This window comes from Musca vetustissima, unplaced genomic scaffold (assembly GCF_032173495.1).
Source record: "Musca vetustissima isolate MV318-11 ecotype Yass unplaced genomic scaffold, APGP_CSIRO_Mvet_v1 utg7192, whole genome shotgun sequence".
Classification (NCBI taxonomy): domain Eukaryota; kingdom Metazoa; phylum Arthropoda; class Insecta; order Diptera; family Muscidae; genus Musca; species Musca vetustissima.
The window spans coordinates 214,885-286,007 of NW_026880622.1; the positions used below are offsets into that span (position 1 = coordinate 214,885).

The 71,123-nt window shown below is 34.2% G+C and overlaps 8 protein-coding genes across 9 annotated transcripts in view; 4 read left to right on the forward strand and 4 right to left on the reverse strand.

The window, feature by feature from the left end:
- LOC133326335 (LIM domain kinase 1) overlaps positions 1-3,970 on the reverse strand; it is a 5,279-nt gene extending 1,309 nt beyond the window's left edge. Inside the window, exons 1-5 of the mRNA XM_061535005.1 lie at positions 3,213-3,970; positions 2,424-2,510; positions 1,030-2,317; positions 812-966; positions 1-754 (exon numbers count right to left, since the gene is read on the reverse strand). The exon at positions 1-754 is cut by the window's left edge and continues 823 nt beyond it. Of these exons, the coding sequence (XP_061390989.1) occupies positions 1-754; positions 812-966; positions 1,030-2,317; positions 2,424-2,510; positions 3,213-3,931 (3,003 nt within the window). The 5' untranslated portion in view covers positions 3,932-3,970. The remainder of the gene's footprint in view (positions 755-811; positions 967-1,029; positions 2,318-2,423; positions 2,511-3,212) is intronic.
- Positions 3,971-5,225: 1,255 nt separating this feature from the next.
- On the forward strand, positions 5,226-7,692 carry LOC133326336 (uncharacterized). The gene is made up of 6 exons (XM_061535006.1): positions 5,226-5,355; positions 5,501-5,694; positions 5,766-6,853; positions 6,913-7,081; positions 7,140-7,493; positions 7,555-7,692. The coding sequence occupies exons 1-6, from the start codon at positions 5,226-5,228 to the stop codon at positions 7,690-7,692; spliced, it is 2,073 nt and encodes a 690-aa protein (XP_061390990.1).
- A 684-nt stretch (positions 7,693-8,376) lies between these two features.
- Positions 8,377-9,552, forward strand: LOC133326338 (electron transfer flavoprotein subunit alpha, mitochondrial). Its single transcript, XM_061535008.1, has 3 exons — positions 8,377-8,439; positions 8,508-8,648; positions 8,734-9,552. The coding sequence occupies exons 1-3, from the start codon at positions 8,398-8,400 to the stop codon at positions 9,541-9,543; spliced, it is 993 nt and encodes a 330-aa protein (XP_061390992.1). The 5' UTR covers positions 8,377-8,397; the 3' UTR covers positions 9,544-9,552.
- A 4,024-nt stretch (positions 9,553-13,576) lies between these two features.
- LOC133326328 (senecionine N-oxygenase) lies at positions 13,577-15,655 on the forward strand. Its single transcript, XM_061534996.1, has 5 exons — positions 13,577-13,782; positions 13,842-14,034; positions 14,173-14,344; positions 14,887-15,422; positions 15,485-15,655. The coding sequence occupies exons 1-5, from the start codon at positions 13,583-13,585 to the stop codon at positions 15,653-15,655; spliced, it is 1,272 nt and encodes a 423-aa protein (XP_061390980.1). The 5' UTR covers positions 13,577-13,582.
- A 5,411-nt stretch (positions 15,656-21,066) lies between these two features.
- On the reverse strand, positions 21,067-27,721 carry LOC133326326 (V-type proton ATPase 16 kDa proteolipid subunit c). 2 transcript variants are annotated; one of them, XM_061534994.1, is made up of 4 exons: positions 27,580-27,721; positions 26,550-26,654; positions 21,437-21,626; positions 21,067-21,343 (listed from the first exon to the last, which is right to left on the reverse strand). In XM_061534994.1, exons 2-4 carry the CDS (start codon positions 26,623-26,625, stop codon positions 21,139-21,141), a joined length of 471 nt encoding a protein of 156 aa, XP_061390978.1. In that variant the 5' UTR covers positions 26,626-26,654; positions 27,580-27,721; the 3' UTR covers positions 21,067-21,138. The 2 variants fall into 2 exon arrangements, with proteins under 2 accessions (XP_061390978.1, XP_061390977.1); XM_061534993.1 differs by lacking the exon at positions 27,580-27,721 and adding an exon at positions 26,854-27,002.
- Positions 27,722-31,981: 4,260 nt separating this feature from the next.
- Positions 31,982-34,325, reverse strand: LOC133326325 (heat shock protein 75 kDa, mitochondrial). The gene is made up of 4 exons (XM_061534992.1): positions 33,340-34,325; positions 33,036-33,274; positions 32,281-32,973; positions 31,982-32,211 (listed from the first exon to the last, which is right to left on the reverse strand). The coding sequence occupies exons 1-4, from the start codon at positions 34,309-34,311 to the stop codon at positions 32,037-32,039; spliced, it is 2,079 nt and encodes a 692-aa protein (XP_061390976.1). The 5' UTR covers positions 34,312-34,325; the 3' UTR covers positions 31,982-32,036.
- Positions 34,326-36,237: 1,912 nt separating this feature from the next.
- Positions 36,238-36,881, forward strand: LOC133326331 (mitochondrial import inner membrane translocase subunit Tim17-A-like). Its single transcript, XM_061535000.1, has one exon. The coding sequence runs from the start codon at positions 36,249-36,251 to the stop codon at positions 36,759-36,761; it is 513 nt and encodes a 170-aa protein (XP_061390984.1). The 5' UTR covers positions 36,238-36,248; the 3' UTR covers positions 36,762-36,881.
- Positions 36,882-43,840: 6,959 nt separating this feature from the next.
- LOC133326337 (zinc finger protein jing) lies at positions 43,841-49,982 on the reverse strand (the record flags this gene model as incomplete). Its single annotated transcript, XM_061535007.1, has 5 exons — positions 43,841-44,267; positions 44,342-44,519; positions 44,639-44,783; positions 44,859-48,289; positions 48,341-49,982. Coding segments are annotated over 5 exons (5,823 nt in total), but the record flags the coding sequence as incomplete, so codon positions are not given.
- Between the last annotated feature and the right edge of the window lie 21,141 nt (positions 49,983-71,123).

A 71,123-nucleotide genomic window follows, 5' to 3' on the forward strand; every position in this document is an offset into this window, starting at 1 on the left:
TGGAGATTTAAATTCCTCTCCCACTTCTTCTTTTGTCGTAGTGAGAGAGTTTGGATTTTTCGTTTCCTCCTCAGGCTTACTACTCTCCCTTGGAATTGGTGTCTCATCCATACTGACATTGACTTCATGGTAATTGAGACTGGTATCACAACTCGAATCAAAGTCTGAAAGATTATTCAAATCTCTGACATTGTTGATGTGCAAAATGCCACTGCGATTTATGTCCAATATGAAACCTCTGTCCAGGTTGCGTTTATGCTGTGCTGTTTTACTTTTGTGACTATCATTTTGCAGTGTTTCTTTGACAGCTTCCAAAACACGCTCAGTGCTTTGATTTTCAACTGAGCTCAGTGTGTTCTGTGCCTGTAAGAAACGTTGCCTTCTTCTGGCCCGCATACTGTTGTGAATACGTTCTCCAGACGGTGAGAAATCTTTACCCAAATGTGGAGATTTTGGTATGCCATCCGGCAGCAGGAAGTTACTATCCTGTTTGTTATCCTCAAACGCATCACCCAGCGCATCTTCTTTTGGAGTATCTGCAGTGGGGAAAATTGGTTTACCCGGCGTCCCAACTTCATCTAAATTATCACGACTTAAATTGGATTTCGGCGTTAGAATATCCACAGGCGTTGAACAAATACTGCCACCTTGATAGCTATCTATGTCATACAGCAGTTCATGGGGCACAGGCTGATTGGATGATATAAATGTTTTCAAACTATCCAGCCACACTTCCAGTATCTCAAACGAGGGTCTAAAACGGACATTCGTTAGAGGGACTTTTTCATTTAAATACGAACACTGTACCTACCTCTTGTCTGGGTTTAAATCACAGCAGAGAAATGTTATTTTGTAGAAGGCTTCGGGGCATTGATTGCAAAATGTTTCACGAAACACTTTTTGATTTAGGCCAAAGTCAGATGTGCGTGGCAGAAAATCTGGATCCGCTTGGACACGTCCAATGATCTAAAACCAAGAAAACAGACGCAATTGAAATAAATGAAATCCTTTACAATTTCAAACAATTACCTCGCACAACACAATGCCAAACGAGAAGACATCAACCTTCTCGTCGTAGATATGACCTTTCATCATTTCGGGAGCCATCCAATAGGGATTGCCCACCACCGTGTAACGTTGCCTACGCTGTCGACTTTTACTCCTGCCCCATGTACCCGTTTTGCTGGCACTACTGTCCGTTTGTGTCGGCTCTGTGCATTTTGTACTCAGTGAGGTGTTGATAATTCGCGCCAATCCAAAATCGGCCACAATTATGGTTTTGTCTTCTCTAACCAAACAATTCAACGAGTTCAAGTCCCGATGGATTATATTTTTGGAGTGCAGATAACACATTCCACAAGCTATATCTTTGGCAAATGAAATTCGTTCTGTCCACGTGAGAGGCAATCCGGAGTCATGTAACAGTTCCTTCAGCGAACCCCCGGCCACATATTCGGTAACCAAGTGCAATCGTTTGTCCTTGTACAGTACTCCAATGAATTTCAACACATTCTTGTGATTCAAAGACTTAAGAACGGCCACTTCCTTGAGGAAATTCTCCTGGGCAGTTTCATCTACGCGGTAGAGCTCTTTCAACACCATGACCTCCTTGGTATTACGATGTGTAACCTTGAATACCTGGCCAAAGAAGCCTTTGCCCAACATTTCACCGACCACCAGATCAGAGGGACGAAATATACGCGAAGATTGTTGTTCCACACGAAAGGACTTTGTCCTGGATAAATCGTTCATTTCCTGTGATTGGTCAGGATGATGTTCACCCATGAGCTTTGACATGCTTGAACACCTCTCCTTGCCACGAAATGAAATTGACGTCGTACTGTTCGTTTCGCTGTTCGAGGTATTATTTAGCAAATCGCTTGCAGCCATTTGGTTGAGGTTCTTGTATTTTCGCAGTTGTCGTGTTTTGGTTCCACTAATGTAGCCCTCATCTTTTCTCTTGTAGATTCGTTCCTTATCCTGTTTCGTTAGACGTGTAGGCGAGCCACCGTCATTGTGGCTTATTGCTGTGGTGGCTGTGCTTGTGCTGCCGCTACTCTCGTAGGTACGTCCAAACACTTCAACACTCGATGCAGAGGTTGCCAAGGGCAAGGACACTTCGCTGGTGACTTTTTTGATATCCACATTACTGCAGCTGCGACACACCGACAAGGGATCGTGCTCCACCGTCAGCTGCAGGATCTCTGTGCTGCGTATCATTTTGTCGATTTGCTCGATGGAATTGTCACTAACCGGTGTACCGTTCACCTCCAATATACGATCTCCCACATGCAGGTTGGTGAGATTTACATCAATTCTATCGATGCGATAAATGAAATGAATTATTAGTTTTAACAGATCTTGTCATGGACGAGCCCTTGATGGCTGCAGTTATGTGATGACAAATTATTGTTGATTATTACCTATAAGCCCCACAACACTGATCAATAACCGATGTGATTAGGGAGAAAACGTATTTGCCAACACGTCCATAAACTCTACAAATGAGTCTGGTAGGTTTTAGTTTTGTTTGTTTGTTTGCAGAGACCAAAGGAATTAGGGTATGCGTTTCGAAAGAGAAGATGATTGTTGTTGGTGTGAGGAGAAGAAGATTGAAGATTAGTAGTGCCAATTACGAATGAGTTCAGTTTGTTGTTATTAGTTATTAGTAATGCAAACGACTACAACACTTATGGGAGGGAGCCTATATAACAAGTGTATCATGATTGTTTTTGTGTTTTCGTATGGCTAGAAATACCTATATGTGGTTGTCACATATTTATTTATATATATTTTGTTATACTCTGTGTCTGAGTGAGTGCTGCAAAGAAACAAACCGCTTTCCTTCGACCAGCCATAGCGCTGATAACAAAGAAGTAAGTAGTAATACATACCTATATATGTACATATATAAATAAATAATGAAAACAGTGACGACACACATAAAGGTAACAATATAAATGTATAAAATGTATTATTGGTGGTGATATCTAAAGTTAAGGATTAATAATAATGATATTTGCATTGCGAAATGAATGAATGAATCGATCGATAAGGTAAGTTACATATTTTCGATAAAAGAACCAAATGTAGCCAGAGATGTGGTGGTAAACGATATGAAGTTGGTGACTTCATCGTTCTCCACATTCAATGGCTGACATTTTCCTTCTGTGGTTAATTTGAATTTGCAATTTGTTACTATATTTACTCACTCAGAAATGCGAACAGCCGGGCATAATTCCGAAGAACTGCCTGTCAGAAGGCCAGCCTTTCCATCTACTGTCGATGTTGATGCTGAATTGTATACGCGGCCATACCAATTATCCGCATTGCTCAAATGATGATGACGCTGTGCCACATTTATATTATCAACGGATAACCGCAAGCTTGGTGTGACATCTTTTGGTATTTCCACTAACCGAATCGAGTGTAGTGGTTTGACGCTCTCAAAAGCCGGACTTGCGGAATTTGTCAGTTTCTTGTAGCAAGTGTCACAATACAGTTTTGAACGTTCCAGCAAAGCAAATGCTTCGCCATAGCCGATGAACGCTCGACAGTTCGTACAGCAAAAACATTCCGTGTGAAATTTGTGATCGCCAGCCACCATAACAGGGCCGGATATATAATTGCTACAGTGTTGGCATGCCTCACCGAATCGTTGGTAGTAGTCATCTCGACAGAATAGCAAACCTTCCTTTTCGAAATACCAATTGTGTAAGTGATTGTCGCATACCGAACAGCGAAAGCAGTCTGTGTGCCATTCCTGGCCCAAGGCTATGGTGTAGTCCTCATCGTTTGAGGAATATAATTCATTGAGGCAGCCAGCACAGGTTGCAGTCAAACGAGGCAAACTTTGGGAATTGTTGTTAGTACAAGATTTTTGTAAATGTGATTTTATTGTTGGTGTTGTTGCTGCTGCGTTGGAGGACATGTTCAATTTGCCATAGGAACGTCATATAAGTAATCTGTAAATAAAAAACACAGCTCATATTAATATTTCACGTTGGTGACTCGATGTTCAGACAGCCTTATGATTGACTTAATGTGTATTTTATCGCATTCCTGTTTGGCTTGTACCTTGGTCAAGTTAGTGGCGCGTACTCGCAAATTATCATCACCAGCGCAGATGACCCCTAATAACACAGCTAATGTTTTCAGTTGTTTGTCATTGAAAATGAAGCAAGTAAACACAGATTTGTGGCTCCGCTCGCTCGTTGGCTCAAGTGATTCATTCACAAACACACAGTACAACAACAATACACAACACCAATTCAATCAAGAAACCAACCAACAAACCTGTGTGTAAACAACAAAGGTACAAACAACAAATATTTTGCAAGCCACTTTATCACTCCATCCATCCGTTGAATTTCATTTTCTGTGTATTTCATTTCTAATATTTATATCACACGAACATTTGACGTTTTAACTCTTACCTCTTGAAGAAATTTAGAAGAAAAAAACATGAAAATAAAACGGAGTTTGGGATTTTTCGCCTTGAATTAATGGAATCAATATGTCAAACCCACACACACATTTCATAGTTACTACCTTTGGTATAGGTGGTGTGGCTATAGGATATGGCAACACAAATCTTGTAATGTGACATTGATATGGTAACATTATATTGCAGTGTAATAACGGCTGTTTCGGCTGTCGTCGTTTCCATCCCACACCATTCGTAAACAATCCAGCTCCCATTTAGTCTCCATGCCACCTCATTCGTAACTTTCGGTTCTCCACTTTGAATTCTTCTTTATCTTAATAATCTTAATAATATATAATAATTATATACATTTATATAAATCAATTAATCTAGTTCCAATCGTTCATTTCAATGAACTGTGAGTTGAACTTTAGTTTAATGTTATCTTGCATCTCTATTTCGTCTGTCGTTTGTTTTGATTCTGCTTTCGTTTTGAGATCTATTTCGTATAATTTCGCAAAGCCGTCGAAATAGAATTTGTAATACCGCCGTCGATTATAAAAATGCTGTCATTGTAATCAGAAAGAACGGTGCGTACTCCACTCGGTTCCTCTAGGAATAACAGAGGATTCCTTAGGAATATATATATATATATATTATAATATATATTGAAATCCTGTGGTTTGTATAGGAGAATCAGTTGTCATTGGTAAAAGACACAGGCACGACCTGACAACTTGGCTGAGCTGGAGATTTATTTCGATACAAAGGACACAATACAGGATTAAAGGCTAGCAATATGAGCTCTCTATTTCGTAGCCTTAGCGGATCATCCAGCAAACGGGAAATAGCAGTTAAGGAGGCAATATTAGAAGCATTGCAGGAAAATGTAAAAGAAATTGAATACGACGTGCAAGACAAAAGAGAAGGTCAGTATAACAACAAACAAGCAAAACATATATACGACACTACACAAACAAAACAATGGATGCAAATACACGATTTGAATGAACAATGTAATTTAATTCGAAACTTTTCTGCAATTCAATTAGTTATTGTTCTTTACCATTCCAGGGGTGGTTCTTGAACTCTGTGAGAGTTCCAATAATTTGGTAACTACCATTGAGGCTGTTTTTCTTCACGGTCTTAAGGATTCATTTCTATGGCAGACCTTAAATATTATTGCCGAAGTGGAAAGCGAACGTAGACCCGAACCAAGTTTCTATTCACCAATTATGATATTTCTACACAAAGAAGTGATTGAACAGGTAAAATAGAAATACTTTCTGTTCCTTTAAGCGCAGCTCATCTAATCCATTCAATTTTGTGATTATTACAGCTAACTTCCCTTACACAAGTGACCTCAGAAGTTGGTATATGTCGTGCCTGGATACGTTTAAGCCTCAACGATGGCTTACTTTCTTCTTATCTAAATAATATGGGTAAAAACTCTTCATCCCTTAGTCCATATTACAAAAAGTATGCCTTAATAAAAGACGCCTCACGTCTCGAGAGAGCTATTCACCTGATAAATAACGTAGAGAGTTTGGTACAATTTAAGTTGCCATATAATACTAGTCTAATGAACCAATGGCCGGACCATGCTTTACAATTGTCAGGACTATGGACACCCACAATGAAATCATGCCCCATCAGCAGTGGTTTGGATATTGCCGGTTCACTGATTGAGGAAACGAGGGCTATTCCCATGCCACAACCATTGTGCACAAATCAGCTTTTTTCAGAATCTATTTCGAATAGTCCGTTCCAGAGGAGCGCAACCTTTGGGGCCGATGATGTAAATACCCGAATGAATGTCGATTTATTTTTGCAAAAAGTTGAAGAAATGGAAGAAGACGCTGTGGGTGAGGAACCAATCGCAGATCAACAATCACCCTTAACTAGTGAAGCACCCAAAGAAAATATTGAGACATGTGAGGAGGTCAATCCATGCGGTAGCAATTCTCTTAGTAATCTCATGCAGAAATCTTGGTGTTCTGATATGAATTATGGTGACAATAATTCCCAAGATCGCCCATTTCATTTTCAAAGATCCCTCAGTTTGACCAGCTCGGCAAGTTCATTGCGATCTCCGGCAACAGATCGTTGCAGTTATAATGCCTTATTACGCAAACATGAAAGGCAACGAGAAGTGGACTGGACAGAGGTGTGGGAAAAGTTTTTGTTACAAAACACCACCGGCATTGCCGTTTCTCAGTCCACCTTGAATTGTGATGAAGAATGCGAATCAAACAAATCCGACTTTGAGGTTGTATCTGGCGGTTCTATGGAGAAATTTGACATACAGGAACTGCAAGAGATGGTTGAGCAACTGTGTAAATTGGCCAGGGAGCCTGGACTAGATGTTCAAGGATTTTTGTGTAAATCATGTCAACATCCATTGGGAATAGGTTACTCGAATTTTAGGTGAGTTTGCATGGCTTTCTAAAAAAGACTGAATTATATGTAACATAAAATATTTGTAGGGTTTGTGCATTCAGCGGCAACTATTTTTGTGATAATTGTATGGACATTGAACCGGTCATTATACCAGCAAAAATAATATATAACTGGGATTTTCGCAAGTATTCGGTGTCAAAAAAAGCTGCGTCATTTCTGGCCGAATTTCGTACACAGCCATTTATTGATCTAAAGGTGAGAACTGCGTATATTGCCATATATAACTGATTTTTTATATTTTCTTCAATTTAAGCTACTTAATCCAGATATATACAATGCTTCAGAGGCCATGGCCGAATTACAAGCTCTACGCATACGGCTCAACTTCATACGGGCATACTTGTGCACATGTAGTCCCAAGAGCTTTGAAGAATTGCAATGCTTATTTTTCGGCAAGGAATATCTATATGAACACATCCATCAGTATTCTATAGGAGATTTGGCAATGATACAACGAGGTTTGTTGTATCAGAATTTGCAAAAAGCATACAAAGTGGGAGAGGCTCATATTCTAAAATGCCCACTGTGCAGTTTGAAAGGTTTCATATGTGAAATTTGTAAAGGACCCAAAGTTTTGTATCCGTTCCACATAGAAACAACATATCGGGTAAGCAATTTTTGATATTTTAAAATACATATGTAAAATGTTATTTCTATTTTTTGTCTAGTGTTCAACATGTGGATCTGTTTTCCATGCCGATTGTTTAAATGATAACCAGCCATGTCCCAAATGCGAAAGGTATCGTAAACGTGTTGCCTTATTTACGCCATCACCAGATGCTGGGGAGGAGGAAAAGGAGCAATAGTTGGCATTTGTTTTGTTTTATTTTAGTTACCAATTAAATTAATTATAATAACTTATTGCAATAGTGTGTCTGCCTTTAAATGTCGCTAAGTATATACTCATGTATAATGATATAAAATATAAATAAATATATGTTTATTTGTTAAAATGATAATTTAATTTGGTAGTGCATTTGGATTTTTAACGTATTTTCTTATTTGACGCCATACGTCAATGAAACAGTACGCCAATGTGTTTGCCCTAGTTCATAGGCTTATTTAAGTGAACCTTTCAATTGAACAATCTCGTTGGCGAAATCCTCTTCATAGTATAATTTCTTTACATGTAATGTGGATCATAGATGTTAATAAGAGGAACAAGTGTGTACATTAAAAATATTTCAGTGGATTCAATACCTAAAACTTGTATAATATTGTGTGTTTTTCCTGGTACAATAACATATAACGAACGCAGCAACGCTAATCGCCCCAATTGGAATTCAACGCACTAAATCACCTGTTGCGCCGTCATTATTTTACCCACATCTGGCTCCAAAGTCTGTTTCCGACCTTTGATATCATTCGCTCACATACTTGTGGAGAGTGGAGTGAGTTATTTAATTTATTTGCCCTTATTATATTCCAATTTAAATTCATTAAAAACTAATATTCTCTTACAGCTGTGATTTACTTTGTGACAAAAACTAATACTTTGATAGAATCGCAAAATGTTCGCCAACTCAACTCGCAGCTTTTTGCGTACCAGCATCGTAAGTTGCTTTCAAATTTACATATTTAGATGCTTTTAAAAACACCTGGTTTCTTCCTATATTTATAGTTCCATCGCTGCAAAAGCACATTGGTGGTAGCCGAACACAATAATGAGGCTTTGAATCCCATCACATTGAACACCATTGCTGCTGCCAAGAAAATCGGTGGCGATGTTACCGTTTTGGTAGCTGGCACAAAATGTGGCCCCGTAAGTTGACAAACTGTTTGCATAATCATCATATCATTTTTAAGTATTCGCATGCCTTATCATATGCTGTCTTATTTGTTCACAGGCCTCTGAAGCTGTTGCCAAAGTTGAGGGTGTTGCCAAGGTTTTGGTTGCTGAAAATGATGCCTTCAAGGGTTTCACCGCTGAATCACTGACACCCTTGGTTTTGGCTGCCCAAAACCAATTTAAATTCACCCACATCTTGGCTGGCGCCACTGCCTTTGGCAAGAATGTTTTGCCACGCGTTGCTGCTAAATTGGATGTCTCCCCCATCTCTGAAATTATTGATGTCAAGAGTGAAGATACCTTTGTGCGCACCATTTATGCCGGTAACGCTGTGCTCACTTTGCGTTCCAAAGACCCCGTGAAGGTCATCACTGTACGTGGCACCAATTTCGCCCCCGCTGCTGCTACTGGCGGTAGTGGTGCCGTTGAACCTGCACCTGCTGGCGACTACGCTCAAAGCCTTACCGAATTCGTTAGCCAAGAATTGACCAAGTCTGATCGTCCAGAATTGACCAGTGCTAAGGTTATCATTTCCGGAGGTCGTGGTTTGAAATCAGGTGATAACTTCAAATTGTTGTACGATCTTGCTGACAAATTCGGCGCTGCTGTTGGTGCTTCTCGTGCCGCTGTCGATGCTGGTTATGTGCCCAATGACTTGCAAATCGGTCAAACTGGTAAAATTGTTGCCCCCGATCTATACGTTGCCGTTGGCATCTCCGGCGCCATTCAACATTTGGCTGGCATGAAGGATTCCAAAACCATTGTTGCCATCAACAAGGACCCCGAGGCTCCCATTTTCCAAGTTGCCGATATTGGTTTGGTAGCTGATTTGTTCAAGGCTGTTCCAGAATTGACTGGCAAATTGTAAGAAAAGAATTTCCATCCCGATCAAAAACAAGTTAAACTTGTGTGTCGATCAAACCGAAATCATATTTCGAGCAAATGTGATTGGATTTATAAGTGCATTTAATTATGTTATAAATAATTATAAGTGAAAAAAGAAAACAACAATAACATCGATATAGACAATTATTATGATAAAACAAAAGTTAAATAAAAAAATTATATTTTTTCAATAAATTCGAAAGATTTTTATAAAACATGAAGAGATGTACTTGGTCGACCAAATGTGTTTGTGTGCTTGCTTGTCTTTTATTTTTGGATGTGTGTGGTTGAAATTCTTATCAATAACAATTGTTGATGTTACGCAAGCGGAAAGTTTAACAATCGTTTTTATTTTTTATTACTTTGATTTGTCAAAGTTAAAATGATTGACTTTGTAGTTGTTGTGGAAGATGTGTTTGGTCCAGTTAATGCTTTAGTCCTTGCGGCTAAAGTACACAGTTGTGTATCAAGTTGTGGGGGAGGCGGATTGTCATTGTTGTTTTCATTAAATGTTTAAAACGTGCAAAATATCATAAAATATAATTTTAATAAAAAATTGTGGAAAAAATCAGTTTTCCTACACCGCTTTCTTATTCGTATACTGTTGTTGTTGATTTTATCAGAATAGCTTGATGTTGGCACACCATATGAATATACATTTTAAAATTATGATTTTCAATCCAAATGCCTAAAAGTATGCTTGGCATTTTTTGGTGTTTTTGATTTTTTTCCATAAGTTTCTATACAAACTATTATGTATGTTGGTATATATGTATATACCTTTCAGTTAGTGACACGACTGCTGATAAGCCAAACTATCTTTTGGAGAAAAAATACCACCAAAACAATGAATATTTTAACGATTGTGTTTGTTGTTATTGTAGATATGTTTGCTGTTACCAAAACATTATGAGTAGTTGATTCTTGATTGGATTATATGTTATAAAAAAAAATTGAGTATAATAACAAAAACAACTTTGAAATTGACTATAGAATGATTTTGTTCTATTTATCAATACAAACCACTTGTAAATTAAAAATCTGTTATGATTTGATATCAATTCAAAAATCAATGCGAATCCTTTAAATTTGGGGGTATGCCTTGACCATAAACACTACTAAATACTTAGAAACACGGAAATGTTGACCATTATCAATTCTATTTTATTTAAAATATCATTAATATGTATTTGATTTTCAACAAACATATCCCATTGGCGGCAACATGTTTGACAGACAACGTTAATGGAATTTTTTCCAAATTTATTTCAAAGTCTCAAGAAGAATTTTAATCAGAGCTCGTAGACTATAACATTGTATTATTTTATGGGACTTATTCCGGATTGCAGTTATTTTATTACTAGCCAAAATAAATGTTTGAATCAACATAACCTTTGCACACACGCTAATCATTTCGCTTATCATGAAGTTCCATACTATGTATTTATCAATTACTTTAGCATAGATGCGTTTTCGACATCAAAATTAGTCAGTATAGCGACGCTTCTTCGGTTAACTAGCATAAAAAAGAATACACGGAAATATAGACATCATGGGTAATTGATATTAAATAGAATTTTTTTCTGATATATTTTGTGCAAGTAATGGATAATTTACAATGTTGTAATAGTGTAAGAGTATGGACCCATTAAATAAATGAAATACATACATATATATTTTTGGATATTTGATCTTTAAATTGTCTTTCTTATTGTGCTTAAAATGTGAATGAAAAATTAAATTTTGACAAAGTGTGATATTCTATAGTTTACCAGTTTAATCCCGAATATTCAAGTGTATTCTAGTGAAATTCTACCAAACCACAGATTATTGAATATGGGCTATAAAAGTCGTAGTCGGGTCAAATAACTGAAGAGAAAAGAGTCTAAGAAAATAGATGATGACAAAACGGAAGCATTTGTTGCATCATAAATCAAATTTAAGACATGTGTTATATAAATAAATGTAATACAACAATGTCGAGATTTTATATAATTTAAAGATGTGTTATATAAAAATGTAGTACAACAATGATAATTTAAAGATAAATACGTTTAAACAAAACATTTTTTTTTTAAATTTTTCGTTCTTTCAATAAGTTGTAAATTTTTTTTAAACAAAATAGATTGTTTGATAAACATTTTTCAAGTATACTTTCCAATGGATGAATTTTGCAAAGATATCAAACGAATCTAACTATGTTTTAGTAAAAAAAATTCCCATGTCAAAAGTTGTAAACTCACAGTAAAGAAAAAGTCAAATCTGTTTTCCAAATGAAAAAGGTGGTTTATATTGGGGATTCCTAGAAACATAGAACTCAAATTATCAAATTACAGCCAGCCAATTCCAGGAATCCTAAAAATATCAAAATTTAATAATTAATATTTTTTTATGGAAATTTATTACCCAATTAGAACTCAAAATATAAAATAACAAATAATTCCTTTTGAAAATGTGACTAAAATCAAAGTATAGAGGACATACATAATATAAATGACAGCCAGTTAACATAGATGATTGTCTTCTAAAAAAGAGGGCGTAGAATAAAGCTTATAACAATGAGCTATAGAGCAAAAAAACACCTAGAAATCTTGAGGATCATATATTTATCGTGTTTCAGACCTTGAAACAGTTGAAATTGTTATTTTTTTAATATTTGTTCAAGGTTCTTATAAACACTTTTTTACTTTATTTAGAGGTTAAGGTAAATCAGGTATATTTTGAATAACGTGCATTGGAATGAATGGTTTAATAGGACTATATATATATATAAACTCACTTTACAAATTCCACTTATATGGACTAAACTGTAATCATATTCGCCCATTACACCATGGGCTATTTCGCGAGAATGGTCAAAACAATCAATCATTCCTATAAACATATTGACGTTTCCTTGCATTCCGTAACCACTCACTACACGATTACAGATTGTCCTTCTGTCGTCGAGATGATAATCGCAACAGAATAAAATTCTAAAACAGAAAGAGATTAACAAACTTAAATGACACAATAATTTTGCAAAGCAGGTGATTGACGACGACGACAACTACTATAATAACAACGATGCAATCAATCAATGCGAATTTTATTATTATGTTTTATTGATAACAGCAGATTTTCTTTCGACTTGAAGACAATGTATGTGGGGCTTTTCAAAAGGCCAGCTAGCTATATTGTTTCCATTGATAACAGCTTTTTCATTAATTTTTTAAAGAAAAACACACATACGCACACACACAGACAAATGACAGCACATGTCCGTAAGATAGCGATCGATGTTGTTTAACTAGCGAAAAGATAGACAGACGCACGGACCATTGTTAAGATATTTAGCAAAATAATTTCCATACTTTGTTGTAGCTTCTTTATGTAATAGCTTTATTGTTGTTGGTATAGTACAATAGTAGTAGGTTACTGGTGACGCTGAAGGCATTATCGTTAAGAAGCCTTCCTGCCATTTTGAGATAATGTGGATTTTTTTTTCATTTTTGTCTTTGCAAAGATGAGCTGAGATAGTAGGAAAAACTCATGCCATTTATTATTTTATTTTTGTTAATCAAACGCCACAATCCGGTAGGCAACATACATTGTTAAAAAGCACTACTACCTAACTACCTCGCCTAAACGAACTACCTGTTGTAAGTTTAAAACAATATTACAACAGTCTTTTTTGTTTTAGTTTTTGATTACTACTGCCTATGGTTGATTGTTTTGTCTTTCCTTTTTTGGAAAACCCAAAGAAAACTGGTCGTTCAGGATGTGATTTAATTGCAATTTAAGTAATGGCGCCAGTCAAGCAATTATGCGCCGTTATTTTGTTAGTTGGTTAGTTAGAGGTCCATACCTGCTGACTGTAGGGTATTTAGTTGTATCGCTTGGTTTCACTGGGCTTTAGCACTAAATCTATTTGAGCAATGTTTACAGTATAATTTTGAACTTTTCAATGAACGGTTGTTGATTTCTATTTCTCCTTTCTAACGTTTCTAACTGCAAACAAACAAACAAACAAAGTGACAACAATGGCCAATGGTATCAGTGTCTGTGTAATTGGGGCTGGCACAGCTGGTCTTACAGCATTGAAAAACTCTCTGGAACACGATCTGAATGTGGTGTGCTATGAACAGGGCAAAGTTTTGGGTGGTACATGGGTGTATGAGGATCTATCGCCAAATATTCGTGATGACGATGATGTACACAGTAGCATGTATCAAGGACTAAGGTAAGAGTATAAAGCTTCTATGTAAAAATATTTTTGTATTTATGGGTTATCAATTTCAGAACAAATCTTCCCAAAGAAGTAATGGGCTATTTGGATTTCCCTTATCCACAATCTATGCAAGAGTCATTTGTAAGCTCACAAGCTGTTTTGGAGTTTCTACATTTGTATGCCGATCATTATGATTTGAAAAAGCATATTAAATTCCAACATGAAGTTATAAGAGTGAAACCACGTTGCAATAATCAATGGGAGGTAAGTATCTGTGTGAAAATTTAAGCTTAGAGTGTGTGTGTGGGTAATATCTGCAAGGGGTGTGTGATTGATTAGTTTCTTCCGTAACTCGTAAGTGATATACATAATCGACATATGCGCATTTATTTTGGATTTTAGGTTCACGTTTTAGATCATTCGACAGATAAATGCTTTGTAACGGTATTCGATAGGATTTTCATTTGCAATGGCCATTATACGAAACCCCAATATCCTTGTATTGATGGCATGGATATCTATCAAGGCTGTAAGATGCACAGTCATATTTATAGGGAACCACAAAAGTTCAAAGGTGAGTTTTTAAATAATTTAACTAAAAAAAGTGGACACATTATAAACTGTTATAGCAAAAAAAAAAAAAAAAAATAAAATAATAATAATTAAAAAATTAAATTTATTATAAAAAACTGATTTAAAACAACAATTATATGCTTAAATAATGGCATCTTCAATATAAAACCATCGCTAAAACTTTTTAGAAAACGTGTGGTAATTTGTCCTAAATTATATAAACAAAATTCTTTTCCATAATTGAATAAAATCTTCTTAAAAATTGCGTCAAAATGGTTTGCAAAATACAAGGTCATACTGTAAATTAATAATGCAACTTGTCAGCAGCAGCAACAAAATCTTATGTAAATAAAGTGGCGGAAATATAACATTCGCATCGCATAATACGCCACCGCTATCGTAAAATAAATAAAAATTCTATTAAAATAAAACAATTAAAAGCTTAGACAGTGCGCTACTTTACTTAGCATTCATGACAGCGCTAACATGGCGCATTACCAATTGTTGTATTCAAAAAATAGTACTAATGTAAAACATTTATAGGTGAAAATGTATTAATTATTGGAGCTGGGCCCTCGGGCATGGACTTGGCTAATCACATTAGTAAAACTGCCAATAGAATATTTCTGAGTCATCATTTGAAGGAAGCACCCAATACAGATTTCATGGGCAATGTAACACAGAAGCCCGATGTTAAACGTTTCACACGAACTGGTGCCGTTTTCAAAGATGACACCGAGGAAGAATTCTCGTGCGTTGTTTTCTGCACGGGCTATCAATATTCATTCCCATTCCTGAGTGTGGACTGTGGCATTTATGTGGCCAACAATCATGTCCAACCGCTGTACAAGCATTGCATAAATATTCAACATCCCACAATGGCAATTATTGGTATACCATATCTGGTTCTGCCCACCCAATGTTTTGACTTGCAGGTGCGGTTTGCCTTGAAGTTCTTTGCTAATGAACAAGAACTGCCGTCGAAAGAGGAAATGATGGAAGAACTTCGTCGCGATATGGAAGAGAGAAAAGAAAGGGGTTTGACCGAAAGAGATGCCCATCAAATGGGTGAAAAACAGGTCAGTATTACGATATATATCGCCCATTAAAATCATAAGCTAAGAATATTTTACAATTTCAGTTTGATTATTACAAACAACTGGCGAAGATCGCGGGCCACAATGTTAAACCGGTCATTGCTAAAATAATGAAAGACTGCGGCAAAAAATACATTTATGAATTGGACACATATCGTGAATATCAGTTTAAAATTTTGGATGATGAGAATTTCGTTAAATTTCATTCGAAATGAAAAAAAAAACTGTGTAGTGTAGAAGTTCAGTGTGCATTTATTGTTATATTATATTTTTGTAATTCTTTTTTCTATTTTAAATAAAATTTCACACATAATATACAATGGATGTACATTGGAATTTGTTTGTCTTTCTTAAGTATTGTATTTTCTAAGAAAACGTAATACCAAATCGGTAGAACCTTTACGTTATGAAAAATGGACGGAACTTTTAAATGCCAAAATATATTTAAAATGTTTTATATTTTTATCATATATTTAAAATGTTTTTCATAGCTCTTTCGATGTTTGGTATCGATAATCGAATATATAGATCATGGCATAGCTGTAATATAATGGACTGCCCATCTGATTTTTATTGTTTGGAATATTTCATGTTTTGAACAATTTACTAATTTAACACGAACGGTTTGCCGATATCTTGAAGATTTCAGGAAAATATACAGCCTTATTCTGGATATTTGCTAGGGAGATATCTCGCATGTAAAAAATTTTCGCTTTCACATTCTCGCCTTATTCTGAATGAATAGGGAGATGCAAAAAATGCGAGATGCAGATTCGAGTTTTCGAAAATGGTGGTTGAAAAAAATATTCGTGTTGCCATATCGTAAATTAAGTTGCGCTGTGTGTGGCCATATTGTAATTTAAGTTGTAATGTGTGTTACCCCATTGTAATTTAATTGTGTAACATTTTTCAATATATTATTTATTGATTTTTGTTATTAAAAATTGTTACTTTTTATTGTTATTTAAACTTTATAGCAATACAAATGTGAAATATCAAGAATCCGCTGTATAAATGCTTTTTAATTAAAAGAAAATAAATTAAAGTTTGAAAATATGGCAACCTACAATATGGCATGTGAAACAGCTGTTCATTGTTTTGATGCAATTTGTTGCAACAACTACAATAGATTACAAATAAAAGAACATTTTTTTTATGATGGCAAAAACACAACGAATAATAGGAAGAAATCTGCGATTTAATTAATTAATTCACAGTTAATTATTTCACTACATAATTGTGTGCCTTTTTATTTAATTTTGATATTTTATCTCCCCAAATTCTTAAAGTGGTCAGTTATGTTATGATTTGCTCCTACTCCTTTATTTCTTCCTTCAAATCATGCACACGATAATTTAAAAAAATATATTTTTTGTTCTTTCATAATTTTTATTTCAGTTTTTCACTGTTAAGCGGCTCATAAGGCAAATTTGGTTTTTCCATAATTTTTAAAATTTTTTTCTTGAGAGACAGATCCTCACACAAATGTCTGTATTTCGCCTCCAAAATGCATCAAACTCGACTTAAATATTCCTTATTACCTTCATACATTCTTTGGCAATACTTGGTTCAGCATGCATCGTTATCAATAGGATTTCCAATGGCATTTTATTGGCTGTTTTCCAGTTAAAAATTTGCTTACTATCATTTATAATATTCTAAATCGTCATATAATAAGTATTGTGTAAATATTTTTCATAAAAATAGTTATTACTTATGTTTTTGTAGTCAACTCCCCTTAAATTTATTAGCGAAAAATTTCGCACAAAATTTCATCTCATCTGTAATTCAGAATACCTAATTTTTCGCCAAAGCGGATTTTTTCGCTTTCGAACTTCATTCAGAATAAGGCGAAAGCAAGAATGCGAAAAAATGCACAAAAAAATGTTGTTCAGAATAAGGCGAAGGGAAAGAGCGAGTAAATTCACATGGAATTGACATCCAGAATAAGGCTGATAGAATTTATAACCAAATCTACTTATAAAAATATCAACGGTTCGTACTTTTTAGTACGAGTATATCTGATCGCGTATATTTTCTTTATAATTTCAATTTGGCCTTAATAGGTTTTTTTGTTACATAATGAAATAATAATAAACAAATAAATGTGGACTATTAAAATTAAGGGGATAAGCAAGTAGTACTAGGTACAGTAAAAAACATATCAACGAAAAGCTACGACCTCACATTTAATATTTCACTTACTTCTTTGATTGATATTCCGAATAAAACAAAAGCCGTCCCTAGTTACATTGTCATTGGATATCAATTTATTAATGACAACAAAAAAATATTTAAAAAATCGTATATACATATATGTGTACCGAAGGCCATATCAGCGCATTGACTAAAAATATTCATTTTGGAGAATTCAATGTCACATGTCATATTTGTTGACAAACGCACAACAAATATGATGTGATTAAAAGCAACTTACCCATTTCCACAATATATTACAATTATTATATTTTTCCCAGAAATATTTACCTCAAACCACTACCATCCTATCGATTGTCCAACATATTATACACCTCTTGGGTTCTTATTGTATTATTTACCAACTAAACATTGCCAAAAAAAAAAAAAAATAACTACATTGTTTCGTTTGTATAGGGCAGATTTGTCAATCGACCTTCACCTCATCATCATCATTTGCATGTTTTTCATCAAAGCAATAAAACAACTTTAGTTTTTTTGTTGGAAATTAGAAATTACAATTTTATTACATTCTCTTTTGTATTTCAGTTTTGAATTTGCTTTGATCTTATAGCAATTCTAGTAGTAATTTTTTTTTTCTCGCTCTTAAAAAATGCCTTAAAAACAGATGGAAGATAGGCTTTTTTCATAAAAAAAAATTGATAGTTAAACATTAAACATTTTTCTAAACTCCGATGCCGCTCACAACAAATGATGGACAAAAAGATTTTACCACCAAGTAAATGACAGCTTGAACACCACCACATTTTCAGCATCATAAATGTCTTGGCGAACAAGGGCCCTCGGCAGTAGAACCTGTTGGTTTTTGTCACATGCATTTGCCGAAACCTTATCGGAAAGAAGGAAAATATTTAATGTTTAATTTCTAAATATATTTAAATAATAATTTCTAATTAATATTTGAGTGTGTGTGTTGCGGGGGTATTTTTACGATTTTTTTGTAAAGGATTTTTTTCGTTTTTTGTTGTTGTGGTTTCTTTTCTCTCTTGTTTTACATTCTTCTCTCGCGCTACATAACATTTTTCTTTAGTTTTATATTATAATTATATAATTTGCTACTACAATTTGTTGTTACTTTTTGTTTTGTTTGTTATGAATTGTACATTACATTATACATAATACATATACATATATAATTTGTTTCATTATTATTATATCTTTTAGTTTAGTTGCATATCTATACAATAACAAAGAAAATCAATGGGGTTTGTGATTGATTGGTGGTGGCAAACATTTGAAAGAAAACTCAAAGGAAAGTTAACGGTCGACCACCAACCGGCCACAGCTATCAACAAGTATAATTTGTGGCCGGATGGATTTGTTGTGTTGGCTTGATAGTGTGTCTGTCCATCCTCGAGAGGTGGCGAGACCGATTGTCTGTTGTTAATTTTCCGGTTTCTCTTTCAATTGGTTTTTTGTTTGTGTTATATATGCATATGTTTTAAATATGTATTTTTTGAATATATATAAATATATAATATAAATACCATAAGTTTTTTTGTTTTTAGCTTATCACAAAATGAAAATAATCATATAATTATTCATTATAGTCAATATATTATTCTTAGAATTGAACAATAATTAAACATAAAAATATAGGACTTATTCGTAGTATATAAATGGTTGTTGGTTGGTTGTGTGTTGTGTATATATGTCGCAGGAATGATTAACAGTTTGTCCTCAATTTTAAAAAATCAAAATATCCCAACAGACTGCTAATCACAAAAACGTATGATTCTAGGTTTCAATTAAATATTTTTATCGAAATAAAAATCTAAGTATTCGCACTCTCGATGTTGTTGTTCTTTTGTATATATATGACAATTGTTCTTGTGTGTGTTCTTTCATATATATATATATATATAGAGAGATGTGTGTGTGTAAGTTCCTTAAAAAAGAATACTTTGTTGTTTTTGTTGTTCAATAACAGTCTAAACTTTTATTTGTTTAAAATATTTAACTAAAACCTAATTTAACTCTTTCTAATGCACACAAAAGGGCACTTATATTGTCAGTCAACACCTATCCCTTTTCCAACCACTCTCTATCACTCCCCTGTAACGGAGAGCTGTGTCGTTGGATTCGGGATAAGAACGTGAATGATGACTCTTTTCTTTCTTGTTGTTGTTGTTCTCGTTGACTTGATAAGTGTCCCCTCTGGATAACAACTCCCTTTTGCGGCGTCTTTGATTTTGGTTTCTCTCTTTGTCGTTTTCTTTTGTTGTTGTTAATATTATAATGGTTGTTCTTTAAGTATATTATTGTTGTTGTTGTTGTTTTATACTGGTGGTTTTCTCACTAAATTTTTTTAACATTAAGTATTTATAGTATGATGAAATGGTTTGTTGTTGTTGTTTGTTTTGTTTCAATTTAAATTACATTATTTGAATATTATATTTAATAATTATGTGTGTTTGTGTGAGGGTGTGTTTGCAAAAATTACGATAGAAGGCGGGCGAAACAAAACAAATCGAAAAAAATGTTCACAGAAATTTTGTTTCTAACAATTAACGAACAAATGTATGTGTGTCACTTGTGTAGATTTTTACAATTAAATTAAGAATTATTACGAAAAAAAAGAATTAAAACAATAAAAACAATAACATAAGATAACGCAAAAAATAAACGAAACTAATAATTAAAAATATATAATTTTTATAATGAAACAAAAAACAGGCCAATAATGAAAAACAATCTATCTACGATTCCCTATTAAAAAACTGCAACAACATATCAGACAACAGATTGTTGTTCGTCAGCGTCGTCGCCGTCTCTGAGGTCTTTAGACAATGTTAGCGGTGTACATACTTTCGACTCGAACCAATACAATCTATTCTATATATACAAATTGTATTGATCGGATTCACACCAAGAGATGATGATAGATAGGATCGAAGTGGTGATGGTAGTTGTTTCTGTTTGTGTTTTGATTAAATAAAACATTTTGGGATTGGTTGAATGAATGATTGATTCTTTTCGCTATAATTTGTACAAATACTTGATTGATTTCATTCAAACTACTAACACTGTGTTCTTTTACACACTAAAATGCAAACCTTCTATGTCTGTTCTCCTCAATACTTATTTCACTAATGTTGTATATGTTGTATACCTTTGTTATACAGTTGCAATCTTGGAATCAGCTTCGCCATCATCAAGAAGACAATAATGAAAACCAGTATCGGGAGAATTGCTGCGATGACGACGACATTGATGATGTATTCTTGTTATTACTGACCGTGGAATGATCAGTAGTAATTGATGTTGTTATTGTACTATTGCTGCTGTTGTTGTTTGACACTGATGTTGTTGTTGCTGCTGGTTGATGATGTTGGTTTTGCTTTTGAACAGGTTGTTGCGTTTCTATATCAGAATATCGATATAACGAAGAAGATGATTGCTTTCTTGATGGTTGTTTTTTATTCTTATTGTTGTTGTGTTTGTTGTTCTTATTGTTATTGTTGCAGCATTGACGATTAATTTATTTGGTGTACAAGTAGATGGCAACAATGAGACCGTACAGACCCAATACTTCAGCGAAAATGAGAATCAAAATCATACCGACGAAGAGACGAGGTTGTTGAGCTGTACCTCTGACACCGGCATCACCAACAATACCGATCGCAAAACCTGCCGCTAAGCCTGAGAAACCTACAGCCAAACCAGCACCCAAATGAATGAAACCCCTAGAAACAGAAATATGGAAATATGATGCGATTAGTTTACATTCCATACAATGGAGGGTGAGGGTTTCCTTGGGTGGGTGGTGTTTTACTTACTTGTAAAGGGAGTATTTTGAGGGTTCATCCAAAGCACCAGCAATAAGGACAGCTACGACCAAACCGTAAATGGCAATAATACCAGCCATGACAACGGGAATAATGGATTTCATGATCAATTCTGGTCTCATCACTGACATAGCAGCGATACCAGTACCTGATTTAGCTGTACCATAGGCAGCACCCAAAGCTAGAAGATGGTAACAATAAATAATATATGAGTATTGTGATGTTTAAAAATCGGGTGGGTGGTGAGAAGGAAAAACGAGGACACACAAATAATCTCTTCATTCTAACAAAATTACTAACCTCTGCAAAGTATGAATTCATTTGGTGTCGATATTTCGGAATACAACTAACAATATTAGAATTCATGTTTACATATTTTTGGACGTAATATAGAAATGCCTTTTATTGATAAATAAAATGGATTTATTATCCGAATCATGACCCATGTATCTTTCGCAATGATCTGTTCATATTTTTATTTTTTGTATAATAATTAATTTCAATAAGGCACTTGCTAAACATCCACATTAAATATAAATAGGGTTAAAACTAAATAACTACATATAAATCAGAATCGTTGCCCTTGTCAGTGTATGACCAAACATATTAATAATTAATGCCAATAAAGGTTCATTTTTGAATTATTTCCAACAAAAAAAAACAGCCTAAACCTTCTCAAAATACAATCAAGTCGTGATGCATAATGTTCACGATCATTTTGTCAAGGGTGAGCATTTTGCTTTGGCAATATACCAAATTCAATTTATTAATTTTGTTAACTTCATTAATTTTTTACGTTGGTCATGTGATACTTTAAAAAAGCTTGATATCCATCCATAAATAATTTATATAAAAAGCTTTTATTTCCCTACTGCTATACTCTCTCTTCTTGTCTGTCTCTTCTGAGAGTGATAACGATGACTTCAAATATCAACTATGTTTGAACAAAAGCAACAACAACAAAAAATGTCAACTTAAAACAATATTGCCAGACAGTGCGTTAAATTCCGGACGAGGAGGGAAATTTCAAGGAGAGGCGCTCTTCTGACAAAACAAAAAAAAGTTAAACACATGACTAGTATAACTGTGGATTGAAGTACAAACATGCTGCTGCCGCTGTTGTTATTAATGATACGAAATATGAATAATATAAGTAAAATAGAAAACAGTTATTTTCATATTACGCAAAGCCGTTGACGACCAAAAAAACTAAAGGGAGGGAGGAGAGTGGGGGCAGTTTGCACGGAGCAGAATAAGAGTCTAAACGCAACCATAGAGTCTAGAGTCAGCGACAGTCGTTTGCCGTGTGTTTCTTATAGGCAACGGGAAATCGCGACGGCTGACGTTCGCGTCTAGCGGCATGACGCTAGAATAGATTTTATTCATTTTTGCTCAGCGTCATACTCAAAATTTCTCTCTTGCTCTCAATTGAGTTGCCATATTTTAGGTAAAAATCAACAGTGCTACCAAATTTCAATGAGAATTTATATCAAAACATATGGCAGTGCTGTTAAAAAAACAAATATTTTCAAAGATTGTGAATGTTTCTTAACGAATTATTAATAAAATGGAAGAAAAATAATTTTTTCAATAATTTTATCCAAGTTCCTTGACATTATTGTTTATTAAATAATAAATTGATTTTGGTTTGCACAACGTAAAATTTTTTGTCAGAAAATGAAAACAAATAATTGACATTTTGTGCCGCTAGCCGCTAAGAGTCTAAACGCAACCGGAGAGTCACGAGTCAGCGTCATACTTTTTCGCCGGCGTGAAAACCAAACGAAAGGGTTAGCGTTAGCGGCACAAAATGTCAATTATTTGTTTTCATTTTCTGACAGAAACTTTTACGTTGTGCAAACCAAAATCAATTTATTATTTAATAAACAATAATGTCAAGGAATTTGGATAAAATTATTGAAAAAAATATTTTTCTTCCATTTTATTAATAATTCATTAAAAAACATCCACAATCTTTGAAAATATTTGTTTTTTTAACAGTACTGCCATATGTTTTGATATAAATTCTCGTTGAAATTTGGTAGCACTGTTGATTTTTACCTAAAATATGGCAACTCAATTGAGACCAAGTGAGAAATTTTGAGTATGACGCTGAGAAAAAATGAATAAAATCTATTCTAGCGTCATGCCGCTAGAGGCGAACGTCAGCCGTCGCGATTTCCCGTTGCCTATAAGAAACACACGGCAAACGACTGTCGCTGACTCTAGACTCTATGGTTGCGTTTAGACTCTAAGAGTCTAAACGCAACCATAGAGTCTAGAGTCAGCGACAGCCCTTTGCCGTGTGTTTCTTATAGGCAACGGGAAATCGCGACGGCTGACGTTCTCGTCTAGCGGCTTGACGCTAGAATAGATTTTATTCATTTTTGCTCAGCGTCATACTCAAATGTTCTCTCTTGCTCTCAGTTGAGTTGCCATATTTTAGGTAAAAATGAACAGTGCTACCAAATTTCAATGAGAATCTATATCAAAACATATGGCAGTGCTGTTAAAAAAAAACAAATATTTTCAAAGATTGTTGACGTTTTTTGAACGAATTAATAATAAAATGGAAGAAAAATAATGTTTTCAATAATTTTATCCAAGTTCCTTGACATTATTGTCTATTAAACAATAAATTGAATTTTGTTTGCACAACGTAAAATTTTCTGTCAGAAAATAAAAATATATAATTGACATTTTGTGCCGCTAACGCCAACTCTTTCGTTTGGTTTTCACGCCGGCGAAAAAGTATGACGCTGACTCGTGACTCTCTGGTTGCGTTTAGACTCTAACTCTTTCGTTTGGTTTTCACGCCGGCGAAAAAGTATGACGCTGACTCGTGACACTCTGGTTGCGTTTAGACTCTAAGAATCACTAAGTTGATATTGGAAATGAGAGAGAACACATAAATAAAATGTAAAAAAAAACAAAATACTGGAAACCAGTTTTAATTGCAATGAATTAAAATTATACGCTTTTTTATTTGTATTTGTGTAAAAGAGAGAATGAATATAATTGAAGAGTGTTGTTGCCCACTGTCAATGCTCTCTACAAAAAAAAAAAGACCCAAAATGGAGTAGAGGTTTTTTTCCGATTGTTGTTTTTGTTGCTGCTGCTGCCGCTGCTGAAGGTAAAACAACCAACAACACTAACACCATACAAATAAGTCAGTCAGTCATGTGATTAACTCGTAACGCTACTCTTTTTTTCTTCTTCTTTACTATGTGTATTTTATTTATTATTACTAACATATTTGTACTTGAATGAATAATTATTGAAAAACAGAATGCATAGCAAGCAAAGAACAAGGTGGAATGGAATAATTCAAAAAACGACTGTGTCATGCACAAAAAGGCAATGGTGGCCACCTGTTTTTTGTTTAAACAAAACACCAAAGTTATTGATTACATTTTTTTCGGATTGTTTGCATTGATACAATTCGTGTTGTCAAATGTTTATGGTATTTTTTTTTCTTTCTTTGCCAGAATGATCTTCATTATTGAATATTTTATATACTTTTTCAACTCATTGATAATTTTCCTATAATGGGGATGGAGGAGGATGTAAGAATAGATGCCGTTAAATGGGCCTTACAATGACCTTTTTTCTTAGCTTCTTCCTCCCCCATGCATATTGACGTCGTCGTCGTCTTCTTGTAAAGAGTATACCAGTATATTTTTAGTAAAATGGTACATATATACCTATCTTCTACATTTATATGTACATAGTTATGTATACATAAATGGTACTACTACTACAATGAGATGAAAAGGGAGTTTGCGCACATCATACAATGATGTAGGCATACAAATATACATACATATGTAAGAGAAGAAGATATAAATCAATTATTGAAGAAGCAAATAAAAACATAATTTGATTCCAAGCTGCTGATGTATGTACGCCCCCATAAATAATAAATTTTAATAGCCGTTGATGCAATTGCGTCGAGACGGACTCAAATCAAAAGTTATCACCTTGTAAAACAAAGGAAAACAGCATACATACACTCATTTCCAAAGAAATACATGCGATAAAAAAGCGTACCCTCCCCTAAACTGTAAGGAGCCTGTCAGCCAGCCTGCTGCATATGTATTCGACAACGACGACGTTAATGTTTAAAGAAGAGAATTGTGACAGTTCTTATCTTATCAACAAATAAAATTCTTTTACACACAAGCATGTGATTGCATGGGATGGCGGCGACGGCGTCAAGGGGAGTAATTAAAGAAAAAAACAAAAAAAAAATACGACAGGTAGTAGCACTAGGCATGTGATTGATGTTCACATAGCTCACATGAAACTTCTTAGCCATCGTAAACAGTATATTATGATACGAGGTGTTATCTCCCTACAGCCAATGAACGAAAGTTTTTGGTCAAGTGGCAACTCCATTGTAAGCCAAGTCTTGTGACTTGACAAGTGTGAAACGAAACGAAACATTCTTTCTACACCACAAATGAAGGTTGACTTAACCTACAAAAATTGTCGAAACACGTAAACCTTATTCCTCTCCCTCTCTATATATTTCTTTTTTATCTACCATAGAATAAATTTGAAGAGAAATGGGTCGAAATGAAAGAGCATCACTGGCAATTTGTAATTTCAAGAATTGTCCAATTTCAAAAGGAATATTTTCTGCTGTTTTTCGTTTCGTTTAGTTATTCTTCTTTGTGCTTTTGCACACTTTTTCCCCCATTCCAATTTCATTTATTTTTCTTTTTCGCAGTGGCCGTAATTCGTAAATATGCGTATGTATTGAATTTTTTCACTTTTTCATTGGCTCGGCTCTCTCGTTCTCTTTAAATTTTTTCATTAAAGAAAATCCTCTATTTAGTGGCTGTATCTGCCAAGATACCCGATTTTCCCCCAACCGTAGTTACACCTATTCCATATCTATTTTCTTTTTTCAATTTGTTCACAAAAGTCCCCAGACATATTCCTTTTTTCGATGGATTTTTTTCTTTTTGCTTTTCGTATCGATTACAAAGCTTTGTTTAACGGAGAAATTATTATTAGATGTGTGTCACTTGCAGACTCGAGGAGTAGGATGGTGGATGGCTGGATGAGGCATGATGTATTGTTGTAATTGATTACTCACCACTGAAGATGATAGCTGAGGCGGCTCCCATAACACCGAAGAAGGGTCCGTAGATTGGATTATCGGAATCGGCCATTTTAATTGTGTGTTTAAATTAAGGAGTTTCTACAAAAGAAAATTGAATTGGTTTTTTTAAACTGGTATTTACTTGTGTAATTCGTTTATACGATGATAGGATAGCTAGCTTATTTTAATTTTATTCTTCTTTTGTATTGGCAGATGAAGAGCTTTCTTTTTTTCTTTTGTCTTTACTTTTATTTGGTTTTATGAATTTGCACTTCACACAAAACAATTGCGCCTTTACTTTCAGAGGAGTAGCTGCGAGTATTCTCTTCGACGGTTGCCAAACGACTGTTTTTTACTGAATTCGACGACCACACATGAAAATGTGACGTTGTCATTCATTCACTCACACACCAACAAGATTGGGGACGTCTGTTTGCGTGTTGTTTTATTCTCTTCTGATAAGATATAAGTTGACGTATTTCACATGGATTTATTCGTCGCGTCAGATATCTTTGTATTTACATTGATTATTATCTGGAGGAAATATGGATAATTTCTAGAATTTTAAAATGCTGCATTAATTATTGTAAAAATAACAAAAATGCTATTTAATAAATCCATTTAATGTCCATGACGACGATAACCAAGTTTGGTTTTTTTTTTTTGTTTTCTCACAACAATATGGCAAGGTTGCCACTGTGAGAGCGGAACGACTGAGAATAGTCAGTTTTCAGAGAACACAGAATAGAAATTATTTTTTTCCTTGTCGACTTTAAGAATTTTCAATAATTTCCATATTTCGTAAATACTTTTATTTTTTTTAACAAAACTTGTATCCTTTTATAATGTTTTTTTCATTTTAACTTTTTTGTGTTTGTTGTAGCAGCGCAATTGTTTCGTTAAATTTGTGTAAAAGTGTCAATTCGTTCGTTTATCCATTTTGTTTCAACTATTTTGCTTTTTGGCTAATGTACTTGTAAGTATTTTTTTCTAAGTTCACTTTTATATTTTTAACAAAACTCACTTGACTAAGAAAAGAATTTGTTTTTTTGGTTTTTAAAAGCTTTTGGCCTTCTTCGGTTATTATTGCTAACTGGGGAGGAGTTGCTTTGCGTTTGAGTTTGCGACTGACTTTTTCCAACTCAACTTCTTTCAAAAGTCAATTCTGATCTACCGTCTTCGCTGTAGTTTTCACAGTCATATGATTTGTGCATGGTTGTATTGGCATAGAAGCTGCGTTTTTATTGGTTGTTTCTGTGGCTTGTTTACACTATCAAATGCTTGGTGCAAGGCAGATATACAAGGTAGCCGCATCGGCGAATTTCTACAACAAACATCGGTTGTTGTATTTTGATATGTCAAAAATATTTTGCCAAAACAAACAGATTGCCAAGATTTTTTTACACAAATTCTTGTAGAAAATGTTAATAAAAGTATTGGCAAAAAAGCAATTACAAATTCGGAGATTTTCATTTATAATTTTGTTTTTTAATTTTTTGGTTCAACATTACAACAACATTTTTGACATTTATTTGTCCAACAGCTGGGTCGATGCGGCTACCTTATTAAATATACCTTGGCTTGGTGTGATAGTGGAAAAGTGACATTGCTACTAATATGTGTCTATTGTTAACGGCTTTTATCAGCTGATTGATAATGCATACTGAATATATGAGTTGTAATATTGAGAAATGCATTTGTTTTTGTTATAATATATAATAATATAGTTCTCTGTTTTTAGTTTATTTAATAGAATTAAATTTATATGTGCGTTTAGATTGCATATTTTCTATAACAAAAATACAACTCTGTAGAGGTGTTTTAATGTCAAATTTCCTTTCAGAAAACATACAATGTGCTTCTTTTTATCGTTTTAATTTTGTTTAAAATGATAAAAATAAAGAAGAAATGGAATACCAAGGAGTTATTGTTTTAATAATAACTACGCATTAAAAACATAATTAAAAATTGAATTAACGCATAATAAATAGCTAATCATACGATTTTTTATATAATAATTATGTTTATTAAAATCTTATGAAAAATATTATATTTAGTTCTATAACCACACAATAATATAAAGTAGTATATATTTAAGTGAACAAAAAGAAACACCTCCACGGGTAATGGTTTGTTCCTGAATTAAAGGTTATAGGGAATACCATAAATAGAGGAATTCACGAATGCTTCTAAATAGGCATTCTAGATCTTGTAGATTAATTTACTACGGGGTTGTAAATTTACTTCACAAAAAAGGTTCTGGTAATTTTTTTTTGTGCTATTCAAAAATAAAAGGGCAAGAAACAGCATATTTAAGCAAGAAAGTGTAATCAAATTGAAAAAAGATGGAGATGGAGTGACGATCAACCTACATGCATCTACTACATATTTCAATAATAAGGTATGCTAAAAAAGTCCTGTACTGACCTGCAATTTATTTGTATAACAATTTTTGAATATGAACACAATGTAAAACTATTACCTTTCTTCCAATACAGAATAATACGCATCTTGAACAAAAATTTTAATAGAAAAATCTACAATAGGGTGGTAGTGTAAAACTACCTCATATATAATCTTGTAGTTTTCTGTTACATTAGTTGGTTTGCTATTATCGACAATAAAAAGATTTGATTAAAATGAAAAATATTTTCATAATACTATTTTAAAAATAGTATAAATATTTATTAGATTAGGTTGAAAAGATGTGTAATTTACATCACACCACACATAAGGACATACACTTAAACCTGTTAGTGGCCTCTAGAGAAGATTTACTATCCCTAATCTTCAGGGAATTCTGAATTTATTTGTAAAGTCCTTCAGTTTTTTTCCATTCATACCCCGGAAAGTGTCATTCCAGTCTCCTAGCTATTCCAAAGAATTTTGGGAACTTTTGTTACCCATGACCTCGCGTTGCACTAAAAGCTTTGGACTTATTTACATCTATTGCAGGTCGGTTGGTGGCACATCTGGCGAGTATATTTGCTATCGTTGCGTATCCCATCATTCTTATGTCTCGTTACCCATATTATTCATATGAGACCGTGTTGCAAGAAATTCCCGGCTATCAGGTGTTCCGCTACCCCATGAGTCTCTGGTATCATACTTGTTCTATATTTTGGTGCGGTCTATTGTGTCCGGTGTCGATCCACTCGCTCATAAATTTTATTATTTATTTTTAAAAACTTTTTACCCACTTGTATTGGTACAAACAATCTACACAACATTGATTTTTATAATAAAAGTACATCAAATAATGGAATTATAATAATAAAAATGTTTTTGAAGTACAATGGTTCTGAACCCCTCCAACTGAATAGACGTTAAGATATCATTAAGCTAATACATTGTTAGTTTTAAGCTTTTGGAGTAGTTTATGTTTTGTTGTTTTTTGAATCGCTTTTGGCCCTTTGGGATAGATTCTCGTTTATGAAATATATATATATATATATATTTAAAAAAGGACAACATATTTTTATATTAAACAATATTTATTGTTTTTTATAGAGTAGGAAGAGTAGAATAAGTCACCACAACTGAATATCATACTCAGAAAGATTCCATAAGACATTGTATATTGGTAAAGATAATGCTAAAAAGGTAAATTAGCAATCATTAGTGATATAATTTTCCAAAACCAAATATTCCGGTTTGTCTAATACTGTTTAATAAATTCTCGTAAATACTGAAATTTATACGAATTTGATTCGATTATTCAGTGATTTTATTTTTTATTGATTTTTTTTTAATTTAAGATTAATTGAAGTTTTAGAAGCACAATCCTACAGTTTTCAGTATTGTCTATTTTAATTTGGTTTGACTTCAATGTGAGTAAAAATAGAATAATTATTTTATGAAGCAGACTGCAAAAAAGCAAAATAAATTAAATTTGAATTAAAAATTAAAGGTTTAGACATTGTTTGGGAAATATACATAATTTCTTTTTGCTGAAACAATATAATTGCTATATTCATACTAACTGATTAAGAGATTATGTTTTCTGGTTTCAAAGTTGTTTCGATTATGTTTTATCTTCATATACGCCATTTGATTAAAATTCAGGTATTGCGAATGTTATTACTTGGATCCGGAACCTGCAAGAATAACATATTACTTATTTTCCCTCTATTTATTCCTTTATAAATTTTAAAATATCTGAGAAAAAAATAAAATTGTTAATCTGTTTGGTTGATTGCAACCAAAATGTTTATGGCTATTTAATAACATAAAATTATATCGTATGAGGTAAAGGACCTAAACTATAAATCAAGAGTTATTTTAATAAAATAAAATAAAACCTGAAGAGCATAAAAATAGATCATGATTTTATTAACCATCTGATAAGGAAATTCGGATTTTGTGCGAATCAAGTGTGAAAAATATCATTTCATTAATCAAATTAATTATTATATTTAGAAATAATTAATAAGTACTTAACAGTTTTTGCTTCTACAAATTTAATTTTATTTTGTATAGAATCATGATAATTAATAACAAAATATAATCACGAGCCCTTCGTTTCGTAGGGAATCACGTGTTGATTTCATATACAAACAGTAAACTTCCAAAATTGTCCAATAACAAATATAAAAAAAAAACAAGAAATTATTTACGTTTGTTATTATCATATCAACACATACATACACACTGATATACATATGTTCGTACCAGCGAAGAATTGTCAATATCGTGTTATCTAAAGTTTTCTTGAATGCCTCCATCGTCATAAGAGTCTAATTCCGACAAACACATATAGAAGTTTGTCATATGACCTCATAGAGAAAACTTGAAAACACTATCAATTCTAGTGCATTAGTAAAATATTGATTGCGGTTTTACTAATTATTTTTTGATAGTGTTGAGGTCTAATTATAAGTTATTTTTCAATAAATTACAGTTGATGAAAATGCAAAGGTGAAGTACCATGTTCGTTAAGTTAAGAATTTTTTTTTTTTGAACTATAACTGGAACACTTAAACAATTTGTAAAAGCCCAGGGGAAAATCGGAAATTAATTTCATCGCTCCAAAGTGGAAGACTTTTTTGAAATATGTTTCGTTAAAAAAAAACTATTTTTTATAAAAATTATTGTGTATTTTTTTTCTTGGTCAAATAGTCCAATCGAGTTTGACTTTAGAAAAATTATGTATATTAAAAATATAAACAATTTGCGCTGATTAAATTGGTATCATGTGCTTAGATAAGCTATATAGATAGATAACACTATCAAGATACGGCACTAACACAGATAAAGTCAACACTTTTAGACATAGCGAACTGATTTAGTTAATTGTAATACACAAAGTGAATTATATTAGGAAACACCTGTTATTTTTTTTTTTTTTTTTTAAGACATACTCGTAAATTTGAACACATATTGTTTTTATTTTCTGCAATATTCAGAGATGCCTTAAACAACCTTCATTACTTAGATATAGTATTTTATTTACAAAAACCTAACAACAAATTAGACATAAATTTAACATTTTTCCAAGGCTTTAGTTAATAGAGCATTCATTGTTGTCAAAAGTGTACGGGGATCCTCTGCTAGTCCAGCGCCTACCATTGCATTGATGAATAATTGTTGAACCAATAAATCGGCTAGTTCTTGATCGCTCGTTTTCAATGCGTACAATTTTTTAACGATTTCATGCCTGAATAGACGAAAAAAGAAAGAAAAATTAGATGAGATGAACTGATAAAGGAAACCATTTATAATTTACTTTGGATTAATTTCCAGCTGAGGTTGCAACAGGGCATAACGATTCTCTTCAGGCAATTGATGACTCTGGGTTTTGATAAAGTGACGAGCAGCTGCCATTTCTTCTACAGTGACCACACATGGATGGCTATCAAGTCGTGTTGTAACTTTCACATTTGCCACCTTGCCTTTGAGCTTGTCCTTAATCCATGGCAATAGTTCATCAATCTGTGATCGTAGCAAACTTCCCTCTCCATATTCAATGGTGGATTCTGCGCCGCTATCACGTCTCATTTCCTTTTCTACAGAGACTAAATTCTTTCCCTTGAACATTCCCAATTGCATGAGTACAAGTTCATCGTATGGTTCATAGCAAAATAGAACTTCGATATCACGTTTCTTCAAATTCTCATAGTATGGGGAAGATTCGGCCAGAACACGATTTGGTGCAGCCAAGTAGTAAATGTCTTTTTGTTCGCCAACATTTTTTGCATAGTCGTCCAGGGAAATGCGTTGACCTTCTGTGCACTTTGACGATTCAAAACGCAGTAATTTGGCAATATCTTCCTTTTCGTTTTGATCGTACGATGTTACAATGCCTTCTTTAAGAAATAGTCCATAGTCTTTGTAGAAGGCTTCATATTCTGCTGGTTGCTTATTCGATTTTTCAATGAGGAAGCGAATAATTCTGGTGGTCAAGACACTTGAGAGTTTCCTGCAAAATAAAAAATAACAATTTTTAAACATGATCTTTATTTCTGTAATTTTATTCCTTACTTGATGAGAGCTCCGTTTTGAAGGAGTTCTCTGCTCAAATTCAGAGGAATATCTTCCGAATCTACAACACCCTTGACAAATCTAAGCCACTTTGGTACCAAGTTTTCTGTTTTAGATTGAATAAGGATTTTACGGGTGTACAAGGAAACTCCAGCAGAACCATCGCGGGTCATTTCAAATAATCCTGGTTTACCTTCAGGGAAGTACAGCAAAGCACGGATACTGAGAGGTACATCGGTCTAAAAGAAAACACAATACTAACTTAAATGTTTGTTCCAATACAAATAACTATTGGTACACCTACCTTATAATGCAATACAAAACGAGGTGTATCAAAAGTGTTACCAATGAAGCGATAGAATTCATCATGTTGTTCTTTGGTAACATCTTTAGGTTCCATCAACCAAACAGGTTGTATATCATTGGCCTTCTGTCCGTTCAACAATATTGGCGATCCTACGAAATTACTGTATTTCTTGATGACAGCCATTACACGATCTTCATCAGCGTATTCCCGACATTCTGGTTTCAGATGAATGACAATTTTTGTGCCTAATTCAACACCCTCAGCCTCTTGAATCTCATAACTACCAGATCCATCGCTGGACCAGCACAGACCAGGAGAATTTACTTTGGATGATCGTGTGAATACCTCAACTTTATCAGCCACCATAAAAGCAGAATAGAAACCTACACCAAATTGACCGATAATGTTAGAGGAGTTTTCAGCCGTTGTGCCCTTCTCACGAATCTGCTCAAGGAACTTCTTCGAGCCACTGCGTGCAATGGTGCCCAAATTATTGATAAGTTCCTCTTTGGTCATGCCAATACCAGTATCTTGGATAATCAATTGTCTGTTGGTCTTATCTGTGGCAATTCGAATTTCCATGGAGCGATCTGTACCCTCATAGTCTTTTTCAGTTTCGCCGGCCGTATGGATTGTATAACGAAACTTTTCCAAAGCATCGCTGGCGTTCGAAATGAGTTCTCTAACAAACACTTCGTTTTCGGAATACAATGAGCGTGCCACGATATCCAACAGCATCCGTGTTTCAGCCTGAAATTCATGTTTGTCTGCTGTGCCAATGGGCTTTTCAGTTTGACGAATCTTTTGAGCAGTAGAAGTTTCCGCCGAACACAAATAACGTCTGTTACATGATATGGTCTGAGGTGCAGCAACTATGGCTCTGGAATAAGACTTGGGTGTGATTGCATAACGTTGTAAAACATTTGCACTGGTGGTGGTTAGTCGCAAGAGTCGAGCAGCAAACGACATTATGGTTTTGTTACTTAATTTAGATCACTTAATTCAGGAAATATTAATAAATCCTTTTATTATGTATCTAGCACAAAGACGGCACGTTGTTTCTTTCTTTGCGGCAACAACAACAAAAACTTCTTATCAATGGAAATTAAATATGCGGGGTTTTACACTGTTGGTGATTGGGATTGGTGTTGATAGTTTTTTCTCCCTCTCATTGGTAAATTGGAATAGAGTTGGAAAACATTGTCACAGGTAGGAACAAAAAAGTACATTAATTTTACTTCAAATGATAATAAATCATAATTATTGAGAAATATTGGCCAACATTTATACCAGTTATTTGCATAAATAAAATATGTTATAATTTAAGCCTGAATGTATTCACGAATAATAAAGAATATCTACTTTTTGTTCTGTTTTTGTTTATGTAAATTCGTACCTTTTGTGAACAAAAAGTACGATTGTTACAAAATTAAAAATAGCGCAACTCTAATTACTCTCTCAAGAGAGAGAAACTCTCAACACCGATCCCGATAAATATAAAACCACGCTTATCATTAATTTCATTCACTTTGAATGGTGTTTCCTTTCTAGAAATTACACATGATACGGATATGACATGACTGAAAGTAGTCTCATTTATTTATATTTACGTAATATATGTGGTTAAAAGTTCAAATAATTTAATTTTATGGCAATTTACATGTCAATTGTACACATTTTTATTCAAAAATAATAAGAATTTATACATCGGCAATCCATATGTAATCATTTAATAGTGATTGTTAGGTGAACCTATAGTAACCACGTCTGTCATATAATATTCACTTAAAGATTCCCGAAGTTAAAAAACTGCTTTTGTCCTAAAAATATATTTCTATATTAACTAATCAACACGGAAGCCTCAGCATTTTATGTGAAAAAATACAGTTAAAGAATCGCCCACTAGTTCACCTATAATAACCACGTCTGTCATATGCCATTATACCCTTAAAGATTTTCTACTAACATGTTCCCAAAACAAAAGGCGGTTTTTGTCCTAAAAATCTATTTCTATATTATCTAATTCACGAAATGCCCAAATCGATCTGAGGGTGAAAAAATACACACAAAGTTTTGTGTGCGGAAACAGACATAAATAATAAATAATTGTATAATTCACTGCAAAATACTAACAAGATAATATGCGTATATGCGAATTTGCAATGTGTGCTTGCTGCCTTATAGTGTAGCCACCACTTTTTGACATATGACAATTTGCGCTTATGTGTGTGTATGGGTGATAATACATCAGCCGAGCAATCATCAAGCAAGCTAGCGTGCTTATTGTGTAAATTAATTAAATATTAAAAAATCTATTGAAAAAGTAATTAATATTATTGACATAAACATAATAAGAGTATTATTTAATATTTGGTGTATTGTTGACATATTTAAGAATTGTGTGATGCTTTTTTTATTTACAACGTTATGTAACAAAGAGCGAAGGGGTGTCTGTCTGTCCGGCTTGTTGTTTTTTCTTCATGGTATTATGGAATTTTGACGGTGTTTTTGAATAAAATGTGATTTTTGCAAAGGCTGTTGTCGGTGATTCTAGAAGATATTCTGGAAATGATGTAATGTTACAAATTCCTGGCGAAATTTACTTTGTATTGAAATTTCCAATAGAAAGTACACCTATTGAATTATTGACATTAAGTTGGTTACGGAAACATGCAAAAATTGTTTTATAATATATAATACCACATGGAATTGAAAATAAGTAGTCATATTTGGGGAAGAAATATTAAAAATTGTCTTGTGATTTAAAAAACAGATTAGAAATATAATTCGTATAAACTGAAATTTGAAAAAATGAGATAACAAATCGAATTCTTTATTCCATTCAAAACAATCTAATTTTAGAATTATATTTCATTACAGCGCACACCTACACACACATTTAAGCAATGGAGGAGTACGCCAGAGAACCTTGCCCATTCCGGATAGTTGATGATTGCGGCGGCGCATTTGCCATGGGTTGTATCGGTGGCGGTGTATTTCAAGCTATCAAAGGTTTCCGTAATGCTCCATCCGGTATGAGCCGCAGAATGCTGGGCAGTCTGTCGGCAATTAAGACCCGCTCGCCTGTCATTGCTGGTAACTTTGCCGTATGGGGTGGTATGTTCAGTACAATCGATTGCACATTGGTACATTTCCGAAAGAAGGAAGATCCATGGAATTCGATTATAAGTGGTGCAGCCACAGGCGGTATTTTGGCGGCAAGAAATGGTGTCCCTGCCATGGCTGGCAGTGCTATTATTGGTGGTGTTCTATTGGCCCTCATTGAAGGTGTCGGCATTCTATTCACAAGACTTTCATCCGAACAATTCCGAAATCCCTTACCGCCAACCGAAGATCCAAGTGCGTTAGGTGCAGCTGGTTTTGGCCAACCACAGGGCAGTCAGGGACAGTATCAATAAGCATAGCTATCGAGAATATACCTAATTAAATTATCCGTACTTGTAATTAGAAACAAACTAATCTGTTTACCAAAATTAACATAACATAATTAGCATAAGGATGTTAAGAATGTATTTAAATCATAATACTTATAATAATTACTAAACAAAAACATAATAAATAAATGAAAATAATTTGACATACATTTTAATGGAATGTGTTTATTCTTTTTTTTTTGTGACTTTTACTATGGAAATATGTGATATATTAATAATTCGAAAGAAACCAAAAATTTTGCAAAGTTATGGTCTGTTCCATAACTGCCAGAATCTACTAGATTTTACCATTTTTTGGATATCATAAAAGAAATTTTGTTATGGGAGTGAAAATGTATAATTTTTGTTTTTGTAAACGTATAATAAATATTCCATTCCTTCAATAACTTTAGTTGTGTCAGTTCTTGGACTTTTCCATTAATCTGTTATTAATGTAGGGTATAGCACAAGCTGGCGACAAAAATTCTCTCTTTGAACGTTCACAATTATAATGCCAATTTTCTGTTATATAGCATAAATATATATTTATATTGTCAATATGTAATATGTAAACTTTAGAATTCCCTCTAAACATCTGTGCAAAAATTATAAAAATCGGTTAAGAATTCGCTGAGTTATTTGCATTTGAATTGAATTACATTTTTTATAAAAACGTCAATTATATGTCAAGCCGTTGTCTTTTCCATAATTATGTGCTTTATGTGGGGTATAGAACAGGTTGGCGACATCGGCAATACTACTCTGTGTACATTTAATAACAAAATTGGGCGATATTTTACATATCTTTGAACTTTCATATAATGCACATTTTCTCATAGATAACACAAGTTTATACGCTTATTGTTGGTATGTAATAAACCTTTGGATTTCCCTCTAAACATCTGTGCAAAAATTATAAAAATCGGTTAAGTTTTCGTTGAGTTATTTACATTTCAATTCAACCATGTTCCAAAATATACTTACTGTTCGGTGCTGGTCGCCTATTACCTGAAAATGAAAATTCACACAAAAATCGAGTTTTTAAAAGCGGCAAATTTTTGTTTCATAGTGGCTGCTGGTTTGTTAAGAAATGTCTAGCATAATTGTAGGCTGAACACAGTCCCTGAACCTTTTTTTCATGATTGTCTTCTAATGCCTATAGCTTTTTAACAAATTGCTCTATTAACACAAATTAGGTGTCATATTAAAGGGCAAAATGTGGTCTTTATTATAGTACCGACAAATTTTATTTCAAAAACTTCTTAGGGTTGTAATTTTTAAAGCTATATTTAAAACAATTTTCCGTATATAACATTTCATATTTATTAATTTATGAACAGATATCGAAATAGCTAGAGTTCAGACCTTTCATATGATACCAATTTCATTACTGTCCTCCAAGTATTTCTAATGTTAATAGATTTTAAATAAAATCTTAAATTTTCCGTTTTCGCCATTTCGTTCTACTGCATCAATAGATGGCGCCCCAGTCGCAAAATTGACAGGTCTTAAGGGAAAATCAAGGCATTCATAAAATGTAAATAACTTTTGAGATACTTGAAATGTAGTCATAAAACTGGTATCATATGACAGGTCTGAACTCTAGCTATTTCGATATCTGTTCATAAATTTATAAATATGATAAGTTATGTGCTAAAATTAGTTTGAAAGTATACATTTCAAAATTACAACCTGAAATAAGTTTTTAAAATAAAATTTGTTAATACTATAATAGATGCAACATTTTGCTCTTTAATATGACTCCTTATTTGTGGTAATAGAGCAATTTGTTAAAAAGTTATAGGCATTGGAAGACAATCCTAAATAAAAGCCCACAAAGGGCCAAGGACTGTGTGTTGGCCTAAAAGTATGCTATACATTTCTTCACAATACAGCTTCCATTATGAGACACAAATTTGCCATTTTTAAAAAGTAAATTTTTGTGTGGTTTTTCATTTTTGGGTAATAGGCGACCAGCACCGAACAGTAAGTATATTTCGGAACACGGTTGAATTCAAATGCAAATAACTCAGCGAATACTTAACCGATTTTTATAATTTTTGCATAGATGTATGGAGGGAAATCCAAAGATTTATTGCATACCAATAATAAATATATAAACTTGTGTTATATATGAGAAAATGTGCATTATGTAAAAGTTCCAAGATATGTAAAATATCGTCCAATTTTTTTGTTATATGTGCACAGAGTAGTATAATCGATGTCACCAGTCTGTGATATACCCTACATATAGCAAAGATTAATGGAAAAGTTGACGGGTTGCCATATAACCGACGTTTTCATATAACATGAAATTAAATTCAAATCCAAATAACTCAGTGAATACTAAAGCGATTTTTATAATTTTTGTAGATATGTTTAGTGTGAAGTCAAAAGTTTTTAAAATATTGACAATAAATGTATAAGTAAGTTCAAAGATATTTTAAATATTGACAAATTGTCTTTGTTAAGAAGACGATGCAAGATTTATGGGAGGCAATATCATAATAATCTGGTATCGATAAGATCTAGGATCTTGTGGTTGTTTAAAAAAAAAATTGTATTGGTAAAAAGGCTTTGAGACCCACTTTTTCAAGTCCACCCAAAATTAATAGTATTGAAATAAAACTACAATATTGTTTGTAATATACCGTTTATTATAGGGAAATTGGGGTTTATTTTTTTGTTTTTTTTTTTCGTGGGTATTGGATTGATGATTACTACATACACATATTTATTATTAGAATTATTATTATTATCATTATTAAATTTAAGTAGTACTCTTTTGTTATTATATAAGAATATGTCAAGTTTTGCTTTTGTATTGTTTTTAATTCTCTTAAATTTAAAACTAAGATTAATACACTTTCTACAATTGTTGTTGTTGGTATGATAATTTAATAATGAAATATATTGGCGACTTTGTGTAACCATAAAATATATAGAGATACATTTGGAAAATGTATGGGAGAGGTAAAGATTAGAAAGGAATGAAATTTGTTTGTGGGGGCCTTATCATCCGGGCATTTAAAACAAAATTAAATAGAAAATTTCAAATTTCCGAATTAGCATCGATTTTCTGTTTAGTTTTTGTTCTTTGTGAAAAAATACCTAAGGTTGAAAATTTTGTTATTTTTTGTTTGTTTATTTTTTTTTTTTGTTTATAAATTCTATTAAAATTTCTTTATATTCCCATGTTGTTGCTTTGTTTTTTTGTTGTCTTGTTTGTTTCTTGTGTTCTTTTGGGTTTTGTCTTTTGAACTTGTTTAAATGTTTTCTTTCTATGTCTATGTGTTGTGTTGTTGTTGCAAAATTTGTTCTTGAGGTAGTTCTTAGATCTTTATTTTTATTTTATATATTAAAAATAAAAATTATTCATTTTCATTTTTGTCAATATAAACACTGGTTATATGGGAGTTTTGTTGTTGTTTTTTGTTTATATAAGGGATTTGTTTGTGCTTCATTTTTGGTGGGGGGAGAATGTGGAGGAATAGCAGGATGGATCAGTGGTTACATTTTGGTTTGGGGGAAAAAATGTTTATTTTGATTTAGTTGTTAGATGATGTTCCGTTTAAAACAAGAAATGGGTAATTAAATTTATACATACATACATATATCGGTATGTAAGTAGATTCTTTTTGGGGCTTTTTTCACTTATCCACACAAACATTTAGGCAATTTACAAATGAAATCGGTTGTATATCTAATAATTATCTTATATGATGACAACACTCATCATCAATATTATATAAAAGTAAAAATTGCTCTCTGATTGATTTTATTAATTTGCCAGATTGTTTTTTTTTTCAGAAATTTAGAAAAATGAATTGCTTAAATTGATTGTTAAGTTGTTTTTTTTTATTTTCATCAATGTATGTAAGACCGCTACTGATTGTTTAAAAAAAAACGAAGGCTTAATATTTTTCTGTGGTGTGCGCTACATTTTCTTGTCCAAGTCGGCATAGTTTTACATTAAGGAGTATAGCGTAAAAAAACATTACACTTCAATGAAATTTTTTTTAATGAAAATTATGATCGGCTGTAAAACATATTTTTAAATTTAATTAAATTAAATATGAAGATGATAATTGGAAAAAGGATAATCAATTTAAGAAAATGGTAATGTTTCAAAAATCAGCATTAAAAAAAAAAATAAAACAAGGCAGTTGTAAAAATATTTTTAGCAACAAAATGAATTTCACTGGATGTATTGATGCCATACTCATATTTGAAGTACGTTCATTAAAGCATTCCCAATAAAAAAATAATTATAAAATAATTATACTATAGTCCTTAATGCATAATAACATGGATATTGGAAGTTTTTTTTTTTAATTAATCGTATTTAGATATTATGCTGATACTTACGAATTATTACTACTACACAGACATTTATATATATAATTGTTTTCCGTTATTTTTCCGATAATGTTTTTTTCTTTTCATTTTGTATAAATTGTATGTTGCTGTAGTTTTTATGTGATATATGCAAAGTACTTTTACAATTATTACAGTTAATTTATTCATTATGATTTGTTTAAGAATAATTCAGTCATAGTTTTTGTATGCTTGTTTTGTTCTTTTCCGATGATCGATCGATTTTCTTTTCAATATTTCTTTTGCTTTATTTTTTGGCAGTGTTTAATTCCCTTTTATACTTTTTTCTTTAATCTTTCCCAAGTACAGTTATGTGTTCTTCTGTTTTCAATTGTTTTGTTTTTCTTAGCTTGCATTTTAGTCGAAAATGATTTCCCTTAATAATGTAAGACACGCTTTATCATTTAAGAGTTCATGTGTCAGTGTTTTAAAATATGTTTTTTTAAGATTATATACGACGAAAAAGGCACCAAAAACAAAAACAGACAAAGCAAAATAAGAAATAATTATTTTAAGTAAAATAAAATAAAATTATATAAGACAAATTTGTTTAAAAATATTTATATTTATTGTTTTTTTTTTTTTTTTGTTACAATAAATTTAAAACTAAATTAAAAATTAAATTAAAAACCGATTCTTTTCTTTTCATTAAAAAAAAAAAACAGAACCATTTGACTAACACTGTCAGGCAAACTAGTTTTAAAAAAGCTATTAAGAATAATAAAAATATTTATTTTTCATTTTAAAACTTTTGCATATTTTAAGATAATATAAACTTAAATCAAATATTTCCTTTAAATTTAGTTTTTTGTTTTGTTTAGATATTTGCATTGTTGTGGCAGAATGTTTGTTTTCTATTTACATTAAGTTATGTATAGTATTTGTTTTTTTTAATTAAAACTATAAATTTTATTTATATTATACAAATAGATTTTCTAAACAAATTATTAAAAATTATACAATTTCTCTACATCAGAGATCAAAAAATAGGGGTGTTGTTCATTTATTTTGGGTTTGGTAAAAAGCAAGATTTCGTAAGGAATTAAGTCCGGGGGATTTAAAAAATATTGGATTTGAGAAAAAAGTTACACGTGAACATTTAAATGATGTTGAAAGAGTGAAAACGTTTACACCTTTATATTATGTAGTTGATATATATTTCAACCTCATGCGTAAGCAAATGAACCCAAGTACATTTATGAGCCAATAAAATAAATTTGTTGTAGCATATTTGGGAATAGTTTGATTTTCAATAAAATACCCTTTCGTTTTTCACAATAATACTTTTTTGTGTTCCCTTGTCAATGGACATATTTTAGGTTAAATTTCAGAAAAGTAGTTAATCAGAAAACATTAAAGCCCTTTTATGTATCTTAAATTTCAAATCCCTCTCCCCGGACAAAAAAAAAATTTAATGCAATTATATTTATTTTAGACGTTTTTTAATGTTTGCCCTGTGTTAAGCTTTGAAAACAATTTTATAGCGAATCGTAACATAAAACCAAAATGTGAGAAACAAGTCTGAATAAATGTTCAAAATTCCATTTAAAATTATCATGTATACGATAGTTTGTATTTTTGGATAAAGTTGCTTGTTCTCAATTTATTTTTAAAACAAATAAATGAAAATCATTTTGTTTTTCTTTTTCAAAAAAAAAAAATTATAAACATTTTTAATTTTTTTAGTTGTGTCGTTTAATACAATCTGTGTTCATTAATTAGGCTAAATTAAACAAAAGAAAAATTAAATATATATTTCACATAAAATATAAGCAAGTCTTATTATGGTTGGAGTTTTGTTTCTAGGCAGGTTTTTTTAAGAAAAGAATAAAACATTAAATTAAATAAAAAAAAACAATTATTAAAAATAAACATCGACATCATTTGGATGGTGGGATATAGACTTTTTTAAATGTGGAGTTGGCCTAATGTTTTTTGTACAAAGCATAATTGTGTAGATGATGTATTTTGTTATAATACAAACGAAATTAAAATAAAGACGACTCTGCTTTCAACTTCATTCTACACAATTTGAAAATGGTTGGTTGCTAATGATTGTGATTATTATATGTTACTATCGTCTTGTATCGATTCTTATGTAAATGTTATATACATATATGTTTTTGTGTTCTATATAAATTATATTACTACTCTATTACTAGCTAATTATTTTATTTAGTTTATTTTTGTATTTATTATTGAATGAAGGTATTGTTTTTATTTTTCTTTTTTATTTTTTCATATGGCAGTGATATATGCCTATCGATTTATGCACACACATTGGACTTATTAAACTACACAAAGGGGGAAAACTATACATACATATTATTATATCTTCTTAACGGACCTGCTTGCTATTAATCGCAAACAAGTCTTATACCTTGTCACTGTTGCTCGTTTGTCTTTCGAATTGCAAAATATTTTGGGGGCTTATTTTTTTCTTAGAACTTAACTAGGTTATTTCTTATGTTGTTTATGGATTGTTTGTTGTACAAAATATCTAAAGGATAATATTTACAAAAATAAAATAAAATAAAAAATAATAACACGACTAAAAGGAAATACTTCTTTTTACAGCACCACTTGGTATTTGAAGAGTCTGTCTGTCTGCCTGCCTGCCAGGCGGAGAAGAATATACATGGTTTGGTTGGATTGCCAAGGAAGAGGTGTAGGTCGTCTTAGACGACTTAACGTGTAATTGTTATGCGATTTTGTGGTTTTCTCGGATGTTTACGTCTTTGTTGCAATTGTATATTTGTTATTGAGAGAACATGCTGGTAACTGGATATCGTTTCAGTTGTGGTTGTTGCATCCTCATCATCTTTATCCTCATCTTCATCCTCTTCATCATCGTCGTCCTCCTGATCTTCTTCTCCATCATCTCCTTCTTCGTCGTCATCGTCATTGTTACTAGACGAGTCTTTTTCGTTTTTCAAACGTTGATGTTGTTGACTTAGAGCATAATCGTTTTCGAATATTGTAGGGGAATATGGCAGTTTATAGGCAGTCATAAGTAAGCTTTCAACCTTGTTCTTTTCGGCAGGTTTCATTTGTTTGATGTTGACCGTTTTAAGATATGCCTCCTTGCTTTCTGGCAGCCATTCATCGGAAATTCTAAAAAAAAAACACAAAAAGGAACCATTGAAGATTGTTGTTCGTTTCTCAATCGAAATTAATTCATGACTTACATTTCCCTTGGAGACCATTGGATATAGCACTCAGTTTTGCCACTGGAAGTTTTGCGTTTCATAATGCACTGTCCTTGGAAGGTAATGGAATTGCAGCCATTTGTTAAAGTGGATATTTGCCTGAGGCGATGTTGTAATCCTTCCATAATGCCAGCATCAAAGAAATCAAACATGCGTGCTAAAAGGAGGGTTAAAACAATATTAGCATCATAATATCAATAAATTTTCTAAATTTAATTAAAAATAATCGTCTCTTTGGCATAAATGAAAAGCAAGCTAAACTTATTTCAAACTCACCTGAAAACGGTTGACGTCTGTAGCGTAACTTTTTGCCATTTTTGCGTAATTGTTTTGGTACTGGAGGATCAGAAGTTCGTTTATTTGTACTTTCCTTATTTTCGGTGGCAGTGAAATGATTATTAATGTGTTTTTGCAAGGCCAGCTGTAATTGCAAGAAAAATAATAGCGAAAAATTAGTTTTGCCGCGAAAAAGATATTTCCACAATTGTGTAATTACCTGAGATCCGAAACGTAAACCGCAACCCTCAACAATACATTTAAATTGTTTGGAACCTCCATGTGACAGGACATGCCTTTCCAACCACCGACGTGAACACGACTCCTTGTTATATACTTTGCAGCCAACCCAGAGGCAAGAGAACGGTCCAGTTTGTGAATTGACATGCTGTGTCTGCATGTGATCCAAAAGCTTGGAATTGCTCTCGTGTTTCTTATTGCATTTATCCCAATAGCAGACACCATCCTGACGTTTATTATTTTTACCCAATACGGGGAATCGTATGGTCTTCGGTTGTGACAGTATCGGCGATAGAGCGCATTTCGGTAATTCTGGGGAGCTGGTTTCAGCTAATTTGGTGTCTATGGTTGTGGCCAGAGTTGAACTGGTGTTACTGTTGCTGGTAGCTGTGTTACTTGCACTGCTGAGGAAATCAAATGAAGATTTCTCCGAAGAATCTTCAGATTGTTGTGTCAGTTGCGATGAAGACGTATTGTTTTGGCTTTCTTCCATGCCATTGCTGCTAGAGTCAATGTTCATTGGAGTGGCTGGTGGAGTTTGTCTGTCAGTCGAGGTTGGCGATGGCACCTGTTGTTCCGACGAAGCATCCGATTTGGATGAAGAATCCATACTTTCTGTATTGCTCAGACTGCCACCTATGCCAGATTCTGGTGTGGGCAAATCACGCTGTTTATCCTCGTTATCTTCGGGCGTTTTCAAGCCATCTCTGGCCTGCTTGCCATCCTCATTTTCCGGCATGGATACACTGATACTGGCCTCTGAAGAGTTGGATGATATACACGTTGAGGTAACCATTTCGCTGAGCATATCTCGTGACGAAGCCCCACCGCCCGTTTCACAGGAATTCGAATCTCCAGCCGAGTTGGAGTTCGAACATGGATTGGTAGATGTAAATTCATTATTGCTGCTATTTAGAGGCGACAAAATTGAGCATCCTGGTGATGGAGCTTCGGAACTGCTCGTTATCGATGCTGGCGTTGACGCTTCTAAGGAGAGATCAGCAGCAGATGATATTGAATTGGAATTGGAAGTAAACGATGATGAGGAACATTCATTATTTATATTGCTAGGTTGAGGGGAGCTGGATTTTTCGGAAGACGTTGAAACCTCTTCCTCTTTGGTTGACGTCGGTGTAGCTATCAACTCCTCTTTGACCAGCACATTATTCGAGGCGGGAATTTGTCCGCTGAAACTTGTAGGCGTCTCACTGATTACCGGTTTTTCCTCCGATACAGTTGGTGGCGCAACCATCATTGGCGTATTATTACTACTACTATTGCCAGTAGAAACAACTGTTTGTGCCGGTGGCATATCATCCATAGGTTCATCTTTAATTTTTCCAAAGTTCTCCAACGGCAACATAGATTTAAATGTATTGAAGGAGGTAGCCGATGACGAGGAAGTGGAAAAATTGAGGGGAGCACTAAAGCATTGTGTGGAACTAGTTACATTTGGCGATGTTACAGGAGCAGCGGGAGTTATACTTATTGCTCCATTTGAATTCTTAACCAAATCGAAGAGATCGGATGCAGTGGTTTTGCTAATGGCGCCTTTTGATTTTCCTGTATTGCTGCTGTTGCTGGCCATGCTGGTCAGATATGAGTTAGTGGTTGTTTTGTTGTTGGCGCTGTTGTATTTGTTGTACGAAGATGTTGATGATGTTAACGACGACGAGGTCGGTGTCGATAATAAACTTGGCGCAGTAGTAGTTACGGTCGTTGTAATTTTTGGTGCTATATTGACCAGATTCTTCATTGGACCGGATAAAGTCGTTGCTGGACTGATGGTTACACTGCCACATGTTATACTTTGAACCGGTTTGGGGGCAATCGGTGTAACATTTGTGGGTGCTATACTCACTAAAGCCGGTGTTGGAATTTGAGAACTTTTTGATAGATTTGTAGCTGTAGTTGTCCTTATGCCAGGAGCAGGTATTGTGGTTAGGGCAACTGGTTGTTGGACACTTGGGGTGATGGTGGGTACCAAGGGCGGCGGTGTTGTCGGTGTGGCAATAATTTTCCCACTGGCTGTTGTTATTTTTCCCGTACTGGTAGTCTTGGTCGAATTTCCCAATGAGGATTTCACTTGTTGGGATTGTGCCTTTGGAGATCGCTTTTGATAGGGCTTTGCCATTATTGAAGGCTTTTGTGTGGCAGTGGACGTGTTAGAAGACGCCAGCGAATGTGTGCGTGGTTTCGCATTCGATATGGTAACTAATGGCGGCGGCTGTGAGCTCAACGTCGTGTAAGCAACAGGCGAAGTGTTGGCCTTAACTATGGCCAATTTGGCAGTGGTCGTGCTCTGTTGTTGAGCTGCAATCGATGCGGCACTCACTGGCGTAATTTGTGCGGACATACTGTTATTCGAGATATTAACGGTGGTAGTGTTGCTATTGTTGTTCGTGGAACTATTGCTGTTGTTGTGCGTTAAGTTGGATGCATTGGCGGCTGTTGGCAAAGTAACTGATGACAATGGCGGTGGTTGGGTGGCTGAGATGAACTGCTGCTGCTGTTGTTGTGCCAATGCCAATTGAGCGGCCAAATGCTGTTGTTGCATATCGTGTTGTTGCTGTTCATTTTGGTGATGTTGCTGCTGCGGTGGCTGAGGAGCAAATATGGAACTTAAAGCTGGCAGCGGAGTTTGCTGTATGGGTTGTAAAGCTGGCAGTGCTATTGTTTTCTGCTGTTGGTGAGCCTGCTGCTGTTGCTGTTGAGTATTCACGGCCAAAGCAGCTGCTGCCTGCGCCAACATTGCCGGCAAGGATGCGGCATTGAGAAGCAGGCCTGCTGGTGTGGCCATAAAAACTGGCTGTTGTTGTATATTGGCCGCAGCTCCCAATCTCTGCAACTGTTGCAGCTGAACTTGTTGTTGCTGCTGTTGATTGGCTGCAATTGCTGCTGCTATTTGTTGTTGGAAAATCTCTTGGAAACTAGCAGCGGCATTTGTTGTGGCTTTTTGCTGTTGTTGTTGCTGCTGTAGCTGTTGCAACTGCTGTTGTTGTTGCTGTTGCTTTATCAACAAATCCTGCAAATCGCTGGCACTCAGTAAATTGAAAGGATTCATATTTCCCGCCGAAGCCGCCGTGGCAGTAGTTGTTGTAGCTGTGGTGAATTGTTGCAGCTTAAAGACAGTTCCATTGAGGAAATACTGTGCCGCTGCTTGAGCAGCCTGAGCCGATGTGGCAGAGTTAGCTGCTGGAGCAGTTGGTGTTGGTGCCGTTGTGGTTGCAACGTTTTTCGCAACAGCTGCTGCCGTAGCCAAATTATTCAATTGCATAATATTGGCTCCATTGGCAGCCAAGAGTTGGGGAAGCTGGACTAGATTGGGCAACTGAACGGCTGGCAATTGATACAACGTTGTTGCAGGTGCAGCTGTGGCAGTCGTCGGAGCAGGAGCCGTACTCGAGGTAGCTGCAACCGAAACACTTGGTGCAGCATTCACAGCAGCCGATGGGCTGGCACTGATTTTATTTGTGGCAATTGTTTGTTTTGTTTGGTTAGTGGTAGCTGGGTTGGTCTGTTGGCCAGGTGGTAGTCTTATGGCTGTTAAAAGAACAGCTGGTTGCTGTGTGGGGGATGTATTGTTGTTGGCCTGTTGCGATGTGGTTGTTGGCGTACTGGCCACGGGTGACTGTTTCGCATTGTCTTGTTTACTTGCCATAAGCTGTTGCTGCTGCTGTTGTTTCATTTCGGGAGTCCTCGGTGCAATGGCAACATGCTTCTTGGCTGGCGATTTACCGCTAGCCGTTGTTTGGTTGCCATACGAATTGGTCGAAGGTGTTTTTCTTAGATTTGGTGCAACTTGAGCAATTTTTGTGGGTTTCGGCCGCTCAATTTTCTTAAGGGCCGGCATTGGCATGGGTGTTACCGAAATATTTTGTGGCTTGGTGGTGGTTATCGTAACGGCTGTATTGCTGAAACTGGTTGTTATCGTCGGCGCCATAGGAGGCGGTGGGGCTGAGACAGAAATTGTTGTGGTTTGTGTAGAGCAGGCTTGCAGGGGAGGTGTTGTAGTTGCAGTGCTGGCATTCGGCTGTGTTGTTCCGACCGCAGCAGTGTTCGCACTATTTGTAGCACCATTACTGGCCGCCTTGTTACTGTTTTCTTTCAGCTGGGCCAATATATTAAAATATTTGTTAAGGGAAGCCGTTGTGGCCGGTGCACTCATGGTTAACGCATTTGTGGTCATTGTGCTATTTTGGTGATTCGAACTTGTGGCCGTTGTTGTCATCATAACACTTGTATTGGAGATAGATTGCAGACCCTGTCCATTTTTGCTATTGGCTGCATGCATTTGTGCCTTCATTTGAGATTTGAAGTAGCCGGTGATTTTTGTTTGAGACTCCTCCAGAGCAGCAGCTTTCAGTCTTTTGGCTCCGCCAGCTGATATGGCATGATGATTATCGGGTTGTGATGTGTTTGCATTGGAGCGAGGCTTCTTTGGTGCAGTAACCGAATCATTGGGTCCACCATTGGCATTGGAAGCAACACGCTTCTTGGAAAGATTTGAAGCATTTGTTGTGGCCACAGAGCTTTGTGTTATATGTGTATTTGTACCTGTCGTTGAGGTGGATGCTGGTGATGAATATGCCGCAATAGATGATGATGATGCTGGTATCGATGATGAAGATGTTGATGTGTTACCTATGCTGGTGGCAGTTGTACTCCATGGCCATTGTAATGTGGGTAAATTTGAACATCGATTTGTATTGGCAGTGTTTGAAACTTTTGATATTTGAGTTAGGGATGTTTTCGCCCTATTCCCGTTGCCATTTGTAGGAGTGATGGTAAGGGATGCGGGCAGATTACTTGTTCTAATGGCAGCATTCAATGTCGACGATGTGGTCGATGATGACGATGAAACAACATTGCCGCTGGGCGCTGTTGTACCTGTATTGGCTGTCGTGTTACTACTGCTAGCAACGAGTATTGTTGTTTGTGGTGACATTTTGTTGGTGTTTTGAATATTGGTTGATTGCCTTTGATGTTGCTGATCGTCACTTAGAGTTGAATGTTGGCTATATGGAGAGCCGGGCTCGGAGGCATCTTCACTTGAACAGCCTGTACTTGAATCTGTGCAACTTGATGTTGCAACACCACTAAAAGAAAAGAACAATATAAAAAATAATTATTAAACAATTATGGCAAACACAATACAAAAATAAGGAGGTATTGGAGAATATAGTAAGGATGGATGTAGAGTCAACAAACAATTGTTACTTTATACTTGGACAGGACAAGTTGTATCGCTCCTGAACGAACCAGTTCAATAATAATATTCACTGAAAGGAACCACTTATTATGCTACGAATATGGATAGAAAAGCAAATAATTGCCAATAAATGTGATCGTAAAGCAAATAAACCAGAAGTATACATTGTTTACGAATTCGGATAAAGCAGAATGGGCGTTAATATTTTGTTTGGAATGAAGTGTAATGAAGGAATACGAATAGGCAATCTTCTTCTTCTTCCTCTAAAATGCATTGCAATGATAACAAAGGTCAGCGCAAGAGTTGGTATTTTAAATTACACTTATATTTAAAAAACATAGATAATTTGTAATACATTATTACGCACATTTATATACGAAAAGTTCTATTTCAACATGTTGCCGCGGACTAATAAATAAAACACAAGACAACACAATGAAATTGGCGCCTAAAAGTAAACCACACATATTTTCTCATGCTGTCAGTTCGGTGTGAATTTCATCGGACAGCGTTTCATCAACTGTATAAAGAGCGCTGAAAGCTATGCTTAAAAATTGAATATTAAAACAGCAGAACCATTGTATCTGGTTTTGTGACTAAAATATAACGCTTAAATAATTCTAAAATACAGAACTCTTAAAATGCTTGTAGACATAGCATTTGATTTCCAATTTGCACTCTAGTTAATAAAAATTATGGCGCCCAAATAAATAAAGAATATTAAAATTTTACAGTTACTACCTTGTACATCTGTTTGTAGAATACCCTATATATTGGGAATAGAGACAATATCCGAATTTGTTGTATTATTCATCAATGGTTAGAAATTTCGAAATCACGAGGAAAATGATATTTAATTGATTTACTTCTGTCCTGAGTTTTCAAGACGTTTAACAACTTTGCTTCTGTCACAAAGAAAAAGGCACATCACATGCAAGTAGGACATCGAAAAAATGGAGTTTATATATTGATATCTCGTTTGTATAAGGATAACGAAGAACAAATTGTATCTGGAAATGTCAAACAACAAATAAGTAGTTATGTAGATATGAAATTGATACTCTAGCAGTTTTCACCGAATTTTTAATAGAAAAATTGGTTTGTACACATATTAGAAATCTATTTCGCCTGAATCCTTGTATTGGAATCATGCCTCAGATATGATCAAATATTATAGCCTCAAATTAGAATAACAAAAAATACTGTTTCGAATATATAGAGAATGTAAATATTTGATCCGTCATTAACTACGTTAGAGTAATTATTATTTCAATTAAATCTGTAGTACCTAAAAATCTATTTACATACATACGTATGAGTTATTCATAATGTAATAATTATAATTTGTATACGCCGCGTTGAACAGGTCTGTTAAAAGACTATTAAATCGTAGCAAATTTATTTATGTTTTTACAAATTTCCACATTCTGAAAATATTTTATAAGAGAATTTCCAATATTTGAAATATTACAAAATTCCCGACGGCAAAACTGCAGTATTTCCTATTGTTTTCAAATCCCTTGACTTATATTATACACTGCAAATATATTTTATAGTGTTTGTAATCCAATTTTCTTTAAAAGTCCACAAAAATGTTTTCGCTTTTAGACTGTTTGCACTTTTATTATTATCACAGTGCTCTCGAATTGTTTTGGGTTTCTCACTCTCACATGCATTCACAATTAGAAATAATAAACAAAAAGAGCGGAAAACGATTACTCAATTCAATATTATTTGGTTTTTTTTATTGTTTATGGCTTTCTTTTTAACAACAACACCAATGATAACAACATTTTTATTCGACAAATGCATTTCACAAATACATTTACAGATTTACACTCACGTACACCATAAGCATAGAGAGAAAGAAGACATTAGAAAAAAGCGGTTAAATTTTATTAAGTACTTGGCTTTTGTTGTTTAAGTGATTTATCCTCATTCTTTATAACATTTCTATTCGTTCTTTTGGTACCATGCTTGATCTTGTTGTTGTTGTCGATTTCTTGTAACAGGTAATTGACACTGTGGAAAAAACATTATCAAATTGTTTCCTTATCCCGTTTGAAGAAGCATTCATAGATAGAGTTTGGGTTATACTTTTGTGGCGCGGCTGCACACATTTCTTTTTTATTTTTGTATTTCTTTTTCATGTGTTATTCTTTTATACACGCACACACACACATACATACACACGAACTCACACATAATCACTAAAATGTATTACATTTGTTGTTGTTGTTGCTGTTTTATTTGTCTAACAACCATTGTTGTTGTTATAAGGGTATTTTTAGAAACCACTGAAAAAAGGGAGAGTGATGAGACAGTGTGTGAGAGTAAGAGAACCATTAGAGAGCTGGCACATAAATTGCTATGTGTGTGAGAGACGACACCGTATAGCAGGAGAATGAGCGAGTCAATGTATTTTTTCACACATTAAACAGAACAGGAAGACTTGTTTTATTTTATAACAGGATTTAATGTCCTTAGTATAGATTTTTTTCGGGAAACCTTTACACTGAGTTTTTCTACTTTTAACGCCATCAAAGAGGAGGAGGAGGGAACTTTTCTTAAATTTGATTACAATACTTCCTGGGTTTTCAATGACAATTTAATATCTAGACTTTAAATGATTTTTTTAAATAACTTTTCATATACACTTTTCGATTTTACTCACTTTATTGATTTTGGTATATTTTTTTTTTGATTTTTTATTTGAATTGCTGTGATATTTTTCTTCTTTTGTTTTAAATGAACTTTTTTCTATTCCATGGGATACTTGTGTATTTGTAGTTTATTTTATGTTGTTGTAGTTTTGAGATAGATATTTTTTCTTGTTGTTTTTTTGTTAATTTATTTATGATTATCACTATGATTTAATCCATTTTATGATGCAGCGGCAGACATTTCCAAATAACAAAATAAAAACATGAAACGAATCCCAGCCGTAGTGAGGAAAAACATTTACACGAACACATGTGTGTACTGCGGTTGCTGCTGGCCGTGGTGCGCTTAAAGAATACCGTCCGTTGTGTACACAAAAAAGAGGAAAAAAGAAACCAAGAACGAAGAAGAACTCTCAAATGCCGTAAACTTTCATTTTTCCGCATCCAGCGTCCGTACACAATAAGGGAAAATTTTCGACTGTTTGTATGTTATGTTTTTGGGCTCTTCATTATTAGCGGCGCACCGAACAAACTCACACAGGCACACACACAGCCGCACTCATGCACACAGAGAGCCAACATAAATGCAATCAACATAGCACAGAGCACAAGAATAAACATACAAGTCAGTCGCACTCCAACCAAGGGGAATAATAACAGCAACAACAACAATAAAAACTAAAATTCCCTGCTTTCTACAAGAAGAGAGCCAGGAGCCATACACACAACGGAGAGTAAAATACTACACACTACAACTCTACTCATTTCATTTCAGTACAACTTTAGAACTCTGCAAAGCAAACAACTGAAGAACTGAATGTATGCAATAACAATAACAACCACACAACAGCAACAACAACAACGACTACTACGGCACACTAAATGAAATCCATGGAATACAACAAGAAAAGTGCGTGAGTTTAGAAAATAACAACAGCAACAAAAACGGGAACAAAAAGTATCTACCTCCTGCCAACTATTTTATCACAACAATAAGACTAACAACGGGATTTAATGGTGAACAGCAGAAACCTAAAACAACAACGACAACGAGAGATAGGTACACAGCAACGAAACGGGATGATAATTATTTCCCTGTATTTTTTCTTCTAAATGTAGTTCTTGTTGTAGCTGTAGTATACATGTGGTAAAGTGCAGTGTAAATATTAACGTGTGTGTGTGTGTGTGTGTGTGTGAGCGAGCATATCTATTTTACCTATGAGTTAACCAAGAAGTCGGAGCACAACACTATTGTTGTTTATAAAAGACGGTTGTTGGACCCACTGTGTGGTTGGTGGTGGTGCTGCTGATATGACTGGTGCTAATGCCTCCTCTTTTATTTGGAAGAAAATAAAAAAAAAACACAAAAATGCACCATACAATGCATATACACACAAACACATAGGCATGCATCCATCCATAACACACTACTCGTCGTCGTGTCAGAGAGTCGTCTTGTTTAGTTGTTGTTGTTGTAAAGTTGAACTATAAAACATTCATAATGTTTGGAAATACTAAATGAACCCACATGCTGCTGCTGCTGATGCTATTGTTGTTGTTGTAAAGGAAACAAAAAACCAAATAACAAAAAACCAAAAAAGACAAAAAAGAAACAAAAAATTTAAGCAAAGTTAATATAGAAACGCGAAATATACTAATGAGAATGTATGAACAAACGAAGGAGTCAGGGAATAGCAAGTGGCGGCATACTGCGTCACCAATTAACGAAGAACTCCTCTCGTCGGCCAACAAAGTTTAAATATTTGTTGAACTGAAGGAGAACATAATGTACCCCCATTATATTTTAGGTTATCATAACCTATGACACTGTGCCATATCTTTTGATATTTCTTAAAAAATCGGAGTTATAGAGACTTTCAATTCTCCGAGGTTATTGTACCAATGCCGGCGTATGCCTTACCTACATTTTGAAAGCGCACTTTCTTATTTCCAAGAACCAAACGACAACCCCAATAGTTTAACTCTTGTATTTTTTCCTATGGAAAAATCCAAAATAAATAGGAAAATGTTCATAGAAATTGGTAAAAAATTTAGAAGTAGATTTTTTCGATGTTTTTTTTATGAAATGAAAATATTGGTTTCTATTTTCCTATAGAAAACATAGGTCTTTAGCTAAGTTTTTTATTTAGTTACCGAAAATAGAAATTTAGAAGCTGCTTAGTTGCCAGTAAGAGCAGGGTTTGTTTGTTGAAAAATATAGAAATAGATTAGTTGCCAGTGAGAGCGGAAAAAGAAAAGATTTTCTTCGATGTAAAAAATGATGAGATTTTTCTATAGATGAAATGTTGGTTCTGATTTTTCTATAAAAAAGACAATTTTTAGTAGAGAAAAAAAATAGTTATCACACAAATTAATTTTTTCCTAAAAATATTACAGAAATGGAAGCGGTTTTTACAGAAAAAATTTGGAAATATTTGTTTAAAAATAAATTGAATTCAATTTTTTTCTAATTAATTTCTATAGAAACAAGTAAAAAGTGTTACCGGTGTTGCCGACAGATATATACCCTCACCATATGGTTTGCGGACGATGTTGACTATTTGTGTGGGAGATACCAGAAGGAGCAGACCAATGATCTAGACTTGGTAAAGATAACAGGTTGTGCAAAGTTTGATTCAAATCGGACATTCCATTCGCCTGATATTGGATTTATAAATATTGAAAATGTTGACCCTCTGTGGGGGAGGTAATAGAAGGAGTGGACAAATGGGTCCCATCTTCCGACTTGGTCTAGGCTAGGTAAGGATAATAGATTGTACAAAGTTTCGTTAAAATAGTATAGTCTGTTTGCATGTTAATAGAATTAATTTTTAGCACAATTTTGACCATTTTGTGGGGAAGGTACCAGAAGGAGTGAACCGATATTCCATCTTCGAAGTTAAACTAAGTTTGGAAGAAATATATAGGTGTTCAAAGTTTGGATGAAATCGAAATTGTCTCTTTATTTTTATAAGGAATGTAAATGTTTTGCCCAATGACGGAACATTTTTTTTGTTCGATTTTTTTCTGTTGAAATCCAATACACAGAGAGCTAATTTTGTTTAATTGTTTTTCTAAAACCTAGAACTGGTCCTGAATGGTGGAAACTTATTCTATTATAGTATTTTTTTTTTTTTTTTTTGGAACACTGGTCCTGTATGGTTCATCATCCCTCAAAAATATACAAGATATGTAGCTAAATATTATACATGTTTGTGTGCATATTTCACGTACGTATGTATGTTTGTAGGTGTTTGTATGATGACTTTTTCTTTTTTTCGTTGGGCCTGCTCTCGCACTCAGCTTGATAGTCTTTTATTTTGTTGATGGCGGTGGTGATGATGATGATGGGTTTAGCTAGAAATTCCCCCTATTTTGTTGTTGTTGTTATTTTCCACTTTGTCGAGAATATGTTTACATTTATGGATTTTTCTTTTAAGCATAATGTCGCTACTTGCTTGCTGTTCTTCCTTTGCTTGAGTAATACAAATTCTCCAAGAGTCACGTAGCTTCTTTTTTATAATATAGAAGCCAATGATGGATTTGTGTGTAGTAAAAAGCAATGAACTTTACGAAAAAAAAAAACATTAAAACCAGAAAAAACATTAACATAAATAAATGTTTAGCATGTTGCCACATGATGTACGTATGATTGTGTGTATAAACATAAATATGATTGAACTTAACAATTTCCTTTAATTAATCAGATGGCAATGACAAAGGAACTGAACTCGTGGCAAAAAAGAGACACAACTCAATTGCATATTTTGTTCTTTAGCAGTCAAAATTCATGCAAAATAACAGCAGAAATTTTATTGTGTACTTTGTGTTATCCATACACACACCCATTTGACGTTTCCTGTTCACACGCACACACACACACCGCGATAGACACTCACATATTGCAGTCCATGAATATTGAATGTAACAGTAAAAATGAATTTAACACAAATGTTTATTTATTTATTTGTGATTTGCTTGAGTTTTTCGTTGTTCTAAACTTTCTCAAAGGCAGTTCTGCTTAAGAACAAAATTTACAACCTCTCACTCTCGGAGAACCCGTCAACCTCCTCCTTCTTCTGCTCGCAGTGCCTCTTTAAGTTTTGCCATTGTTTGTATTACTGTTAGTGCCTTTTGTTGCTACTGTTGTTGTTGTTGCTTCATCATTAAGCTCATTTATAATTCCTGCCATTTGTTGGAGTATAATTTTTCAATACAAGTCCAATAACAACAACTACAAAACACTTTAACGTGTTTGGAATATTTTATAAGCAATTTTTTTATATTATTTCTTTCCATAATTAGTAAACATAGCACAATAGCAACAACAACAATAACACCAAGAAATATTAACTAAGCCTATTCCTCCACCTCCTACTGGTTGTGTATTACAGACATCACATCCCATGCCCGGCCTTTGCCATAGTTAACTCTGTCGTTACACAGGTGATTTCACACGGACACAATTGAGTGTTATCGCCGTTGCTGTTGTTGTTGTCGTCGGAGAATTTGTTGTTATATGATGATGTCTTGTTGTCGTCTTCCACAATGACATAAACAACAAAAACCCATAAAAATAAAAATACTAACTTTATATTGGACAATATTTAACATAAGGGGCCAAGACGACCCCATGACAAATAGTCAGATATGTGTGACTAGAGTGCAGAGAGGGAGGGGGCAATGGAGGAGGAATGAAAGTGAATATCGAAGGGAGAAACACATTAAAGAAATTTATACCAATAGGGTGTAATTATCTTGGAGAACAATCAGAACATTTTTATTACAAATTAACGGTTATTAATTGAATTGGTATTTTGGAAGGGAAATTTTATTTCAAGAGGTTGAAGAAGAAATAGGAATAAGGGGGAGACAACTATGATATCCCCTCACAGCTAAATTGTTCTATCATTCTGATAATTCCTTTTCATTTTCTATGTTCTATGTAGATTTTTAAATTTGTGCATTCAATTTTTGAAAAAACTCTCGTTTTTCCCTTTCCTTTCCAGCTAAAGTTAAATGCAGAAGTATTCTTTTATTATTCCTTTTGTAATATTAAAGATTCCCACATTTTTATTTTATTATTGTTTTTTTTTCCTTAAAAGTTACATAAAACCTGATCATCACTCATGCATTTCTTTAAATAGAAAAAAAGAAAGAAAGCAAAAAGAAGAGACCCTCCTACTTTACTCATGCAATAATTCTCTGTGTTTAACAGTTTAATGTTATAAGAGCCAAGAATATTGTATATGTGTAGCATTTTTGTAATATAAAACCATCAGCAGAAAGTCATTCAAATGTAAATAGTAATAAGAAATAACAACAACACAACAACAATAGAATGATTGGAGAATATATTATGAGAGTTAAAGGGGATATGGGGAGAAGAGAGAGAGAGCTAATTAATGCAAACAAAACAATAACAGTAACCACAACAGAAAGCATTAAACGGGTTAACAAAGATTAGAGAGTTAAGTAAAGAGGCTGGTTACTCTCTTCTCTTGAAGCCTCTCCCATCATTAATCAATCAATAATCAACTTAATGGTGTTTAAAACAATAGCCCACACACTATTACTGTCATTGTCACTAAGATTAGGGAAGAGAGAAGAGAAACAGTTAGAGATAGTACCTAATAAAGGCTACCAAAAATAATAACAATAACCACAGCAGAGATCATTAAACAGTTTTACTGAGATTGGAGGAGAAAAGAAAGGGACTTCTCTTTAAGCTTCTCCCATAAAGAAAATGAATGCCGTTTGTTATTCTCTCTATTGATAATGAACTTTAGTTAATTATCACAGATACAAAAATAATACCAAAGACCAAACAATACTACTGCCACTGTAACTTAGATTAATGCAGTATATAAAGAGAAGATAAACAGTTCAATGGAAATTATAATTTCCTTTAAATCTCTGCATAATTCTCATTCGATGACTTGGGGAGATTTTAAATGAGATCACATATATTTAATACGTATTTTATCTAACAAATTGTATGGGTAATCTAATTAAATCCGATTTTTTGGCTGAAATTAAATTGGCTTATTTTTTTATAAAAATATTAATAATAATCCACTTTCTCTCTCAGTTTATAATACATAATTGTGATTTGAATGACAATCTAATATAATCACATTTTTGTATCTCCCATATTAAACTTTCTAATAAATCTGATAAATATTTAAATAACTACATCATACACTTCAAAAAAAAGTAGAGAAATTTCAATTGATTAAATTCAAAATAAGTCCAAGAAAAAAACGTAAAGAAAAATTCTGTAACAAATAACCCGAGTGGATTATTAATGATAATGATGATGGCAAAACCAAACCAAACCAATACAACAATTGATAAGAAGAGTAATGAGAAATAAAAGGAAAGGAAGGGAAAGGAACGAGGGTGTATATTTAGGATTATTTCTTGATAAATTTGTGACACAATGAACATTATATGGCACAGCATGGGGCCGAAACAAAAATTAATCAATTCACGGTGAGAAGCCATACATTACAGGCATACAAAAACAACAAAAAAAATAATTGTGGAGGGATGGCAAGACAACAACAAAAACACCAACAAAGGAATAGCTATTACAAGACAGCAACAACAACAAAAAGAAGAAAACAACAACTAACCATAGAAGAACCCAATCTAAAATTTCTATGGGCCAATATTCTATTTATGGTAGAAGAAGAGGCCTTCTTCTTTTATTTTTTTTGTTCCTATAGTAAAATGAAGAATACATTTTAAATGATTCCAAAGTTTTGCTGGTGAGTGGACGTGCAGGAATGAGACAACAAAAACAAAACTTGGATGCTGAGGCTGAAGCTGGTGCTGTTGTTGTTGTGGATGGTGATGATATTGTTGGCAAACTAGGCTGGGGGTATGAAAATGTCTCAAGTCTCTACGTGACTGTGGCATTAATATTTCTGTTGTTTGGTTGCCATGACGGGAATGATGCCACTGGGTGGGTTTTAACTGGTGTCCAATCATGCCGATGATGTTGTTGTTGTTGTTCGTGGCACAATGTTTAGTTAAATTGCCCCAAGTGAAAAAAACAGTTAATGAAAATTTTTCGTAAAATTGTGTTAGAAATTAAATTGTATGTAATTTTAGGAGATGTTTGAAGTTTTGTGATTCTTTTCAAAACACTGTGCCTTAGCTGAGCGCACACACACTTTTCTATATTTATGTGTATTAGATATATTGCCTTAAGGATTTTTAACACACAAATATCAGCAATTTAAATATTTGTTTTAACTGTTAAAATATTAACACAGAGCCAGGCATTATTTCACTGCTGTTTTCATATCAAAACCTAAAGACCTTTCTTTCTATCGACGACAACAACAACAGCACAGGTCGGCCGCAGAGATCCTTAAGATGTGTATTTTAATAGGTTTTTGTTTGGTTATGTGTGTTTTTTCTCTGTACACAAGACTCTTGTGTTTGTTGCGTGACAACAATAATAGCAAGAACAACAACAACAACACCACTGTGAAGAAGTAGAAGCAATAGAAAATCAACACCGTGAAATAAGGGCATCAGGCGCACAGTCAGGCAAATGAAATTGCCACGAAGAAGGTTTCGTTTAACGCAGTTTTTCGTCGTCGTCTTCTTTTTCTCCTCCGTGGTGTTCCTTAATTTCCAAGAATTTGAAATGCCAAGAAAAAGTAAAAATCTTCGTTTTGTTGTAATGTAAGAGTGAAAATAATGGAAAAAAAAACATTTTCAAAATTAATCACCCGATTAACACAAACATGGCATGATGGTTTTTGTTTTTGTTGTTGTCGTTTTTTCATTCGACAATAATAAATTAGGCATGTCAAATGTCTATATGTGTATGGATGGCCAAGGAATAAACGAGACAGCGGGTGTAATCTTAGAGTGGTTTTCTTTGAATGTTTATGCAGCTTTAATCCTGTCATACATTTGGTTGCAAATTAATTCCGAAACAAATACCTTCGTGTTAAGGTTTGAAAATTTGATAATATTTAAATAACAATTAGGGCATTGGTAATTAAGGGATTTTTTAAAGGATTAGGGATTTTGCTTTGCCTTTTCCTCTTCAACTTCCCAAAATTACGGAGATTCTTTAGACATTTGTAAATAAGAAGACAGAAAAAAAGTAATTAAATAAGTAATAATAAGAAGCTGAAAAAATTCAAAATTATTCAATACACTGGAAAAATTATAATTTGGCTTATAATTTTCAAAATTATCCGCCATTCATCAATTAAAATAATTTTTCAAATACTATAATTTTTATAGAGAACAAAAGTCACCACCTTCCTAATAAATTTGAACATATTTTTTTCTCAGTGTATACTACCTTTACTTGATGACTAACTCCAAAGAATTTGCCTTATCATTCACCGCTGATATGGCAGCAGCAACAGAAGTTATTCTTTCGTTCCATTCTGCATTGACAAACCTCCGCATCCATTCATTTATCCAATTCGAGAAGAAGAACTACACCAACAACAACACGAATATCCAATAAATGCATAAATGTTGTAAATACCGAATGTTCAACATTCAAAATTCGATACGTTTTTTTTTGATTTTTCGTAGAAGGTTTTTTTTTGGTTAAATCCCTGGCTCATCGTTCACATTGTATTGGAAGGAATTCTTTTGAATTTGATTTTTCAAAAAAATGAAAAAAAGAAAGAAAACAAATTAAAAAGAAAGAAACATTTTGGTTGAATGAAGCTGCTGCATCAGAGATTGAGAATGAATGGGGATTGAAGGTATGCCACAATGGAGCCATATAATGGGCTTATTCGGAAAAAATCTTGATATGAAATTCGTAGCATATTTAAGGAGGCAATTTATGATTATGGAAAGGCTGCACGGTAATCAATGAGTCATTCTCGTGGTGATCATCATTCCCATCAATGGAGCTCTCGCCTGCTTAACACGTTTTAATTGATTAAGCGAAATTGGAGATGTTCTGAGTAGTGATACAAAAAAAAAAGGAAATTGATTGTAAATCAAGGTAAGGAGAGCCTAGGAATCCGGAATTTTTTGTTTTGTTTTGGCGGACAGGATAGATTTTGCATAATTTTCATCTTGGAAAGAAAGTAAAAAAATGTGTAAGGCATAAATATTTTTTTTGAAGACTTATAACGTTTTTTTTCAATGGAAGACTTAGTCAGTGTCATCTATTTATGGAAGATCTTTAAAAGATCCTTTATTAATAGAAGATCTACAAAAGTTGTTTAATCACAGAAGACTTAAGAAAGTCTTATAGAAGGAATATATATATAAGACCTAAAGCAGGGCTTCTATAGAAGACATAACAAACTATTTTATATATGTAGAAGTCCTATAGAATATTTTATCTAAAGATGTAGAAGGTCTTCTATTTGCAGAAGTTGTATAGAATGTCTTTTATCTACACAAGTCCTTTATAAGTTTTTCTATCTACAGAAATGCTATAGAAATATTTCCATGTTTAGAAGATCTATTGAATATCAAAGACCTTCTATCAGTACAATACCTAAATCCTTCAATATGGACTATTTCAGCCGTCTTTAAAAAAATCGATAAGAAGTCTTGTCAGTCTCCTATAAGAAGATCTTCTAATCCTCTATGAGAAAAACCAGCCTTATGGTATTCCATGAGAAGACCTGCCTGTTTTCTATGAGAAGGCCTACCACTCTTTTATAAGAAGAAATTCCAGTCATCTATTAGAAGACCTTCCTTAAACCTTAAAATCTTCAGCGATGAGACCTTCCAGTCTTCTATGAAAAGAACATCCGGGGTTCTGTGGAATACCTATAAAATATTTTTATAATAAAAGCCTGTAGAAGGTCTTCTATCTGCAGAAGTTTTAAGAAAGACCGTTGATTTATACAAGAAATGTCTGTCTTCTATGAGAAAAAGTTCCAGTATTTTGTGAGGAGACCTTCAAGTTTTCTATGCCAGAATTCTAGAATACCTTTCGGGCTTCTTTATAAGACGTTACAATTAGAAGAAATTAAGGCGTTATACGACAGGTCCATATAGTCTTATACGACAAGACCTTCCAGTGTTCTACGAAAGGACCTTTAATACCCTTGCGTATTCTATAAGAAAAATTTACAGATTTTTATTAGAAAACCTAGCAGTCTTCTTTGAGAAAACCTTCCAGGATTCTATGAATAGACTTTAAAGTCTTCATCAAACCAGTTTTCTTGAGAAGATATAGCAGCCTTCTATCGTACGTCTTTTGGTAGAAGACTTGTATGTATATCCAAAAAAAAAAAACTGGGTTGAAGCCTTCTTTGCGAACACAGGTTTTATAAAGAACAATTGGTCTGTATAGATATCCAATGGCTCTTAAAGACCCCTTGGTATGTACAGAGATCCACAGGGTTTTATAAAGGTTTTTCATAAAGACCTACTGGACACTATAAACACCAATTAGTCTATAGAGAAATTTACAGGTCTAAAGGATATATAAGGGCCAAGTGGTCCAAGGAATAGAGATCCACAGGACTTTATAAAGACCCATTAAGAGACCTATATATTTTTTAAAGACCAATAGAATAGAGACCAGAAATTTGTGTAGGGACTAGAGGTCTGTATATTATATATTTCAGATCCCATATACAATCTATAGAAGGACTTTAGAAAGTCTATCATAAAAATGCCATTTTTTAAGTTCTTGCAACAACTGAAATTAAATCTCCTCCTTCCCCTCCCCCACGTCCTCGATGACAATATTTCAAATATGTATGGAATTTTCATTTTGCGGGGAGGGGGTTAGAAATTTGAAATCCCAAATGATTGTTATGCTAATCTAATTTTCAACGAAATTAAACAGATGTTGTTAGTGGTAAGGCCAAAAGACATTACCTTCATCAATATTAGGAGATGCGGAAGGCACATAATGCAGCAGCAGCAACAACAACCCGAAGAACAACAACATCAAATCTACTCCTGCAATAAATGTGGACTAACAGGGATTTTTCGTTTATTTCAAGGGTAGTTGGTCGTCGCATTGGCCAAAATGTGAAGTGGATTAACCCCAAGTCCAATAAAATTATGTGCGTGTACTTCATGCCACACCACGGTCAAGGCAGATTTTTTGCTAACAACAACAACAGCAGCAGCAAGAAATGAAATTGAAACATGCAACGCCTACATTGAACATGTGTTCATCCCCCACGATATGATGACAATGCAAACATCCGTCTAACGAATACAAACATGGACGGACAGACACACACACTTTTACGCTTCTTGACATTTGTATGAGTTTTTTGTTTTGTTTTCAAGTCAAATGCATTCGCCTCGTATATGTCAAGTTGTTTGCGAAAGGGACTGGAGTGGAGGGGTAGGGGAGCGATTTTATCATGCATTTTCTCTGGTGGCCAAGGGATTCTGTGATTTGTTTTTTGTACTTCTTCTACTTGGCTGTTTTTTTCGGGGCTACTTGTGTTGATGTTAACAACCCTCCATCGTGATGAATGCACATGGGATGTTATTCATGGCAAAGGGGATAAGGGGGAAACGGTGGTTTAAAAAAGGAAGAAAAAAAGTGGTGGAAAGGTTTTAGAGAATATTTAGGGGTTCATATAAGGAAATGATACTTATATTCATCTTGAATATTGACAGCTGAAGGATCTGGGGACCCAAGCCCCTGTAGCAGCACTTCAATTTTTCAAAAAAAATTTACTATTTTTTTTAGTTCCCCAGGTTATTTGGGTTCTGTTGTACAGCAGAGGATTGACGAAGTTGTAAAGTTTTTAGCCTCTAGAACTTTCGAGCACGTTCAATACTGTGAGCTCCTCCTTGAAGCTTCATTATAGATTTTTTTGTGTACATGTTCAACGGATTTTCAGAGTGGATCCAATGTTAACCTCTTTTTATGTCTTTCTATGTATTTTATTTGTTTTATTGATTTATTTATTTATCGATCTCTCCATGACACTGTGCAACCGAGTCACTTAGATTTCGCTGAGCAGAGTACAGGGTTAAAATGATAATTTCCCATTAGGGCTTTAACTCCTACCTTTTTGCATTTTTTTCCAAGACAAAATCATATTTGTTACAGAAGGGTGACAAATGATGGCTACGCGAAGGATGGAGGAAGGATGATGGTGGTGGGTCCTTGGTGGGTTTTTGGTTGGTTATGGGGTGGCTGAGATGTCCTTGGTTGGTTGCTTGAGTATGTGTTACATATTGGAGTATAGAACAGCATCATGTGTTCCAAAACAAATCACCCTCTCTGAAAGCAGGTCATTTTGCAAATAAAAAAACAAGGGAGGAATAACTCAAACTCTCGCAGCGAGATGAATGTGTAAAACGAGTGTGTGTGGCATTCAACTTGGCGTTTTTTTTTTGGTTTCTTTGTTTTTGTTTTGGAGAAGTGCTAATTTACAGTTGCCACTGTTCCATTCAATTTTATTGCCTGAATACAATTTAGTCTCCATAGTTTTTTTTTCTCCGGTAGAGAATTCCCCGAATGCAAGCTATGGAAGTGTGTGCTTTTGGTGGCCTCTTGTGATGTGATGAGCCACATAAAATTATGAATACGATTTCCCTTCGCCCTCCCCCCACCATACGCACACACACACAATAGGCATCATTGATGGTCGTCGTCATCGTCACCCACTTTATGTTGCATTTAAATTCAATTAGTGCTGCTTGTGTTGCGTTGCATGGTCTCTGTATGCACCATGTAGCAATTGAAGCTTTTGCTTTGATGACTGGCTGGCTGGCCTTTGAGTGTGTGCGTGTGTGCACTGCTCACACATGTTACATTATAACACACTCTGTATGCGGCGATTCTGTGTTTGAGTCCATCCGGTGAAATGTTTTCATTTCGTTTTTTTTGTGGTCGTCATTGTCGGCTGTTTGATTGGTTAGCTGGTGGTTTGGTGCCTTTAGTTTTTTTTTTTACTTTTGATAGCAGACAAACAAAACTATTATTATTGTTTTTCTTGTCGATTTTTGTTGCTGTTGTTTTTAGGAAAAACGTATGGCATTAAAAACTATCCAAAAGATCTAAGCACTAGGCTCAATCAACAAACAAACAGACAAATGTTTCCAATCATAGAAACTAAGAAGTTTGCGAAATATAAACATTTGTTAATGTTTATTTATTTGGGAGGCGAAGTGTTGGCAAAAATTATGAATGAAGAGTATTTCCGACAGATTGGTCATCCATCTTTTTATGAAAATGACAACATGATCCTATGATCTATAAGAAAATAGCGATTTCCCCACCCACAATGTTGGATCCAGATGGCAGGAACTCTTACCTTTTATAAAACAACACATTTTTTGAAAAAAAAACATTCATCGAAGACAGTAAGCCTCTCAGACTTTTATGAGGAGACTTTTCAGAATTCTATCAAAATATCACCCAGATATCTCAATGAGAATGCCTCGTGTACATCTAGTACATGGGAAATATTCTATTCTATGAAAAAACCTTCCAGCCTTCTATGAGAAGACATTTCAGTTTTTATTTGGAAAATATACCAGTATTCCATGTGTTTTATGAGAAGATCACTCTTTTTGGAAAGATCATTCAATTTACTATTTGAATAAATTCCAGTCTTCTAAGGGAAGAACTTCCAATCTTCTCTGAGAATACCAGTCAGTCCTTTATGAGCAGAATTTTAATCTTCAACCTCCGATTTTCTATGAAAATACATTCCAGTCTTCTATGAGAACTTTTCTATTAGAAGGTCTTCTATAACAAGAAGACCTCTATGCTAAGGTTTAGAGATCGGAGAAAATCATATATTCTTCTATGAAATGCCTTCCGAATTATCTTGAAGACCCTTGATTTCTACCTTTATTGGCTAGCTGAAGCCCCAGGAGTTCTGAAGCCCGGAGAGTCTTTATAGACAAGTTGAAGTTCAGAAACGCTCTATATGGGAGCTGAAAGGCTGAGAGCAGGTATCCTTAATAGAAGTGGTGAATATCTTGCATTATTTACAGGTGAGTTGAAGCTCAGTCACTATAACAAGTTTTATTGAGAAAACTTATCAGGAAGACCATCTTCTAGTCTTATACTTATTAGACGAGGAGAACTCCAAGGCTCTATCTTTATTGACTACTGAAGCTGTAGGACTTATTGACTAAACGATGCTCAATAAATCTTTTATCTTGAAGGGCTGGCATCAGATATCCTGAATAGAAGAGCTGAACCTCATGCATTACTTATAGGTGAGCTGAAGACCAGCCTTCTATAACAAGCCCTATTGAGGAAACTTATCAGTTTTATTGAGAATACCTTCTATGTTTCAAAGATATAGGAGAAGAATTTCTTGTGAAATGCCTTCTGCGTCATCTTGTAGTCCCTTTGAATTTTTTAGGTGGATCCGGCCTTAAAAAATAATTTTTTTATTAGGAGACATTCTATGATTTTAAGTCAAAACCATTGATAAGCTGAAGATCTTTACAGGAGTCTTTATAGGTAGGCTAACGCTTAGCAGTTTTCATTGTCAAGCAGAAAGAGCTAAAGGGCTGAAACAGAAGATATGAATACTTCAAGCTCAGGAAACCTATTTAGCTAAACCTCTTGCAGTCTTTATAGGTTGGCTGAAGCTTAGCTGTCTTCATTGTCAAGTAGAAACTGAACGAGTCTTAATAGAAGTTCTAAAGGGCTGAAACAGGGAGTCTTTATAGAAAAGATGAATAATTGAAGATTAGGGAACCTAGTTAGACTAGCAGAATCTCACACAGTCTTTATAGTCAAGCAGATTCTTGGACTGCTTTTATGGGCAAACTGAACTGAATGATCATAACGAGACCATAGACGAGATGCAGCTCAGAGAGACTTTTTATAAAAAGCGCAGTAATTCAAGAAGCCTTCATATTCTGGATTATTTATATAATGACCTAGTCATTTCTATATTCTATATATATAAATTTTCATACTCCCGTTGTGTTCATACAAATTGCTTTAATTCCCACAACAAATAGAATAAAAAATCTCAATCTCATTATTCACCCACCATAAGTTTCTGGCATATGATGCTCCTGGTAGTTTTAGCGTTCATATGGTAAATAGATTTTTTTCAAAGCTTCCACTTATCCTTTGACAAATAACTGACATACATAGATAATAGTAAATAAAAAAGGGCACACTTAATCCCAAAACAACACAAAGAATTCTCTACAAAGGAGTGCTTAGAGCTTCACAATTAAAATGGGAATATGAGGAGGATGAACTAACAAAGATGTTAACTGGGTGACACGTGGTTGTCTACAGCACGCTGATACTTTTCGAACGTCTTTCCATCTTGTTTTCAGAGAAGTTTTTTTCTTACAACAACAAAAAAGTGAGAAAAGAAATGAAAAAAATCACTAATGAAACTGAAACAATAACAAAGGCATAATGCCGCTTTTTGGATTTGTGTTGGTTTTTTTTTGAAAACAACAACACTTCGATCTTAAAGCTCACCCTAAAAAACGAAAAAAAGAAAACAACAACTAAAAACTATGGCACGCGTCTCATTTATTACAAAACACCATCAGACGCTTCATTATTGTCTGTTGTTGTTGTGGGATTTTCAACGAAAGGCTTAAAACAATTTTTGGGGGTATGCCGAACCATAATCTTTGTTAAAGCTTTAATTTTTAGTTTTTTTTTGGCGGATTTATGAGGAACAAGTATTTCGAATATGATGTTCAATATCTGCGAACGCATACACGATTTGGAAATAATGATGGACAAGACACAAAAAACAAAAAACTGGGTGAGTCTGCAAATGATGGCCGTCTGATGTTTGTGACGCTGATGTTCGCCCAGTGTTGTTAGGGTTCAAAGCGTGGCAAACGTAGGAACAATACGAAAGCCTTGCATATAATGAAGAATCATTAACATAATGAAACAGCAAAAACTACAACAACAACAAGACAAACTACTATACAAAAATATTGTGCACCACCATCCCAACAACAACAACAAAGGGAGTATAACAACAAAAACAATGAAATTTATATACAAATCTCCCTATGTTGTTATTATAATGTCAACGTCATTCTCTCGTGGTGTTGTTTTTTTATTTTCGAAAAAGTTCTTTCATCTCGTGGCTTTGTGGTAGTAGTTGTATTTGTTGTTGTTATTCCCAGAATACAAAAGTTAAGTTGCGCCAGCGCACAGTTTATCACCTCACACCCATCCCTTGGTATTGTTCGACAGTATCCTTTCATCGAGTGTTTAATGTTTTAGATTTTGAATTGAATATTTATTCATCCTGGATATTATTTATCCATTAAAGGATCATCATTCAGATGTAAAGGAAGGATTTTGAAATCGAATCACGAAAAGGATAATTCTAGACGGCAAGAAGGGGATTCCGATGGAAGTCTTTATAGATGAGCTGATACCAACCATCATTGATAGAAATCTAAGCAGAGGTAAGATTTAGGGAGTTTTTATAGGAGAGCTGGATCTAAGGGTCTACATAGACCAACCGGGAGTTTTGCTGGCGAGCAGAAGCTCGGCAACTTTTATAGACGAGCTGAAGTGCAGATAGCCGTAATAAACGAACATAAAATCAGTCATTCTTTATACAAGAGCTGTATCTCAAGCACCCTTTTAAGACGAGCTAACATTCAGAAAGGCTTTCTAGGACAGCGGAAACGCAGGGATTCTTGAAGAGACCCGCTGTATCTTTCTTTCTTTGTTACGGCTTGGGCTGAGGTAAATTGTTTCAGCAATTCAGTCTTTATAGAACCGCTGAAATAAAACACCTTTTATAGGTGAGATACACCTCAAGGAGAGTTACACCGCAAGGAGAGCTGCACCTCAAGATCTGTGTGTCAGGAAGTCTTTATAAGACAGCTAAAGAGGGAGTTTCTAAGAGAGTTGAAGTTCGCAGAGCCTTCGTAGAACAGCAGTATCCCAGGGAGTGTTCATGGGGGATCAGATGCTTAGCCCGTCTTTATTGAGGAGCTGAAGTTACGGGAGTCTTTATAGAAGAGCATGTGGGAGTGTATATAGACAAGATTAAATCAGGTACCCTTTATATGAACCTCAAGCTTCCTTTATAAAATATTTGAGTTTTAAAAGACTAGCTGAAAGTCAGATATCAGAATCTCATGAAGTCTTTATAGGCGAGTCCATTCATAAGAAATATTTATATACGATGAGAATCTCAGGGCAGTGCATCCTGAACTTGATTCCGCATAAAAAGCCGGGTTGGAAGACCATCAGAATCTCATGGAGGTAAACTGATCCTTAGGGACTCTTTATAGACGGGGAGAGGTTCAGAGTTTTCATATGCGAGCAGATGCTGGGACAGCTTTAATCGACGAGCTGAAGTTCCGAGAAAATTGTCTTTCTAAGACGGTTGAGCTGAGTTTTAGAAGGAGTCAGACTCTGGCATTCTTTTCAGGAGAGCTGAAGCTCCGGGAATCTTTATAGACTATCTGAAGCTCAGGGAGTCTTCGTAGACAAGTAAAATCTCAGGGAGTCTACATATTCTTATTATAGTAAATGCGGTAAGAAGCTCAGGGAGTTTTCGTAAGTGAGCTGAAGCTCAGACAGCCTTGTTTTGAGAGGATCTTCTATATTTCGAAAAGGCCTTGCATTTCCAATACAAACCAGAATAAATTTCAAACTGGCAATTTTAAATTCGAACAGTCGTTTTCGAGGAAAATACATAAAGCCCTAAATGGCCATCAACTGCGAATACAGAAATGAGGCCTGATGGGGGCCCTTAAGAACCTCTCAGTTGCCAAAAATATTAGATTGCTACAGGAGTATATGCTTCGTCGTAATATGAGGACCTTTATTAAAAAAAAAAAAACGTCTTCTGTGGGTTCTGATAACGAAAGGTAAGGTTGCCTTTATACCCCATAAAAAATTAATGTGTCCTAATGTCCTGAAGACAGCCTCTATTGTCTGAAGGTCATTCGAGAAATTCTGCTGGCCTTGAAAATTTTTGCATATAATATAAATCAAACTCGAAGCTCCTTATGTAATCGAATTAAAAACTTGTTTTGAATTAAAACATAATTTTTCAATTGAAATGTCCTGAGAAAGGATACCTTCCCCGCAATAAAAGTCACACGCACACAAATTAAAAGGTGTGAGTAAAAATTTAATGAAATGAATTTATTAAAAGCAAAAGCAAATTAAAAAGAAGCTTAAAGCATTCCTTGCACACCGATATACAGACACACACATATAGATGAACATAAACATAAATTCCATGCGGACTTCCCATACACACTCTTCACCAAAGAATTCTCAAGTATCGCTTTAATTGTGGGAAAAATTATGTCACAAAAGGTCGACGCTATTTAAAGAAAATAAAAAAGCTAAGGCAAATTTCTTCTTCTTCAAGTGCTGAGAATGTTGTTGCTATTTAAGAAGCCAAAACGAAAAAAAAACACATCTCAAAGTTCCCGG

What these genes read in the sequence shown, in the direction of transcription:
- LOC133326326 (XM_061534994.1), bottom strand. Translation starts at nt 26,625, where the DNA reads ATGGCCGATTCCGATAATCCAATCTACGGACCCTTCTTCGGTGTTATG. An exon ending in CTCAGCTATCATCTTCAGTG is followed by an intron (nt 21,627 to 26,549) that starts GTGAGTAATCAA and finishes ACCATCTTCTAG; the next exon opens with CTTTGGGTGCTGCCTATGGT. An exon ending in TCAAAATACTCCCTTTACAA is followed by an intron (nt 21,344 to 21,436) that starts GTAAGTAAAACA and finishes TTCTGTTTCTAG; the next exon opens with GGGTTTCATTCATTTGGGTG.
- LOC133326331 (XM_061535000.1), top strand. Translation starts at nt 36,249, where the DNA reads ATGGAGGAGTACGCCAGAGAACCTTGCCCATTCCGGATAGTTGATGAT.
- LOC133326325 (XM_061534992.1), bottom strand. Translation starts at nt 34,311, where the DNA reads ATGTCGTTTGCTGCTCGACTCTTGCGACTAACCACCACCAGTGCAAAT. An exon ending in GTTTTGTATTGCATTATAAG is followed by an intron (nt 33,275 to 33,339) that starts GTAGGTGTACCA and finishes GTTTTCTTTTAG; the next exon opens with ACCGATGTACCTCTCAGTAT. An exon ending in CAAAACGGAGCTCTCATCAA is followed by an intron (nt 32,974 to 33,035) that starts GTAAGGAATAAA and finishes TTTATTTTGCAG; the next exon opens with GAAACTCTCAAGTGTCTTGA.
- LOC133326338 (XM_061535008.1), top strand. Translation starts at nt 8,398, where the DNA reads ATGTTCGCCAACTCAACTCGCAGCTTTTTGCGTACCAGCATC. An exon ending in GCTTTTTGCGTACCAGCATC is followed by an intron (nt 8,440 to 8,507) that starts GTAAGTTGCTTT and finishes CTATATTTATAG; the next exon opens with TTCCATCGCTGCAAAAGCAC. An exon ending in CTGGCACAAAATGTGGCCCC is followed by an intron (nt 8,649 to 8,733) that starts GTAAGTTGACAA and finishes ATTTGTTCACAG; the next exon opens with GCCTCTGAAGCTGTTGCCAA.
- LOC133326336 (XM_061535006.1), top strand. Translation starts at nt 5,226, where the DNA reads ATGAGCTCTCTATTTCGTAGCCTTAGCGGATCATCCAGCAAACGGGAA. An exon ending in CGTGCAAGACAAAAGAGAAG is followed by an intron (nt 5,356 to 5,500) that starts GTCAGTATAACA and finishes TTACCATTCCAG; the next exon opens with GGGTGGTTCTTGAACTCTGT. An exon ending in ACATAGAAACAACATATCGG is followed by an intron (nt 7,494 to 7,554) that starts GTAAGCAATTTT and finishes TTTTTTGTCTAG; the next exon opens with TGTTCAACATGTGGATCTGT.
- LOC133326328 (XM_061534996.1), top strand. Translation starts at nt 13,583, where the DNA reads ATGGCCAATGGTATCAGTGTCTGTGTAATTGGGGCTGGCACAGCTGGT. An exon ending in GTTGCAATAATCAATGGGAG is followed by an intron (nt 14,035 to 14,172) that starts GTAAGTATCTGT and finishes TTTGGATTTTAG; the next exon opens with GTTCACGTTTTAGATCATTC. An exon ending in ATCAAATGGGTGAAAAACAG is followed by an intron (nt 15,423 to 15,484) that starts GTCAGTATTACG and finishes TTACAATTTCAG; the next exon opens with TTTGATTATTACAAACAACT.